The sequence below is a fragment of the Oryza brachyantha genome, chromosome 10, assembly GCF_000231095.2.
Source record: "Oryza brachyantha chromosome 10, ObraRS2, whole genome shotgun sequence".
NCBI lineage: Eukaryota > Viridiplantae > Streptophyta > Magnoliopsida > Poales > Poaceae > Oryza > Oryza brachyantha.
This window is the reverse complement of record NC_023172.2, coordinates 6,482,537-6,554,625: the sequence shown is the minus strand read 5'-3', so window position 1 is coordinate 6,554,625 and position 72,089 is coordinate 6,482,537. Positions and strand designations below refer to the sequence as shown.

Below are 72,089 nucleotides of genomic sequence, written 5' to 3'. Positions count from 1 at the left end.
TTAAATATATGATGTTTATCGAATTGAAATGAACCATATGCGCATAAAAAAAATCGTAAATTAGTAAAATTGTCGGATGAGCTAGCGAAGGCCCTGGAACGAGATCTATTGTGCATCACATGTACTTTCCCAATGCGGTTGGCATCATATATATATATCGCTCGTCAATTCCAAGCTGGCCAACTTGCTGCTGTGTCAGTGTGTGTGTGTGTGGATACTATTTTGGTTAATTTTTCCAGCAGGATCAACTCTGCAAAGCTTGATTAGTTGGCTAAGTACGTGTGTGATTGCCAATTAATTTAACCAGATTCCAAGGTCCAGTGACGTAGTACGTACTGTCCTAAATTACATTGTGATCTCTGATTATTCTTGCTGTTTGGCATGCAATTAAAGGCAGGACGCAGGCATATACATGGATGGGGGATTGGATCGGAGATAACATGACTCTTACTGCAAGTGGTTATTTTGTAATTTTCTACTGGCAAGCGTTTGTTTTCTAAGGTCAACTTGCTGGACGGCAAAAACTATTCCCTTGAGTTTATAGTTCTGGTTGTTTTGGATAGCTTCAGGGTCTTCAATATATGTATTTATTATTATTTATTATTATATATAATAATTTATGTATATTATTATTAGAGTTATTTTTAACACTCAAATGTATATGTTGATGTGGGGTAAATAAACTAAATAAATTTATTGTGGTCAAAGTTTTAAAAGTTTTATCTCAATCAAGTCCGAAATGACAGAACCGTAAAACTAGAGGGACTATGTGGCAATTATTTGGATTTTTTTTAACTATATGGTTGGTTGGATATATATCTTTGTACAGGCGGGACAGATTTAAATTACCGGGGAAAAAATTTAACTCCAGAGTTTTTCAATTTAGAAACATAGTTAAGTTACCCCTACTTTGAAGCTGCAAGGAATTGATATGATTAGAGTGTGTATTTAATTAATATGAATTCATCATCTATGCCCTACCAGCTTCCCACTGTTACAAATTTGGCATATGACATCTCACATCACATACATATTTTTCTTATCACAATATTTGTTGTTATGCGATACATTAATTTACCATATCAAAATTCATTTACCAGATTGCGGAGATGCATTCGTTAGGTAGAGACACTAATAGCTACCGGGCCCAGGGCACTGATTATTAAGACTTGAGGAAACAGATAGCATAATTTATTATATAAATTTTGATACCATGATTATTTGGTACCGCGAGATATCAAAATTTTAAGTATAAATTTGGTCATATATAGATATTTTTTAAGATGGTAAAATTGCTCTATTAATATTACTACATATAAAAACCGAATGTGTATACCCTATAATTAATTAACTGCTCCCCATAATGCGCACTCATTTGAGAAATGAAAGCTAGGTCTGTGCACCATTGTCATACCACCGTACTCTCTGATGCCTTTCCCGTTATGAACTTAGTTTAATTAATTAGCATCACACAGAATTAATTTTCTTGCGCCGCGCTAGATTCAGTACTCCAGGCTACCCAAACTGCAAACATATAGCTGTATTAATAGGGGAACTCATCTATCTATAGTCGATTTTCTTGTCCAATCTACAGCTTCAAAGTGTCTCTTAATTTGGTTGTGTTTGATTTGAGAACGAGGTACGATGGGGTTAGACTCATCCTTGTTTTCCTAATGATATATTCTAGCTGCTTGTTTGGTTTGACGAATTAAAGGAAGGAACGAGCACATTAATTTCTTGTCTGGTGTAAGAGATGGGGATGGATATTCTTTGTATACCATTACATGTCTAAAGGGCATGCAAATGAGATAGTTGGGCCGGCGGTGCAGTGGGAGCATGCATGTGCAGGAGCGAGCTCGATAGTCCTCCTCTCCATCCTCGCAAGCGCGTCCAGAGGACAAAAGGAGGATGGCCGGCAGGCATCGTCGTCCTGCAGATCTAGCTAGCGCTTCGTCTGCATTGTCTGTCCTACGGAGAAGCTCGGCGGCGGTGGGGTGAGTGCAGAGGAGCGTCGCTTGATGACGGCACGCAGATTGCATCACTCGACTTAGGTGGGTTGGCTCGGTTTGACCAACTTTAGCGAAAACGCTCAACATGGATCTCAAAGTAATATTTCTCTTATCGCTCTAGCTCATACTTACTATCTCCAAATCAAACAACTTTAAGAATAGGTTAGCTCTGTACCACCTGACTCAACTATGTAATCTAACACATCCTCAAATGGATACAATGAGAGGGTATGTAGAGATACAATAAAAACAAATAAGAGTAATTGATAATTCAATTAGTATTGTTAATTATACTATACATGATTATATTTTGGTATCAGATTTGAATCACATTAATACTTAGGCCGCGTCCGTCGCTCTGGTTAGTTAACTTATCTTCTCTCGTTTTCCGTGCGCACGTTTCCCGAACTGTTAAACGGTGTATTTTTTGCAAAAACTTTCTATAGGAAAGTTGTTTTAAAAAATCATATTAATCTATTATATATTTTAATAATTAATTAATCATGTACTAATTAATTACTATGTTTTTCCGTGCCAGCGATAAGTTAACTTATCCGCACCCTGTCGAACACGGCCTTATAAAAGTAGTAAATTTTCTCATTCAGTTTCATGTTGTTCCCATCCGGCTTACCCTTGGTGGTGATTATCCCCTGCTGATCTAATTAAGCATCCGTATATTATATTTAGGTATAAAAGCCACTAACCGTATAGGCCCATAGCTTCTTGTGCTGATAAGAAATGGAACTGTGTGGAAGGCCACTGAAAACTCCAACATGGCTCAATCAACGGAATCCTCCCAAAATCCAATACGAGTCGTGTTCAGAAGGAAGAGCCCCCGGTTATCACGTGCCCATGAATTACTGTACAAGCCAGCATCACTTGGAACACTGTGAATGGGAATATATATATTGTACACCTCTCTTGTCAGTGCTATTAGCTGGGAATCAGGTACACGAATAATCAACTTAATTTTCTTATTAGGCCCTGTTTCTTTTGGCATGGAATTATTATAATCCAGATTATTGAGAGAAAGCTGAAAGAAACAGATAACTTACTGAAGTAGCTTATTATAATCTGAAGCCCAGCTTATTATAATCTGATAAGCTTTTTTAGGTGAGTCTTTTCTAGCTTATTGGCTAAAAATTACCCACCATGCCACCCCACTCCCTCTTTAGACTTGCAAACCCAATAATCTATGCTCTAATAATCTAGAAAAGAAACGATTCACAGCTTATTCCACTGCAGATTATAACAATCTAGCTTATAATAATCTGACTCAATAATCTAGATTATAATAATGTTAAGCGGAAAGAAACAAGGCCTAAGGTTTAATTTCCCTCGTTGTAGACATATAGATTTTGTGTATTAGAGGAAAGTAGTAGCTAGATGGGCAAAGTTCATAGTTTTAGACAAATTTTCACCGCAACTCATTTGCCCACACCCACATGTTCATCTTGTTTGGGTTGGGATATATAGGGGCATGGCAGCGATGACTTCACACATTGAGTATCCCCTCTAGAGCCTTTAATCCAATTAATAAATTGGCCAGGAAAATTATTTAATAAACTCTACAGGAAGGTGAGATGATAAAAGTTTTAAATAATAATGCATTATCGTTGAGAATATTATTCTTATGCTTTTCTTTGCTCCAAAAAATTAAGGATTTTTATCAAAATTTTCCGAGCAAGTGAACTAATTTTAACAATTACAAATCAATTATCAATATATAATTAATTTAAAATCTTTCTCTTTTCCCTCCTTTGGCCGTGGGCCACTTTTGCTCCTGTCGCGCACGCGTGACTAGGTCACTTTATCCCTCACTCTCTTCGACTGCCATCAATAGCCTAACTCACCCTTCTCGCGCACACGCCGCCACACCTATCAGCATCATCCAAAACCTTTGCTCTTGCGCCCACAATCCAATGGCGGCTCTTCATATTATTGTTGGTCAAACTCTATAGACCTTGTCTGCATCCCTCATCGCCCGCTCTACTTTCCCCATCTAGTCATATTAGCGCTTCAACCGCTCACACTCCGCCTCATATCCATGTTTGCTCTACAACCACTCACTACAGCCCCTATCTCTCCTATCAAGGCTAAAAAAATCATTCCCATGCTCTCCTACTTTCCCACTTGTCACCCAAGTTCGTCTGAATCATGCTATAGTTAGAGATAAACATTGTGTCGGGGTATGTTGATATCCTCTAAATCCTTTCTCCTTCGCTGGGTTGAGTAGACTCTCAATTAACCATTCACACTGAACTTCCACGGCTAGAACCCACTGTTGCCATCATCCCAGAGCCCACCATTAAGACCTCATATTGTTCTCATCTTGTTGTACTTATCTACTATGAGCCATTGTTGAGGAAAATGATCGACTCTGTGACACCCCAGCCTCCAAATCCGCATGGCCCACTCTACACGGTGAGTGGGCCCACATTCGCACAACACCTCACTTACACTTTCGTCCTTGTTTCATGTACAAGGATTGTTTGATGCTCGAGGTGAACTAGATATATAAGTTGACACAAACATATCTAAACTTTCTACGTGGAACTAATCCCACCTACCAAACTCTTTGGACCACCCTAGACCTCCCCATATGGTATTCATCCACCAAATGCTAGCTTGTGCCAAATCTTATCACTCGGCATTATTGACCATCATTGTAATACAATTGACCATCCTTGTAATACACCAATCCATTTGGTAGTGCTTTAGTTTGTATATGTGTTCTTGTTATAGTCGGACCAAGTGTTAGGGCCGTTGGGCCCAAGCATTCGGTTGGTGAGATTTGTCTTACATGGAAAATTTAGTTAGTTCCAGATTGGCTTATATACCCAGATCATCCCAAGCATAGTATCATTGGGTTAACCGTTTTACATGAAGCGGTGACGAAGTGTAACTGAAGTATTTCATATGCGGATTTGGGAGCTGGGGTGTTATTGACTTGGCTGTTAAGTCGGATGTTTAATCAGTGATAGTAGGAAAAGTGTCACGTACGTATCAGTGATACGATCATCATTTTTGTGTTGACGAACGTCGAATTTTCATATTTAGCAATTAATCATCTCATTTTACATTTAATCGCCCACATAATCTATATAATTAGGAAAGTCCACACCACAATAGCTAGACTCAATACATTTGGTTTCTCTATGTTTTGCATTTATATCATTGGAACTAATTATACTTATATAGTTGTGGCTAAGTTTACTACCATTTTATATTTTATTACAAGTTTCTTATGATTTATAATAAAAATAAATTAAACTTATTACTATTTAGCATGGAATTTTAGCCTTCATGTATCATGATTCTTTTTATGGTTGCTCCAATTAATAATTATGTAAATACATCCATTTTACATAATCTTAGACATTTAAATATCTCCAAAACCAATAGTAACATCAATACATGCATATATTAATATAATTCCGATTAATACATTATGAATAATTGTGTGGCGACACCCTCTGTCCGACACCCACATTCCGTTTTCCACGTCAATGTCGTGAGCTCTTGGTTCAGCCTCTATGCATCCTCCTTAACTTCCATTACCTTCCATGTGCACCGCTGCGGTGGAGGTCGACGCTTCCTTCCCTCTGGGTGTCACCATTCTCCAGCTCCCACCTGTGGCAATCCAATTCCCCCAGCTGCCCCCTAAATCGTTGTCTAATGCACAAGTTAGAAATGATCTAGTGTTTTTCTGGTTATTGTAAAATCACAATGAATTTTCTAAAAATCATAACTAATTAATTTGAACTCCACTTTAATCCATTAGTGGAGCTCTGGCCTCTAGGAGGACATGTGCGGCCAACACAGAGCTCATCACTCATGTCAAGGTTGCATGCAGAAAAAGGCTTAGCAAATGCCAAGGCAAATGCATCTGTGTTGTAAGCAGACTTGCGAGGTGTGGTAGCACGGTGAGCTAACCGGAAGATAGAGTAATGCCAGGGCTGTAAATTGAGCGGACTCGCAAACACAATAGTCTCACTAAACTAGTTAGGGCATGTACAATAGTGAGACAACAACCGTCTATATATGTCCACGTCAAATTAGCAATTCTACGTGGCATCATTAACTCAAGAAAACCCACATTGTCGTCTTTTCGATCGTCTACTGGTTGGACACGTGCTCTCATATTGCATGTAACCATTTTTCTAGATAAATACTTCACGCATTGGTTGCATGCAATAAATATAAACATAAAAAATACAGTATTAAATATGCTAGAGACAACCAAATATTCAACCTATTGTACAAGTTGTTTATTTAGCTGTCTTTATATATTAAATGGACAATAACCGTCTATACTGTTGTACATACCCTAAAGACTCGCTAACAAGCTATATCTTATTCGAATCACCTCTTTCTTGTCCTATGACAATCAGGGACGGAGCTGCTTTACGGGTAGGGAGTGTCCAAGAACCTGGTTTAGAAAATATTTTTAGCTAGAGTTTATCTATTTTCATCCTATATGCATCACCTCAATTTAAATTTAGGCATCCGCAACAGTCTAAAACTAATTTAGATCATTGAAAAGCGAATAGGTGGCACCCCTTATATTTCGTTGTAACTCCGTCCCTGATGGCAATGTATATATACCTGGGGCTTTCTCGGAGAGATATTGATCTCTTAAGTTGCTATCCATCTTCACTTACCGCCACAAATCATCTACTGATGTTTGGGTTTGCAGGAAGGCAGAAATAAAACCAATGGTTCGTGCGATTTGCAACTGCATCATATCCTAATTTCCTTTGAGCGTACTTGAGGAGCCATTTGTGTGAAGCAAGTCACACTGCCCGATGACCCATTTTTGTCGACTGCTGAATAATCGATATGTCCACAAAGCCTTTGCTCTATGTCTCCGTTAACTAGCCTTCTTTAACGATCTGCGGTCAATTTTGACAGCCAATTAATACAGCGCCTTATATCGGGCCTTCCTGATCTACCGACAGCATTTGTCCTGTGATGAATGATCCCAGGATCATTACACACACTTAATTACATTAACTTAAGGGGTCTATAATGTGTCCCTAACCCTAAGTAACACCTTCTCCGTATACTCACTCATCTTGAGCAACCGTAACCCATCTCAAGTAATCACCCAACCAATCACAACCTATCATACATTTAATTCCACCTAATTAATCTCCATAAAAACTCCATAAGTCTGTTTTGGGACATAGTAGGGAATAAAGAGTGAGTTACAACACAGCACATATTCACATTCAATTCTCAAGTGAAAAATGTAAGGAGTGCGCAAGACGGCAATGATTAAGAAAAAAATCACAGTAGCAGCATGTTCATATTGGCAGTGTTTGTTTTGATGAATACAAGGATCTTAATCTGCGAATGCTCGTGCGTGCGATGGACGTGCAAGAGGTTTCCCACAGCACCGTGCACAGCACCGGACGTGTGAGTTAGGGTTTCAGGCTTGGAGGGAGGGGAGAGTTCGGTTTTGTCGTGCATGTGTTGGGGACGGGAAGCGGGGGGCATTTCCGGGCTTAGGGGGACCAGCGAGGTGGAAGACCTGCGGTGGGAGGCGGATATGGGCAGCAGCGTATCCAGCATCTAACTTACATATTTTTTTCGATTGTCACGAATATAACATATAATATATATATATATATTATAAAAAGCGATAACGATTCTGCCAAAAATTTTGGTCCGTCCGTGCTGACGTCACCCGTACGTCATGATGACGTTAGCAGCAGAGTCAGCTTTCTTTTTGTTCTTTTCTTCCTCCCGTGCGACGCTTGGTCTGTTTCGTTTCCATTTTTGGTTTGTCCGCACCTATCCATCATGGGCCTAGCGCAGCGCTCTTCCACCGGCAGAGTCAATGATAGGCCAGGCCCGCACGCAGGCGCATCGAGACCAAGGGCCGGCAGCAGGTCACCTTCACTAGGAGGCGGTCCGGGCTGTTTAAGAGGGCGTCAGAGCTCTCCATCCTCACCGGCGCAAGCCTCGCAGTCGTCGTCCTGTCCGAGGCCCTCAATGCATTCTGCTTCGACGACCCGTCCGTCGACGCTGTACTCCATCGCTACGCGCCGCCCGACGCCGCCGTTGCGACTGTTGCTCCTTCCATGTCTAGGGGGATGCCAGCGACGACGACCACCACCACCACGAGGAGTTGAGAAGGGCGGCGGAGGACACATGGTCGCAGGTCGCCGCGGAGAAGTCACGGTTGCGCGATGTGGCGAAGAAGATCGCGGATGCGAAGACGGACAGGCAGTTCTGATGGGAGGCCGACGTGGAGGCGCTCAGGGAGGCATAGCTGCCGGAGTTCGCCAGGGTGCTCGAGAAGCTCATGGCCAACGTGCGCAGCCACGCCGACACCGGCTGTCCGGCCAGCCACAGCAGTAGCGAGGAAGACGCAATTGATGCACTCTCTTCCTTAAATTAATTACGTACTTAATCGCGTTTAGTGCTTGCTTAATCAATCATGCCACTAGCGCTACTGATTGGTTCTGATTAAGTGGTTCCATTTAGCCGAAGCAATTAGATCATCTGTTTCCATTGATCGCATCTTGGTAAAATTTCAGATATTTTTTTTGATTCGCTTATGATATTTTGGAAGGAAGTAGCGACTAATATCTTGATCAACAAATTTTTGGAAGGCATTTCTGTTGATCTGGATCATGGAAAAATATTTTATTTCAACCAAATTTTCTGCTTACTAATCGATTTGGATTATTCTCATATTATATATATATATATATTAATAGTGATCTGCTAGAGAAATTGTAGGTAGAAATTTGATGTGACGCAGGCGTGGGCCCCAGCTAGGTGGGACACACTTGTCAGGTAGCGTGAGTAGAGATGCAGCTGTGTGAGAAGCGGTTGGATCTTTGCAAAAGCAATCTAAAAATTAGCCACGTCAGCTTATCAGCCTATAACTATAATCAAGTGAAGTTGTTGGTTACATAAAGATACGGTGGAAATGAATGATAAATATTCAGTAGATTAATGATAAATATTCAGTAGATTATGCATACTATGGAACAAGGATTTGGCTGACAGATGTAGCATGCAAAAGACAAAATTCATGCCAATCAATGTTCAAATACTAAGCAAGTACTCTATCTGTTTCATATTATAAAATTTTCATGGTTTGTCGAGATTTATCCATCTAACATATGTGTCTAGATTCATTCACACATATACAAATTTAAGCAATATCAAAAAATCTTATAATTTGGAACGAGGGAATACTAGATTTCCAAAGGTTTTATTCATGTATGTATGTGCACAGAGGATATCTTATCGTAGTGTAACAATTTGCTAATTATTATAACATGTCACACTCGTGAGGATTAAATAAAAATTGTTGCACAATTCAAAACAAATAGGACTACCACATGTCCGTTCAACGGGATAAACAATTCAAGGCATCCTATCCCTCCAGAATGGCGACCGTCTACCCAGTGCCGCTACCCACTTCTAATAAGGCTGACCACACGTGCCTTTTGCGTTACTCCGCCTCGGCGCCTTCTAGATCATGCCCTGGCCATGGGCTACTCCTCATCTTTGCTAGGTTGTCACACCCGGAGTTTTGTCCCAAGCCTAAGTTCGTAAAAAGAAATCCGTAAATAACAATTGGCTTAATTAACTCAGGAAAAATCCCTCTAAAAGAACTTAATTTAATTAAATCGGGGTTCGCAAATCGACTAACTGGATTTAAACTCAAATTAAAGAAGTATAAAATTTGACCAAACAAATTAATTTAAAACTCGGCAAAAGTGGGACTTTCCTTTTTCCCTCCTTTTTCCTTTCCTTTTTTTCCTTCCTCCCAAAATTGGGCCGAAGTCCAATTTGCCTCCCCTTCCTTTTCTTTTTCCTCTCCTCCTTCCCGGGCCGGCCCAGCCGAGCCGGCCCATCTCCCCCTCCAGGCCGGCCCAGCCGAGCCGGCCCCTTCCCGCCGCCTGGCCCGCTTCGTCCTCCCCTCTCCCGCGCACCTCCCTCTCCTCCCCTGGGCCCCGCTCGGCCCAGCCGCACGCGCTCGCGCCCACACCACGCAAGTCTGGCCTCCCTCCCCGCACCGGCCGCGCCGAGTCCTCACCGCGCCCGACTCGGTCTCCACCTGCCGCCCCGCCCTAGCCGGCCTCCCTGCGCTATAAATCCCCAACGCCGCCGTGCCGTTGCCCACTTTTCTCTCTCTGCCCGAAGCTCCCGCCGCCGCTGCGCCACCGCCCACCGCCGATCTCGTCGTCGGCCGTCAGACGTCGCCGCGTATCCGCGTCGCCACCGTCGTCTCGGCCTCGCCGACCTTCCGCCGGCTTCTGTCGCCGCCTGTGGGCACCCGAGCGCCCTCGCGCCTCTCCCTCCTTCCCGTCACCGCGCCCGACCTCCTCACCGCCGCCGTTGATTATCCAACTTTATCCATGCTGGACCAGGGGTAACTTGATTAGAGTTAGTCCTAGGTTAATGCTTAGCCGTGCTTAGAACAAGTAGGTCATGCGAACACATTTAATCATGCTTAGTTCTGAATAGCTGTAATAATGATTCATTACCCGGTTCAGGTTAATGTCAACTAAAATATTGATAACGGTGGGCTGTGGGTGCATGGTTTTGAGAGTCGCACCCATGGCAACTAAGGACCGGTTCACGGAAAACCCTAGAAGTAATTAAGTGCTAACCACATGCCGAAATGGGTAAGGTGGGATTTGAAGCATGACTTCGAACTATTTGACGTACCAAGGCAAGGGTAGGCGTGATGGAGTATGGACGGGCAATCGTGGTGTAACGAAAGCCTCTGCTGCTTCCGGATCTACCAAGGCACAAGAGGGGACTGCCCGACTTGGTGTAAAGGAGGGGTGAAACCTGAAGTGCGGTGCGATTAAATAGGGAGGGTTATGTGATGGGTCCTATCACGGTCTCCTTTCCGGTATACCATGGTGGTATGTCAGCGCACGTTCAAGTGTAGTGGAGTCGTGTCTTGTGGGTACAGTAGTACACCTCTAATCAGAGTATAATCTATTCGAATAGCCGTGCCCACGGTTACGGGCGGACTCCCAGATTCACTGTGATTAGTGAACCTTTAATAACTTGAGTAAACTGGTTGTCACTTGGGAATACTGCAACGTGGTGTAACGTTGAGCAGTGGTTGGGCCTGTTGCAACGTGGTGTAACGTTGGACAGTGTTGTAGTATTTTACAACTGTTATTTACTTATCCTTTAATGTATTCAATCACCTTTATTCACTTTAATCTCTGTTATTTGTTTAACTGCTGCTTTATTGCAACTAACCCTAGCCTGTCCTTGATGTTCCCTATGCATCATTTATTCCCCTCTTTTCCGTGCTACTTGTTGAGTACGGTGGTTTGTACTCAGCCTTGCCCCTTTTTCCCCCTCCAGAGCTAGAAGTTGAGTCCGATGGAGGTGACTCTCAGGAGTGAGCTGGTCTGCCGTCGAAGCTTTGCCCATGGACTGGAGCCGTACCCGCTGGAGCTAGTCTACCTTTCTTTCCGCTGCATTTTCGTTAGAATAAGTGTTATTTTCAGTTGTTTCTAAGAACGATGGTTATGTAATAAACATTGTCTTTTTGTGTACCCTCGCTGGTCCTGGACAGGGATTTTAATACACAATTTGAAATTCGTGTGAGGAATTTCTAGCCGTGACACAGGTCCTCCTCTCCACCTCACCAACAGGCAAAAAGCACTCCCTTTTGTTTTGCTTGCCTTCTTGAAACCTTGGGTCTTGTAACATCCCAGCCCATGGCTTAATAGGATTTGATAGATACTCATACCAATAAGTTGCAACTTTTTTCCGGAAGCTTATCTCGAGAGAACTCCAAGGTTAAGTGTGCTTGACCTGGAGCAATCTTGGGATGGGCAACCGACCGGGAAGTCATTTCTCGGGTGCGCATGAGTGAGGAAAAGACATGTGTGTTGGTTGTGTGAGGGAAGTCTTGATGTCCTAGAGCATAGGCGAATGAGTTAGGAAAAAGTGTGCAGAAAAGACATGTGTGTTGGTTGTGTGAGGGAAGTCTCTATGTCCTAGAGCATAGGCGGATGAGTGAGGAAAAAGTGCGCAGAAAAGACATGTGTGTTGGTTGTGTGAGGGAAGTCTTGATGTCCTAGAGCATAGGCCCGACCTAGGGGGGTTCCTAGGGTTGGGGCGTGACAGAATGGTGTGAGGGAAGTCTTGATGTCCTAGAGCATAGGCCCGACCTAGGGGGTTCCTAGGGTTGGGGCGTGACAAAATGGTATCAGAGCCGACCCTCGCGGTTTCACGGGCGCGTGGGCCCTGCGGGGACACGGCATGGCACATGGGCCGGACCTGGACACAGGGACGTGGCCAAGAGGGGAACGTTCTTGGTTGTTTGCCCAAGTGTGGGTATATAATTTGGGTTTTTAATTAGTAGTTTGTGGGGGATGTGGATCAATGTTGATTCAGTCTGGGGTAAATCTTAGCTGTGGCATTGTAAAGCAACAAAAACTTTTCAATTGATGATTTTTTGATGTAAGTATGGTCCTAGGTTTTTTATCTGAAGTTGTAATTTGTTCCATAGCACTAGAGTGTCTGTGAATTTGTGATCATGAAGGTTGCTGAAGCTTGCAAATGGGGGAAAAGTTTGGTCTTTTTAGATTGGTTGGCTTCTGTGGTTGTATTTTTTATGCCATCCCTGAAAGGAGGTACCCGCGTGCTAGACGGGGAAAATGTGAATATTTGTTCAGTGCAATAAATTAGAATACAATGAAATTTTATATGAAACACTTTTTATTATTTATTAAGTGCAATAAATATATTTAGTAATTCTTTTTATTCCCGTGGCGAAGCACGGGCATTGTGCTAGTATATATATATATAACAAAAATTGAAATTGATCGAGAGTGCATTTTTCATATGTTAATAAATAATATATTTTTATATTTAGGCTCCCTTTGATTTAAAGGAAATTCATACAAATTTTAGAGGATTTCATTCCTATACAAATTTTTCCTAGAAAGCCTTTGAATCAAATGAATGAACCTTATGAAATCCTATGAAATTCATATGTAATGCCTCTTCCCATACAAGTTTTGAAGGATATTTAACAAGAGGTAGAACCTCATGAAAAAAAATCCTTTGAGTCTTTATCTATCCTCAAATTTCTGTGTTTTTCCTATCGTCCCATCAAACGGTAATTCCTACATTTTTTCCATGTTTTGCCATCCTCTTTTCACAAATACATTCCTGTCCGAATTCTATATTTTTTTCTATTACACCGTTTTTTCATTCCTATTATTCAAAAGGGCCATTAACTCACACTAAGTTGGAACATTTTGGGTGGTCCCCGGACCACCCTCTAGGTCCGCCATTGGACATGGGCAAGCAGCGTGTTGCTAGATCTCTGAGGTTAAAGTAGTGGACAGGGTCAACATTATGAGAAAAGTTGGTCAACCAGATTGATGGACCACTCTTGTTACAGATTTTTTTTGCTTCTAGCACATTTATCAGATTTTTTGCTTCTAGCTCATTTAACCTCAATTATCAGTTTCATTGACTTGTCATGCAATTTATTATATCTTGGTCTGCATCGTATTGTGCTTCCTTTGCTTGCAAATTTCACAATTTAAATGCTTCTGTCTGAGCATGCTCAGGTGTTCAGTGTAGCTCCAGAAGCGATTTTGAGGTGCTCAGTATGGTGTTGTCACAAAACAAGTATGAGCATTGCCTGTTTGAAGTAAATGCATAATGTTCCTGATTACTTGTTACTTTTTACCGCTCAGCATATCGGCTATAACATGGTGTTATTTTTTGACAGTTTTGAGGGAAAAAAAAGCCAAACAACATATTTACGGACAAGAAATAATTTTTGAATAAAACTTTTATAATACGTGTTCTGAGCGATCTAAAAGCAAGACTAAAAAATAAGCTACGATTTAAAAATTCAAATTTTAGCTTATAAACATGAGTAAAATCGAAAATATCAAGGCAATGTGTCAAGTCCGTACTATTTCAAAATTTAAGTACAGATGGACATCATTACGCGAATTACGTTTAGTGAAAACAGTTCAGTTCGAGATTGTTAAGTTGCTGTTAGCCGTTACATTGTTCAATAAGGCCAGTCTCAATGCGTGTTTCCTAGAAGTGTTATGTACATTAAATACGGTGTCACATCAACAAAATTGCTGACTTAGCAAGGTCATTAAATGAGAGAGTTTCATCCCCTAAAACTCATATAGTTTGATTAACTAGTTTATAGTCTTAGTAACTATGGCATGAAATTATGCATTGAAACTAGCCTAGAGGCTCTTAACTTACTACCCCTGCCATTGGTACCACTGCTTCTGCGTAGTATTGATATCATAAAGGTGTTTTAAACATGTCATTCTGAAAGCTTCGGATCCACATGACCTTGTGTCCGTTATATTCCTTAGCTGTGAACCAGAACTGCAATATACTTTGCTGGTCTATTTAGTTCCTACATGGGAAATAAAATGAATGTTTATTACAAACGTCAATTCAATGGTGGATATGCATTAATGGGATGAAGGGAGGTTATATCTTCTAACAAAATAAATTAAGGCAGGAAGTTGACCCACATAGTTCTGCTAAATGAATTACAGAAAAGATAAGGAATTTACACAGGCAATGTCGACCAATTCACCTTCACCAAATTGTTCCCTGAAAGATCTTGAACTGTTCGCTTAACCCAGCAGCATAAGAACTGACAGTGAGATCAAAACAACTTTGGACTTCCGATATGGCAACTTCAAATGTGGCGTCCACTGCCACTGGGAATCAAGTCCTACAGCGATGTCAACTGCACCACCAATCCCGTCAATATGACGTGTGAATAGTTTACATGATGGCTTGCTTGGATCATCAAAGATGCCTAATACACTGTCAATTAGCTCTGTGCCAAACATCTCTCGTTCTGGTGACTTGATCCTAATGTCATACTCAATTAGGGCAGAACATAATTTATGCCAATCACTTCAATTAGAGAACCCTGCACAATAAAAATATTTAGTAACTCTTCATTTGGCTAGTTGGTTGTAACTTCTTGCATGTACATCAGTCTATATAATGACTGGAAAACGACAAGAGCAAGGTGGCTGCATCAACCAAAAGCATTTCTAGCTTGTGCCATCTGTTCACTCGTGTTGTGACTCATGTAAAACATACGTGAGTGTTTGTGATAAACACAACAGAAGAGAGGGAGTGATTCCAACAGGTTAGCCTTCGACACCATCTGCAAGATCTCCTTTGGCCGGGACTCGGGCTGCCTCGACTGGGACATGCCCGTGTCGGAGCTAGCTAGCCGACGCGTTCGACACCACCTCGCGGCTCTTCGCCATGCGGGGCGCCGCGGCGTCGCCGTTGCTGTGGAAGATGAAGCGCCTGCTTAACATCGGGTCCGAGAGGGAGATCAAGAAGGCCATCAGGCTCATCAATGGGCTCGCGGCGGCGATGATCCAGGATAGCCAGAAGCTGGGCGTCGGGAACAGCCACGACCTGCTGTCCCGGTTCATGGCGCCGCGGAGGACAAGTTCCTTCGCGACATCGTCGTCAGCTTCCTCCTCGCCGGCCGGGATATCCGCGCTCACGACGCTCTTCGTGCTTCTGTCCAAGCCCCCCGCCCATTCCGCCGGTCACCGACCCCGCTGCTGGAGCCGTCGGCTCCATCGTCGTCTTCGCCTCCGCAGCTGCCGTGCCTTCGCAGCTGCCGTCTTACCGGAGGTGGTGACGAGTCCGATGGAAGAAAACGGAAGGAAGTGTCAGATGGATGGAAGAAAACGGAAGGAAGTGTCCGATGGATCTGATTTCAAAAAATTACGGTGGCACTCACCCGAATACGCGAATTGTAGTGGCATTTTTATAAATAGACAAATTTGCAGTGGCATGGAATCAATTAACCCTTGTCTAAAAGGTGATGTTGTTGGTGGAATCTAAGTGCAATCTTCGCGCTCGGTACTGTCCAACAGAAGTTGTGTTCGAGCACGAAGTGTAAACCAAGTGGATACACAATTTGTGTAGTTATCCTAAAGTTAATAGTCGAATCTTGCTCGACATTGTTTGAATGGTGAAGTTATTGATGGAATAAATGTGCACCGTTCGTGCTCCATGCTTTCGCTACCGAGGTTGTCTTCAAGCACAAAGTGTAAACCAAGTGGATACATAATTTCGTAGTTATCCCGAAGTAAATAGTCGAATCTTGCTCGATATTGTTTGAATGGTGAAGTTGTTGAAGGAATGCATGTGCACCGTTCATGCTCGGTATTATCGTAATAGAAGTTGTGTTTGGGACGAAGTGTAAACCAAGTGGATACATAATTTGTGTTGTTATTCCGAAGTTAATAATCGAATCTTGATCGGCATTGTTTGAAAGGTGATGTTGTTTGTGGAATCCATGTGCAATCTTCGTGCTCGGTTCTATCCAATATAAGTTGTGTTCAGACACGAAGTGTAAACCAAGTGGATACACAATTTGTGTAGTTATCCTGAAGTTAATAGTCAAATCTTGCTCGACATTGTTTGAATTGTGAAGTTGTTGACGGAATCCATGTGCACCGTTCGTGCTCCGAGCTTTCGCTACTGAAGTTGTCTTCAACCACAAAGTGTAAACCAAGTGGATACACAATTTGTGTAGTTATACCGAAGTTGATAGTCGAATCTTGCTCGACATTGTTTGAATGGTGAAGTTGTTGATGGAATGCATGTGCACCGTTCGTGCTCCGTGCTTTCGCTACCGAGGTTGTCTTCAACCACAAAGTGTAAACCAAGTGGACACAATTGGTGTAGTTATCCCGAAGTTGATAGTCGAATCTTGCTCGACATTGTTTGAATGGTGATGTTGTTGGTGGAATCCATTTGCAATCTTCACGCTCAGTACTAACCAATAGAAGTTGTGTTTGGGCACGAAGTGTAAACCAAGTGGACACACAATTTGTGTAGTTATCCCAAAGTTAATAGTCGAGTCTTGATCGACATTGTTTAAAAGGTGATGTTGTTGGTGGAATCCATGTGCAATCTTCGCGCTCGAGACTATCCATGTGCAATCTCCTGATCAGAGGTGTACTACTGTAATCACGAGACACGACTCCACTACACTTGAACGTGCGCCGACATACCACCATGGTATACCGGAAAGGAGACCGTGATAGGACCCGTCACATAACCATCCCTATTTAATCGCACCGCACTTCAGGTTTCACCCCCTCCTTTACACCAAGTCGGGCAGTCCCCTCTTGTGCCTTGGTAGATCCGGAAGCAGCAGACGCTTTCGTTACACCATGATTGCCCGTCTATACTACATCGCGTCTACCCTTGCCTTCGTACGTCAAATAGTTCGAAGCCATGCTTCAGATCCCACCTTACCCATTTCGGCATGTGGTTAGCACTTAATTACTTCCAGGGTTTCCCGTGAACCGATCCTTAATTGCCATGGGTGCGACTCTCAAAACTATGCACCCACAGCCCACCGTTATCAATATTTTAGTTGACATTAACCCAAACCGGGTGATGAATCATCATTACAACTATTCAGGACTAAGCATGATTAAATGTGATCCCATGAGCTACTTGTTCTAAGCACGGCTAAGCATTAACCTAGGCCTAACTCTAATCAAGTTACCCCTGGTCTAGCAATGAATAAAGTTGGATAATCAACGGCGTAATAATAAGGATTACCCGAAGAAAATAAATACAGTAAATACTTTAATTAAAACAATGCATATTTGAATAAACAAAGCAGGGAATTTGCAATAATGGGTTCAATATGATCAAAGATGAGTGCCACTTGCCTTGCTCTGGCCCCTGGGGAACTTCGGCGACGATCTCGAAGTAAACCGGCTCTTCCGTGGGGTCCGAATCTATGCGACAAAGCACAAAAATAAGTAAAACAGGCACAAACTCTACTGAAACAGCAAAAGAAAGTATTTTTAATGGATTCTTGACAATTTTATGTATTTAATGAAATTTGAATGGACCTAAATGGAGACTAGATGAATTACTTATAAATTTTAGAAGTTTTCTGGGTTTTAAGACTAAACAGAATAGTCCTAAATCAATTATTCCGTAATTAATGGGGCTGCTGATGTCAGCGAGGAGAGAGGAGGCGCTGACGGGTGGGGGCCACCTGTTGGTGGGAGAGAGGGGAGAGGAGAGGCTGACAGGTGGGTCGCACGGGAGGAGAGAGGGAGGAGGGGCGCAGTGGCGGGCGACGGGTGGGGCCCGCTCGTCAGTGGCCTAGCACAGAGGAGCGGGAAGGGAGTTCGGCCGAGAGAGAGAGGGGCGGCAGCGCCCGGGCGCGGCGGACGGCGACCGGCGGAGGGCGGCGTCCGGCGACGAGCGGCGCGAACCGGCGGGCGGCAGCGAACGGTGACCACCTGACTGGCGGCGACACGGGGGTCGGCAGCGACGCTAGGAGCGCGACATCGAAGAGGGAGGAAAGCGGCGGCTCGGGCAGGACGACGTCGACGACGCGACAGGAGGGGGGCGGCGCTCCGGCGACGACGGGTTTTCGTCGGTGACAGCGAGGCAGGGGCGACGGCGAGCGGAGGGGTGGTGGCGACGTCCAAGGTGCATAGACGCGCGGCGGCGACGGCGTCCCTGGCGACGGCTCACGGAGAGAAAAGAGAGAGAGAGAGTAGGGGAGAGCTCACCGTCGGCGACGGAAGGCGGCAGCAAGTCGGCGAGGACTCGGGACAGGTGATGACGGCCGGTGGCGCGGTTGATCGGCGGTGGCGACGGAGATCGACTCGTGGCGGTGAGGAGGTCGGGCGCGGCGGCGACCGTGTGGCGAGAGGATGTGCGGCACAGGGGATGCCCGCCGGCGATGACAGGGGCGGCAGCAAGTCGGCGACGGCGAGGCGGAGGTGGTGACGCGGCTGGACGGTGACGAAGGGCGTCTAGCAGCGAGATCGAACGGCGGCGACGACGGGGCAGCGCGGCGGCGGCTCGGGCGGAGAGGAAAAAGGTGAGCGGCGGCGCGAGGCAGTGGGGATTTATAGCGCGGGGAGGCCGGCTAGGGCGGGGCGGTGGTTGGAGACCGAGTTGGCGACGCAGCGGACTAGGCGGCGGCCGTTGCGGCGGCGGAGTTGGAGTTGGCGGCGGCGTGGCGCGGGCTCGGACTCGGCCGACGCGGGCGCGGGCGCGGGCGCGGAGGCGAGCTGGGCGGGCGGCCCAGGCGGAGGGGGGAGGGGGAGGCGCGCGTGGGAGAGGGGCGGCTCGGCTGGGCCGGCCTGGAGGAAGAGGTGGGCCGGCCCGGGAAGGAGGAGAGGAAAAAGAAAAAAGGAAAAAGAAAAGGAAGGGGAGAAAAATTGGACTTCGGCCCAATTTGAGATGGAAGGGAAAAAGAGAGGAAAAAGGAGGGAAAAAGGAAAGCCCCACTTTTGCCGAGTTTTAAATTAATTTGTTTGGCCAAATTTTATACTTCTGCAATTTGAGTTTAAATCCTGTTAACTGATTTGAGAACCTCGATTTAATTAAATTAAGTTCTTTTAGAGGGATTTTTCCTGAGTTAATTAAGCCAATTGTTATTTACGGATTTCTTTTACGATTATCCGCATAACTTTTCTGTCTGGTTTGAGCCGTTTTCAACCTTTTACGGATTATTCTTACTTTTTGTTCCGCCTGACTTAGAACTTCAGTCCCAAAATCTTGACGTTCTCCTGTCTGATCCTAGAAGAGGGGTGTACAACACTTTCGCTCATACAATGCTTCAAAAGGTGCCATCTGCAAACTGGCTTGATAACTGTTGTTATACGAGAACTCTGCATACGGCAAATTTTTATCCCAAGTTCCACCAAAGTCGAGAGCGCAAGCTCTGAGCATGTCTTCAAGAATCTGGTTCACCCTTTCCGTCTGACCATCTGTCTGTGGATGATAAGTTGTACTGAAATTCAATCGGGTTCCCAATTCTTCCTGTAGCTTCTGCCAAAACTTTGAGGTAAACTGTCTTCCTCGGTCAGAAACGATCTTTTTAGGTACTCCATGTAGACACATGATCCTAGCCAAGTAAATCTCAGCTAGTCTTTTCCCTGAGTAGGTAGTGTGAACTGGTATGAAGTGGGCGACCTTCGTCAAACGATCGACGATTACCCAAATCGAGTCATGACCAACAGCAGTCCTACTGGCATTTGGTGTTCTGCTTTGACTCGTTGACAAACATCGCACAAGGCGACATACTCTGCAATTTCCCTCTTCATACTAACACACCAAAACTTTTCTTTGAGGTCTTGATACATCTTGGTACTCCCGGGGTGAATAGAGTACTGGGTTTGATGAGCTTCTTGGAGTATCAACTCCTTTAACTCCCTATTATCTGGTACACACAACTTGTTTCCCATCCAGATTGTTCCATGTTCATCTTCGTCAGCTTATCTCGAGCTTTACCAACTCGCATATTTTTCTTTAGCTCGGCTATCTCCGGATCATTTGCTTGGGATTGACGAACTTGATCCACCAATGTGGGCTGCGCTTCTAGGGCTGCCATAAAACCTTCTTCGACTAAACCCAAATTTAGTCATTCAAACTCCTGCTGTATCTGACCACAAACTTCCATGATACCGCAGCATTGCAGTAGTTCTTCCGGCTCAAAGCATCTGCAACTACATTTGCTTTGCCCGGGTGGTAATGGATACTTAAATCATAATCCTTGATCAATTCCAACCATCTTCGCTGGGGGAGGTTCAAATCCGGTTGTGTAAGGATATACTTTAAACTCTTATGATCCGTATAGACTTCACACTTGTTACCAATTAAGTAGTGTCGCCAGATTTTTAGGGCATGCACTACAGCTGCTAGTTCCAAATCATGGGTCGGGTAGTTACCCTCATGTGGTCTCAACTGACGAGAGGCATAAGCAACCACCTTCCCTTCTTGCATTAGCACACATCCAAGTCTTGATCTGGATGCATCACAGTAAACCTGGAAGTCTTTCGTTTGATCTGGCAAAATAAACACGGGTGCTGACACCAACCTTTGCTTGAGCTCTTCAAAACTCTTATCGCACTCAATTGACCATCTGAACTTCTCTTCCTTTTTCAACAACTTTGTCATTGGCTTGGCTATCTTCGAGAAATTCTCAATGAACCGGCGGTAATAGCCCGCAATTCCTAAGAAACTTCTGACCTGGGAAACCGTCTTAGGCGGGGTCCACTTTGTTATTGACTCCACATTACTGGGGTCCACTGCTACACCTTGTGCATTGATCACATGACCAAGGAACTTCACTTCACGCAGCCAGATATCACACTTGCTGAACTTGACATACAACTAGTATTCTCTTAGCTTCTCTAGCACAATCCGCAAATGTTGCTCATGTTCTTCTTCTGACTTGGAGTAGATAAGAATGTCATCAATGAAGACAACCACAAACTTATCCAGGTATTCCATGAACACTTTATTCATGAGATTCATGAAGAATGCCGGGGCACTAGTAAGTCCAAATGACATTACCGTACATTCATACAAGCCGTAGCGAGTAGTGAATGCCGTCATGGGAATATCTTCTTCCCGAATTCTCAACTGGTGATACCCTAATCTCAAATCGATCTTGGAGAAAACTTTGGCTCCCTTCAACTGATCAAACAGATCGTCAATCCTTGGTAGAGGACACTTATTCTTGATGGTGACATCGTTCAAAGCACGATAGTCCACACACATTCTCTTAGTTTTGTCCTTCTTCTCAACAAAAATAACCGGGGCACCCCAAGGCGAGGTACTCGGTCGGATGTAACCTTTCTGAAGCTGTTCATCCACTTGCTTCTTCACTTCCGCCATCTCATTAGCTGCCATCCTGTAGGGTCTCTTATAGATTGGTGCAGTCCCTGGTACCAAGTCGATACGGAACTCGATCTCTCTTTCTGGTGGCATCGTTGTGAGATCATTTGGAAACACCTCCGGATACTCACAAACCACTGGTATGTCTTCCAACTTCTTCGGATCTTTGACTGTTTCCGAAGGTTGCTCTTCAGCTTCCATCTGATTCAAACAAGTTCTAGCTGCCACTGACTCCGGCGACTGATAAGTCACCACTTCACCACCTTCACTGGTCAAGGTGACTGTACGCTTGGCACAATCAATCACTCCTTGATGCTTGGTAAGCCAGTCCATTCCCAAAATGACATCAAGGTCTTTAGATTTGAGATGGATGAGATTGGCTAGAAAGGATGTCCCTTGGATTTCTATGGGCACATTAGGGCTATAAAGGTCCGAAAACATACTATGCCCTGGAGTACTAACCCGCATCGGGTTTCTTAACTTTTCCCTTCTTAACCCAAGCAATCCCACAAACTTCCTTGAAACAAAAGAGTGTGTAGCACCAGAGTCAACAAGTACTGTAGCAGGTACGGAGTTAACAGGAAACGTACCTAGTATTACTTCTGGCGTTGCCTGTGCTTCTTTTGCGGTGACATGGTTCATGCGAGCTTGCACGAATCTCTGCCCGCTACGCCTCGGCTCCGGGCACTTGTTGGCAAAGTGACCTGGGTCGCCACAGTTGTAGCACACTCTAGGCTTTGCACCTGCATCCTTCCTGGCTGGAGGAGGTTGAGCTGTTGGTGGAGGAGCGTTCTGTTGTCGGGGAGCTAGTGCTGGAAGAGCGCGTTGAGGTGGAGCACGATAGGACGAGCCACCACTGTAGAAGTTGTTGGGGTTGTAGGGACGATGTTGGCGGACAATAAAGGTCGATTGCCCGTGCTGCTGACTCTGTGGGTGCAGGCCGGTATGAAACCGGGGCTTCTGAGGAGGCGGCTGGTTAGACCTGAACTGTGAGGCCTTCCTTTTTTTGTCCATCTGGAGGTGCTGGTCCTCCTGACGGATGGCCTTGTCCACCAGTCTCTCAAAGTCAGCATAGTCGCCCGAAAGCAACTGCTTCTTCAACTCATCATCCAAGCCTCCGAGCAATTTCTCTTGCCTTTCGGCATCAGTGCGAACATCCTCAGGGGCATATCGCGCTAGGCGATTAAACTCATGAAGGTACTCTGTCACTGTCTTGGTACCTTGCTGCAAAGCGCGGAACTCACGCTTCTTCTGTGTGACTATCCCATCAGGGATATGGGCCTTACGGAAGTTAAGGCAGAATTCCGCCCAAGTTATTTCCGTGGTAGCACTACGGGTAACCAGGAAATTATCCCACCAAGCAGAGGCGGGACCCATCAGTTGATGTGTGGCGAAGGAGACTTTCTCTTAGTCAGTGCACTGCAGTAAGTTGAGCTTCTTCTCGATGGCATGGAGCCAATCACTTGCCTCCATGGGGTTTGTGGTGCTTGAGAAGGTCGGGGGACGAACACGGAGAAACTCTGGTAACTTGGACTGCACTGGGGGTGGTCCATGCTGTTGGTTGTTTTGGTTCTGGTTTAAGAGCTGTTGTAGCACTTGCTGATGTTGTTGCTACTGTTGTTGCATTTGCTGCATCATCCAAGAGAGCATTTGGGTCTGGCTAGCAAGAATCTGAGCGAGTGACGGGTTCTCTGGTGGAGGCGGTGGGGCGGTCCTCCGGTGCTGGACTGGTCGGTGTCACGATTGCCGTTGCGAGTGTTCACCATCTGCAGGGGCGGGAGGGAACAGAAAGAGAAAGAAGAAAAAAAAACGGCTAAGCAAATAGGGGCTTTATTTAATTAATGAACTGTAATTGTCTTGCTTAAGAAACACACTTAAAAACCACACAACTCCTGGCGGTACAACCATAACCCCACTACTGCTATGGTTCACCACTAGCCCTAAGCGAAGCAAACCTAACACACCAAAACTAGCACACAACGACTAAGAACGAAGCTAAAGGTGATGTCTAGGGCGCGGAAGGAGAGTGACGATCGACGACAGGGGACGGATCTTCTTCCTCGTCTTCGGAACGGCTCCTAGAGTTGCTGGGGAGACCATCTTCATCTTCACCAGAAGCGGACTCACTGCTGCTAGAGACTGTGACGGTGCCATAGCGGTTTCTTGCAGCGTTGAAAGGGGAGACACCTTCCTCGGGCACTTGGGTCGGAGAGGTTGGTATCATCTGCATCAGTGGTCTTGGTACATCCGGGGCACCGGGGTAAGACTGAACTCTTGGCGGCCCGCGGGTTCGCTTCCTTGCCGTGGTGCGAAGCCTTGCACCACCGGGCTCTGGGAGTCCTTTAAGTCTAGCATTCTCCTTCTTCAAACGGTCGACCTGATCCTGCAGACGGACGATCTGAGTGAGCTTGGCGTCGTTCAAGGCTTTGGACGCTTCATGGAGGTCGTGATGCATCTAGTCGAGGCCCTGCAGCACCGTGCACATCCTACCGAAGGTAGGGTCTTGCTCACTTCGGGCAGACCGAAACCTAATGACCATGGAATTGGGTCCACGACCAGGGTGATACCTGTAAGCCGAATGCTGAAACGTCAGGTCGTGCCTGGCCTTGAGCGTTGTCATCAGACTGTAGGCGGCCTCCTGGCAGGCATGCTCATGCGAGCCTCCGGCTCCTTCTACTTGCATGTTAGGGAGGTAACCGGGGATTCCATGTAGCTCCAATCTGACACGGTGGGGAAACTCGCCTTCGAGAGGATGGATCGTGGTGTATTCCGGTTCATAGGCGTATCGTGCCGTGAAGGACACTCTTGCCAACTCTGCCACAAATCTAGCCTTTCCAAGTCCACGATGAAACAAGTGGTGGTTGGCCATCTAAAGAACACAAGGATTTAGAATCAATGGATGCAATATTTTGTTTCAAGATAAATAAATCATAAAAGAAACAAAGTAAATAAAGTTTTACCCGTAAATCGATTTACTCACGCTTTTCAACCAAAGGGGTTTTGGTCTTTTTAAATGACTCACACTTTTGAAAAGCACTAACCCATTTTCAAAGCACTCTAACTTTCGCAAACGATGCACAAACATGAAAAGTAGAGGGCTCTTAGGGTTTCCATTGGGCTGATCCTAGGGTCAAAGGAGGCTCTGATACCAACTTGTCACGCCCAGAAATTCCTCACACGAATTTCTGAACTTAATTGTATATTAAAATCCCTGTCCAGGACCAGCCAGGGTACACAAAAAGACAATGTTGAGTACAAACCACCGTACTCAACAAGTAATACGGAAAAAAGGGGTAATAAGTGATGCATAGGGATTATCAAGGGCAGGCTAGGGTTAGTTGCAATAAAGCAGCGGTTAAACAAATAACAGAGATTGAAAAGACTAAAGGTAATTGAATACATTAAAGGATAAGTAAATAACGGTTGTAAAATACCACAACACTATCCAACGTTACACCACGTTGCAACAGGCCCAACCACTACTCAACGTTACACCACGTTGCAGTAGTCCCGAGTGAAAACCAGTTTACTCAAGTTATTAAAGGTTCACTAATCACAGTGAAGCTGGGAGTTCGCCCGTAACCGTGGGCACGGCTATTCAAATAGATTATACTCTGATCAGAGGTGTACTACTGTACTCACGAGACACGACTCCACTACACTTGAACATGCGCCGACATACCACTATGGTATACCGGAAAGGAGACCGTGATAGGACCCGTCAGATAACCCTCCCTATTTAATCGCACCGCACTTCAGGTTTCACCCCTCCTTTACACCAAGTCGGGCAGTCCCCTCTTGTGCCTTGGTAGATCCGGAAGCAGCAGAGGCTTTCGTTACACCACGATTGCCCGTCCATACTCCATCGCGCCTACCCTTGCCTTGGTACGTCAAATAGTTCGAAGCCATGCTTCAAATCCCACCTTACCCATTTCGGCATGTGGTTAGCACTTAATTACTTCCAGGATTTCCCGTGAACCGGTCCTTAATTGCCATGGGTGCGACTCTCAAAACTATGCACCCATAGCCCACCATTATCAATATTTTAGTTGACATTAACCCGAACCGGGTGATGAATCATCATTACAACTATTCAGGACTAAGCATGATTAAATGTGATCCCATGAGCTACTTGTTCTAAGCACGGCTAAGCATTAACCTAGGCCTAACTCTAATCAAGTTACCTCTGGTCTAGCAATGAATAAAGTTGGATAATCGACGGCGTAATAATAAGGATTACCCGAAGAAAATAAATACAGTAAATACTTTAATTAAAACAATGCATATTCGAATAAACAAAGCAGGGAATTTGCAATAATGGGTTCAATATGATCAAAGATGAGTGCCACTTGCCTTGCTCTGGCCCCTGGGGAACTTCGGCGACGATCTCGAAGTAAACCGGCTCTTCGGTGGGGTCCGAATCTAAGCGACAAAGCACAAAAATAAATAAAACAGGCACAAACTCTACTGAAACAGCAAAAGAAAGTATTTTCGATGGATTCTTGACAATTTAATGAATTTATTGAAATTTGAATGGACCTAAACGGAGACTAGATCAATTATTGCGCAATTAATGAGGCTGCTGACGTCAGCGAGAAGAGAGGAGGCGCTGACGGGTGGGGGCCGCCTGTCGGTGGGAGAGAGGGGAGAGGAGAGGCTGACGCGTGGGTCCCACAGGAGGAGAGAGGGAGGACGGGCACGGCGGCGGCTGACGGGTGGGGCCCGCTCATCAGCGGCCTAGCACAGAGGAGCGGGGAGGGAGTTCGGCCGGGAGAGAGAGAGGGGCGGCAGCGCCCGGGCGCGGCGGACGCGACAGGCGGAGGGCGGCGTCCGGCGACGAGCGGCATGAACCGGCGGGCGGCGGCGAACGGCGACCACCTGACGGGCGGCGACACGGGGGTCGGCGGCGACGCTAGGAGCGCGACGTTGAAGAGGGAGGAAAGCAGCGGCTCTGGGAGGACGACATTGACGGTGCGATTAGAGGGCGGCGGCGCTCCGGCGACGACGGGTTTGCATTGGTGACAGCGAGGTAGGGGCGACGGCGAGCGGAGGGGTGGCGGCAACATCCAAGGCGCGCAGACGCGCGGCGGCGACGGCGTCCCTGGCGACGGCTTGCGGAGAGGAAAACGAGAGAGAGAGCAGGGGAGAGCTCACTGGCGGCGACGGAAGGCGGCAGCAAGTCGGTGAGGACTCGGGACAGGTGATGACGGCCGGTAGCGCGGTTGATCGGCGGTGGCGGCGGAGATCGATTGGCGGCGGTGAGGAGGTCGGGCGCGGCGGCGACCTGGTGGCGAGAGGATGCGCGGCGCTAGGGATGCCCGCCGGCGACGGCAAGGGCGGCAGCAAGTCGGCGACGGCAAGGCGGAGGTGGTGACGCGGCTGAACGGTGACGAAGGGCGTCCGGCAGCGAGATCGAATGGGGGCGACGATGGGGCTGCGCGGCGGCGGCTCGGGCGGAGAGGAAAAAGGTGAGCGGCGGCGCGAGGCGGCAGGGATTTATAACGCGGGGAGGCTGGCTTGGGCGGGGTGGTGGTTGGAGACCGAGGTGGCGACGCGGCGGACTAGGCGGCGGCCGTTGCGGCGGCGGAGGTGGAGTCGGCGGCGGCGCGGCGCGGGCTCGGACTCGGCCGACGCGGGGGCGGGCGCGGAGGCGAGCTGGGCTGGCGGCCCAGGCGGAGGGGGGACGGGGAGGCGCGCGTGGGAGAGGGGTGGCTCGGCTGGGCCGGCCTAGAGGAAGAGGTGGGCCGGCTCGGCCGGGCCGGCCCGGGAAGGAGGAGAGGAAAAAGAAAAAAGGAAAAAGAAAAGGAAGGGGAGGAAAATTGGACTGCGGCCCAATTTGAGAAGGAAGGGAAAAAGAGAGGAAAAAGGAGGGAAAAAGAAAAACCCCACTTTTGCCGAGTTTTAACTTAATTTGTTTGGCCAAATTTTATACTTCTGCATTTTGAGTTTAAATCCTGTTAATTGATTTACGAACCTCGATTTTATTAAATTAAGTTCTTTTACAGGGATTTTTCCTGAGTTAATTAAGTCAATTTTTATTTACGGACTTCTTTTACGAGTTTAGGCTTAGGACAAAACTCCGGGTGTGACAATGCACAATTTGTGTAGTTATCCTGAAGTTAATAGTCGAATCTTGCTCGACATTGTTTGAATTGTGAAGTTGTTGATGGAATCCATGTGCACCGTTCGTGCTCCGAGCTTTCGCTACCGAAGTTGTCTTCAACCACAAAGTGTAAACCAAGTGGATACACAATTTGTGTAGTTATCCCGAAGTTGATAGTCAAATCTTGCTTGACATTGTTTGAATGGTGATGTTATTGGTGGAATCCATTTGCAATCTTCACGCTCGGTACTAACGAATAGAAGTTGTGTTTGGGCACGAAGTGTAAGCCAAGTGGACACACAATTTGTGCAGTTATCCCAAAGTTAATAGTGGAATCTTGATCGACACTGTTTAAAAGGTGATGTTCTTGGATGAATCCATGTGTAATCTTCGCGCTCGGTACTATCCAACAGAAGTTGTGTTCGAACACGAAGTGTAAACCAAGTGGATACATAATTTTTGTAGTTATCCCGAAGTAAATAGTCGAATCTTGCTCGACATTGTTTGAATGGTGAAGTTGTTGAAGGAATGCATGTGCACCGTTCGCGCTCGGTACTATCGGAACAGAAGTTGTGTTTAAACAAAAAGTGTAAACTAAGTGGATACACAATTTGTGCAGTTATCCCGATGCTGATAGTCGAATCTTGCTCGACATCGTTTGAATGGTGAAATTGTTGACGGAATGCATGTGCACCGTTCATGTTCGGTACTATCGCAATAGAAGATGTGTTCGGGAACGAAGTGTAAACTAAGTGGATAGACAATTTGTGTAGTTATCCCGAAGTTAATAGTCGAATCATGATCGACATGGTTTGAAAGGTGATGTTGTTGGTGGAATCCATTTGCAATCTTCGCGCTTGGTACTAACCAATAGAAGTTGTGTTTGGGCACGAAGTGTAAACCAAGTGGACACACAATTTGTGTAGTTATCCCGAAATTAATAGTTGAATCTTGATTGACATTGTTTAAAAGGTGATGTTGTTGGTGGAATCCATGTGCAATCTTCGCGCTAGGTAATATCCAACAGAAGTTGTGTTCGAGCACGAAGTGTAAACCAAGTGGATACACAATTTGTGTAGTTATCCTGAAGTTTATAATCGAATGTTGCTCGACGTTGTTTGAATGGTGAAGTTGTTGATCGAATCCATGTGCACCGTTCGTGCTCCGTGCTTTCGCTACTGAGGTTGTCTTCAAGCACAAAGTGTAAATCAGGTGGATACACAAATTGTGCAGTTATCCCGAAGTTGATAGTCGAATCTTGCTCGATATTGTTTGAATGGTGAAATTGTTGATGGAATGCATGTGCACCGTTCATGCTCGGTACTATCGCAATAGAAGTTATGTTCGGGAACGAAGTGTAAACCACGTGGATACACAGTTTGTGTCGTTATCCCGAAGTTAATAGTCGAGTCTTGATTGACATTGTTTGAAAGGTGATCTTGTTGGTGGAATCCATTTGCAATCTTCGCGCTCGGTACTGACCAATAGAAGTTGTGTTTGGGCACGAAGTGTAAACCAAGTGGACACACAATTTGTGTAGTTATCCCGAAGTTAATAGTCGAGTCTGGATCCACATTGTTTAAAAGGTGATGTTGTTGGTGGAATCCATGTGCAATCTTTGCGCTCGGTACTATCCAACAGAAGTTGTCTTCGAGCACGAAGTGTAAACCAAGTAGATACACAATTTGTGTAGTTATCCTGAAGTTAATAGTCGAATCTTGCTCGACATTGTTTGAATGGTGAAGTTGTTGATGGAATCCGTGTACACCGTTCGTGCTCCGTGCTTTCGCTACCGAGGTTGTCTTCAAGTACAAAGTGTAAACCAAGTGGATACACCATTTGTGTAGTTATCCCGAAGTTGATAGTCGAATCTTGCTTGACATTGTTTGAATGGTGAAGTTGTTGATGGAATCTATGTGCACCGTTCGGGCTCCGTGCTTTCGCTACCGAGGTTGTCTTCAAGCACAAAGTGTAAACCAAGTGGATACACAATTTGTGTAGCTATCCCGAAGGTGATAGTCAAATCTTCCTCGACATTGTTTGAATGGTGAAGTTGTTGATGGAATGCATGTGCACCGTTCATGCTCAGTACTATCGCAATAGAAGTTGTGTTCGGTAACGAAGTGTGAACCAAGTGGATAAACAATTTGTGTAGTTATCCCGAAGTTAATAGTCGAATCTTGAATGACATTGTTTGAAAGGTGATGTTGTTGGTGGAATCCTTTTGCAATCTTCGCGCTCGGTACTATCCACTAGAAGTTTTGTTTGGGCACGAAGGGTAAACAATGTGGACACATTATTTGTGTAGTTATCCCGAAGTTAATAGTCAAATCTTGGTCGACATTGTTTAAAAGCTGATGTTGTTGGTGGAATCCATGTGCAATCTTCGCGCTCGGTACTCTCCAACAGAAGTTGTGCTCGAGCGCGAAGTGTAAACCAAGTGGATACACAATTTGTGTAGTTATCCTGATGTTAATAGTCGAATCTTGCTCGATATTGTCTGAATGGTGAAGTTGTTAATGGAATCCATGTGCACCGTTCGTGCTTTGTTCTTTCGCTACCGATGTTGTCTTCAAGCATAAAGTGTAAACCTAATGGATACACAATTTGTATAGTTATCCCGAAGTTGATAGTCGAATCTTCCTCGACATTATTTGAATGGTGCAGTTGTTGATGGAATGCATGTGCACCGTTCATTGTCGGTACTATCGCAATAGAAGTTGTGTTCGGGAACGAAGTGTAAACCAAGTGGATACACATTTTGTGTAGTTATCCCGAAGGTAATTGTCGAATCTTGATCGACATTGTTTGAAAGGTGATGTTGTTGGTGGAATCCATTTGCAATCTTCGCGCTCGGTACTATCCAATAGAAGTTGTGTTTGGGCACGAAGTGTAAACCAAGTGGACACACAATTTGTGTAGTTATCCCGAAGTTAATAGTCGAGTCTTGATCGACATTGTTTAAAAGGTGATGTTGTTAGTGGAATCCATGTGCAATCTTCGCGCTCGATACTATCCAACAAAAGTTGTGTTCGAGCACGAAGTGTAAATCAAGTGGATACTCAATTTATGTAGTTATCCTAAAGTTAATAGTCGAATCTTGCTCGACATTGTTTGAATGATGAAGTTGTCGATGGAATCCATGTGCACCGTTCGTGCTCCGTGCTTTCGCTACCGAGGTTGTCCTCAAGTACAAAGTGTAAACCAAGTGGATAAACAATATGTGTAGCTATCTTGAAGTTAATAGTCGAATCTTGCTCGACATTGTTTGCATGGTGAAGTTGTTGATTGAATCCATGTGCAATCTTCACGCTCGGTACAGTCCAATAGAAGTTGTGTTCTGGCACGAAGTGTAAACCAAGTGGATACACAATTTGTGTAGTTATCCTGAAGTTAATAGTTGAATCTTGCTCGACATTGTTTGAATGGTGAAGTTGTTGATTGAATCCATGTGCAATCTTCGTGCTCTGTACAGTCCAACAAAAGTTGTGTTCGAGCACGAAGTGTAAACCAAGTGGATACACAATTTGTGTAGTTATCCTGAAGTTAATAGTCAAATCTTGCTCGACATTGTCTGAATGGTGAAGTTGTTAATGGAATCCATGTGCACTGTTCGTGCTACGTGCTTTCGCTACCGAGGTTGTCTTCAAGTACAAAGTGTAAACCAAGTGGATACACAATTTGCGTAGTTATCTCGAAGTTGATAGTCGAATCTTGCTCGACATTGCTTGAATGGTGAAGTTGCTGATGGAATGCATGTGCACCGTTCATGCTCGGTACTATTGCAATAGAAGTTGTGTTCGGGAACGAAGTGTAAACTAAGTAGATACACATTTTGTGTAGTTACCCCGAAGTTGATAGTCGAATCTTGCTCGATATTATTTGAATGGTGAAGTTGTTGATGGAATGCATGTGCACCATTCAAGCTCGGTACTATCGCAATAGAAGTTGTGTTCGGGAACGAAGTGTAAACCAAGTGGATACACAATTTGTGTAATTATCCCGAAGTTAATTGTCGAATCTTGATCGACATTGTTTGAAAGGTGATGTTGTTGGTGGAATCCATTTGCAATCTTCACGCTCGGTACTATCCAATAGAAGTTGTGTTTGGGCACGGAATTGTAAACAAAGTGGACACACAATTTGTGTAGTTATCCCTAAGTTAATAGTCAAATCTTGATCGACATTGTTTGAAAGGTGATGTTGTTGGTGGAATCCATGTGCAATCTTCGTGCTCGGTACTATCCAATAGAGGTTGTGTTCGGGCACGAAGTGTAAAGCAAGTGGATACACAATTAGTGTAGTTATCCCGAAGATAATAGTCGAATCTTGATCGACATTGTTTGAAAGATGATGTTGTTGGTGCAATCCATGTGGAATGTTCGGGCTCAGTAGTATCCAATAGAAGTTATGTTCGGGCATGAAGTGTAAAGCAAGTGGATACACAATTTGTGTAGTTATCCTGAAGTAAATAGTCGAATCTTGCTCGACATTGTCTGAAAGGTGAAGTTGTTCATGGAATGCATGTGCACTGTTCATGCTCGTTACTATCGCAATAGAAGTTGTGTTCCTGAACGAATTGTAAACCAAGTGGATACTCAATTTGTGTAGTTATTCCAAGGTTAAAAGTCGAATCTTGATCGACATTGTTTGAAAGGTGATGTTGTTGGTGGAGTCCATATCCAATCTTCGCGCTCGGTACTATCCAATAGAAGTTATGTTTGGGCACGAAGTGTAAACCAAGTGGACACACAATTTGTTTAGTTATCCTGAAGTTAATAGTCGAATCTTGATCGACATTGTTCAAAAGGTGATGTTGTTGGTGGAATCCATGTGTAATCTTCGCGCTTGGTACTATCCAACAGAAGTAGTGTTCGAGCACGAAGTGTAAACCAAGTGGATACACAATTTGTGTAGTTATCCCGAAGTTAATAGTCAAATCTTGCTCGACATTGTTTGAATGATGAAGTTGTCGATGGAATCCATGTGCACCGTTCGTGCTCCGTGCTTTCGCTACCGAGGTTGTCTTCAAGTACAAAGTGTAAACCAAGTGGATACACAATTTGTGTTGTTATCCCGAAGTTGATAGTCAAATCTTGCTCGACATTGTTTGAATGGTGAAGTTGCTGATGGAATGCATGTGCACCGTTCATGCTCGGTACTATTGCAATAGAAGTTGTGTTCGGGAACGAAGTGTAAACCATGTAGATACACATTTTGTGTAGTTACGCCGAAGTTGATAGTCGAATCTTGCTCGACATTGTTTGAATGGTGAAGTTGTTGATGGAATGCATGTGCACCATTCATGCTCGGTACTATCGCAATAGAAGTTGTGTTCGGGAACGAAGTGTAAACCAAGTGGATACACAATTTGTGTGGTTATCCCGAAGTTAGTAGTCGAATCTTGATCGACATTGTTTGAAGGTGATGTTGTTGGTGGAATCCATTTGCAATCTTCGCGCTCGAAACTATCCAATAGAAGTTGTGTTTGGGCACGAAGTGTAAACCAAGTGGATACACAATTAGTGTAGTTATCCCGAAGATAATAGTCGAATCTTGATCGACATTGTTTGAAAGGTGATGTTGTTGGTGGAATCCATGTGGAATGTTCGGGCTCAGTAGTATCCAATAGAAGTTGTGTTCGGGCATGAAGTGTAAAGCAAGTGGATACATAATTTGTGTAGTTATCCCGAAGTAAATAGTCGAATCTTGCTCGACATTGTCTGAATGGTGAAGTTGTTCATGGAATGCATGTGCACCGTTCGCGCTCCGTGCTTTCGCTATCGAGGTTGTCTTCAAGCACAAAGTGTAAACCAAGTGGATACACAATTTGTGTAGTTATCGTGAAGTTAATAGTCGAATCTTGATCGATATTGTTTGAAAGGTGATGTTGTTGGTGGAATCCATTTGCAATCTTCGCGCTCGGTACTATCCAACAGAAGTTGTGTTTGGGCACGAAGTGTAAAGCATGTGGACACACAATTTATGTAGTTATCCTGAAGTTAATATTCGAATCTTGATTGAGATTGTTTAAAAGGTGATATTGTTGGTGGAATTCATGTGCAATCTTCGCGCTCGGTACTATCCAACAGAAGTTGTGTTCGAGCACGAAATGTAAACCATGTGGATACACAATTTGCGTAGTTATCCCGAAGTTAATAGTCGAATCTTGATCGACATTGTTTGAAATGTGATGTTGTTGGTGGAATCCATGTGCAATCTTCGCGCTCGGTACTATCCAACAGAAGTTGTGTTCGAGCACGAATTGTAAAGCAAGTGGATACACAATTTGTGTAGTTATCCTGAAGTTAATAATCGAATCTTGCTTGACATTGTTTGAATGGTGAAGTTGTTGATGGAATCCATGTGCACCGTTCGCGCTCCGTGCTTTCGCTACCGAGGTTGTCTTCAAGCACAAAGTGTAAACCAAGTGGATACACAATTTGTGTACTTATCGCGAAGTTAATAGTCGAATCTTGATCGACATTGTTTGAAAGGTGATGTTGTTGGTGGAATCCATTTGCATTCTTCGCGCTCGGTACTATCCAATAGAAGTTGTGTTTGGGCACGAAGTGTAAACCATGTGGACACACAATTTATGTAGTTATCCTGAAGTGAATAGTCGAATCTTGATCGACATTGTTTAAAAGGTGATGTTGTTGGTGGAATCTTCACGCTCGGTACTGTCCAACCGAAGTTGTGTTCGAGCACAAAGTGTCATGCCCAGAAATTCCTCACACGAATTTCTAAACTTAATTATGTATTAAAATTCCTGTCCAGGACCAGCCAGGGTACACAAAAAGACAATGTTGATTACATAACCATTGTTCTTAGAAACAACTGAAAATAACACTTAATCTAACGAAAATGCAGCGGAAAGAAAGGTAGACTAGGTCCAGCGGGTACGGCTGCAGTCCACAGGCAAAGCTTCGACGGTAGACCAGCTCACTCCTGAGAGTCTTCTCCACCAGACTCAACTTCTAACTCTGAAGGGGGAAATTGAGCAAGACTGAGTACAAACCACCGTACTCAACAAGTAACACGGAAAAAAAGGGGTAATAAGTGATGCATAGGGATTATCAAGGGCAGGCTATGGTTAGTTGCAATAAAGCAGCGGTTAAACAAATAACAGAGATTAAAAAGAATAAAGATAATTGAATACATTAAAGGATAAGTAAATAGCAGTTGTAAAATACCACAACACTGTCCAACTTTACACCACGTTGCAACAGGCCCAACCACGTTGTCCAACTTTACATTAAGGGAATTTGCAATAATGGGTTCAATATAATCAAAGATGAGTGCCACTTGCCTTGCTCTGGCCCCTGGGGTACTTCGGCGACGATCTCGAAGTAAACCGGCTCTTCGGCAGGGTCCGAATCTAAGCGACAAAGCACAAAAATAAATAAAACAGGCACAAACTCTACTGAAACAGCAAAAGAAAGTATTTTTAATGGATTCTTGACAATTTTATGAATTTAATGAAATTTGAATGGTCCTAAACGGAGACTAGATGAATTACTTATGAATTTTAGAAGTTTTCTGGGTTTTTTAACTAAAAAGAAAAGTTCTAAATCAATTATTGCGCAACTAATGGGGCTGCTGACGTCAATGAGGAGAGAGGAGGCGCTGACGGGTGGGGGCCACCTATCGGTGGGAGAGGGGAGAGGAGAGGCTGACAGCTGGGCCCCACGGGAGGAGAGAGAGGGAGGAGGGGCGCGGCGGCGGCTGACGGGTGGGACCCGTTGGTCAGAGGGAGAGAGAGCAAGGGAGCGGGAAGAGCAGCTCGGATGACGGCGGCAGCCGGCGGGCGGCAACAGCGGCGGCGCACGGCGACGGTGCGCGGCACGGCGACGACGGCGCGACTGCGACGACCGGCGTCCGGCGATTGCGCGCGGCGCACGACCGAGACGGCGGCGCACGCGGCGCAGCTGGGCAAAGCGGCAGCGACGGACTGGTGCGGCGACGACGACCGGGCGACGAGCGCGGGCGCGTATGGGCACGGGTGGCGGCGGCTTGACGACGGCGTCGCGAAGGCGGCGACGACAGCGACGGGCGGCAACGACGACTAGTACCGCACACGTTAGGCGACGTCGTACGGCTCGGTGGTGGTCGGTCAGGAAGGAAAAGAGAGAGGGGAGGAGGAAGGGGGCGCTCACCGGCGGTGGTGACGGTGCGGGTGAGTCGGCGAGGTCGAGGCGGAGGTGGTGACGCAGGTAGGCGCGGTGGATCGGCGATGGCGGCGGAGATCGATCGGCGGCGGTGAGGAGGTCGGGCGCGACGGCGACCGGGTGGCGAGAGGATGCGCGGCGCTGGGGATGCTCACCGGTGACGACAGGGACGGCAACCAGTCGGCGACGGCGAGGCGGAGGTGGTGACAGCGCTCCGCGGTGACGACCGGCGGCGAGACGCAAGATCGATCGGCGGCGGCGGCTCGGGCGGAGAGGAAAAAGTGGGCGACGGCGCGGCGGCGGTGGGGATTTATAGCACGGGGAGGCCGGCTAGGGCGGGGCGGTGGTTGGAGACCGAGTCGAGCGCGGCGAGGACTCGGCGGCGGCAGTTGCGGCGCGGCGCGGGCTCGGACTCGGCCGACGTAGGCGCAGGCGCGGGCGCGGGCGCGGTCGCTGACAGGTGGGCCCTTCCTGTCAGCGGCGGAAAGGCGGAGGGAGGCGAGGCGGACTTCGCGGGCAAGCGCGGCGCGCGAGCTGGGCCGAGCGGCGGCCCAGGAGAGAGGGAGGAGGCACGCGCAGGAAGAGGCCGGCTCGGCTGGGCCGGCCTGGAGGGAGTGGTGGGCCGGCTCAGCTGGGCCGGGCCGGGAAGGAGGGGAGGAAAAAGAAAAAGGAAAAAGAAAAGGAAAGGGAGGAAAATTGGACTTTGGCCCAATTTGAGAAGGAAGGGAAAAAGAAAGGAAAAAGGAGGGAAAAAGGAAAGCCCCACTTTTGCCGAGTTTTAAATTAATTTGTTTGGCCAAATTTTATACTTCCTCAATTTGATTTTAAATCATGTTAATCAATTTGCGAATCTCGATTTAAATAAATTATGTTCTTTTAGAGGGGTTTTTCCTGAGTTAATTAAGCCAGTTGTTATTTACGGATTTCTTTTTATGATTTTAGCCTTAGGACAAAACTCCGGGTGTGACACGAAGTGTAAACCAACTGGATACACAATTTTTGTAGTTATCCTGAAGTTAATAGTCGAATCTTGCTCGACATTGTTTGAATGGTGAAGTTGTTGATGGAATCCATGTCCACCGTTCGTGCTCTGTGCTTTCGCTACCGAGGTTGTCTTCAAGTACAAAGTGTAAACCAAGTGGATACACAATTTGTGTAGTTATCCTGATGTTGATACTCGAATCTTGCGCGACATTGTTTGAATGGTGAAGTTGTTGAACGAATCCATGTGCACCGTTCGTGCTCGGTACTATCGCTATAGAAGTTGTGTTCGAGCACGAAGTGTAAACCAAGTGGATACATAATTTGTGTAGTTATCCCGAAGTTAATAATAGAGTCTTGATCGACATTGTTTGAAAGGTGATGTTGTTGGTAGAATCCATTTGTAATCTTCGCGCTCGAAACTATCCAATAGAAGTTGTGTTTGGGCACGAAGTGTAAACAAAGTGGACGCACAATTTGTGTAGTTATCCCTAAGTTAATAGTCAAATCTTGATCGACATTGTTTGAAAGGTGATGTTGGTGGAATCCATGTGCAATCTTCGTGCTCGGTACTATCCAATAGAGGTTGTGTTCGGGCACAAAGTGTAAACCAAGTGGATACACAATTAGTGTAGTTATCCCGAAGTTAATAGTCAAATCTTGATCGACATTGTTTGAAAGGTGATGTTGTTGGTGGAATCCATGTGGAATGTTCGCGCTCGGTACTATCCAATTGAAGTTGTGTTCAGGCACGAAGTGTAAACCAAGTGGATACACAATTTGTGTAGTTATTCCGAAGTAAATAGTCGAATCTTGCTCGACATTGTTTGAATGGTGAAGTTGTTCATGGAATGCATGTGCACCGTTCATGCTCGTTACTATCCAATAAAAGTTGTGTTCGGGCACGAAGTGTAAACCAAGTGGATACACAATTTGTGTAGTTATCGCGAAGTTAATAGTCGAATCTTGATCGACATTGTTTAAAAGGTGATATTGGTGGTGGAATTCATGTGCAATCTTTGTGCTCGGTACTATCCAATAGACGTTGTGTTCGGGCACGAGGTGTAAACAAAGTGGATACACAATTTGTGTACTTATTCCAAAGTTAGTAATCGAATCTTGATCGACATTATTTGAAAGGTGATGTTGTTGGTGGAATCCATGTGCAATCTTCGCGCTCGGTACTATCCAATAGAAGATGTGTTCGGGCACGAAGTGTAAACCAAGTGGATACACAATTTGTGTAGTTATCCCGAAGTTAATAGTCGAATCTTGATCGACATTGTTTAAAAGGTGATGTTGTTGGTGGAATCCATGTGCAATCTTCGCGCTCGGAACTATCCAACAGAAGTTGTGTTTGAGCACAAAGTGTAAACCTAGTGGATACACAATTTGTGTAGTTATCCTGAAGTTAATTGTCAAATCTTGCTCGACATTGTTCGAATGGTGAAGTTGTTGATGGAATCCATGTGTACCGTTCGTGCTCCATGCTTTCGCTACCGAGGTTGTCTTCAAGCACAAATTGTAAACCAACTGGATACACAACTTGTGTAGTTATCCCGAAGTTAATAGTCGAATCTGGATCGACATTCTTTAAAAGGTGATGTTGTTGGTGGAATCCATGTGCAATCTTCGCGCTCGGTTCTATCGAACAGAAGTTGTGTTCGAGGACGAAATGTAAACGAAGTGGATACACAATTTATTTTAGTTATCCTGAAGTTAATTGTCGAATCTTGCTCGACATTGTTTGAATTGTGAAGTTGTTGATGGAATACATGTGCACCGTTCATGCTTGGTGCTTTCGCTACCGAGGTTGTCTTCAAGCACAAAGTGTAAACGAAGTGGAGACACAATTTGTGTAGTTATCCCGAAGTTAATAGTGGAATCTTGATCGACATTGTTTAAAAGGTGATATTGTTGGTGAAATTCACGTGCAATCTTCGTGCTCGGTACTATCGCAAAAATAGTTGTGTTCGGGAACAAAGTGTAAACCAAGTGGATACACAATTTGTGTAGTTATCCTGAAGTTAATAGTCGAATCTTGGTCAACATTTGTCACACCCGGAGTTTTGTCCCAAGCCTAAGTTCGTAAAAGAAATCCGTAAATAAAAATTGGCTTAAATTAACTCAGGAAAAATCCCTCTAAAAGAAATTAATTTAATAAAATCGAGGTGCGTAAATCGACTAACTGGATTTAAACTCAAATTAAAGAAGTATAAAATTTGGCCAAACAAATTAATTTAAAACTCGGCAAAAGTGGGGCTTTCCTTTTTCCCTCCTTTTTCCTTTCTTTTTCCCTTCCTTCTCAAATTGGGCCGAAGTCCAATTTTCATCCTCTTTCTTTTTCTTTTTCCTTTTTTTTCTTTTTCCCGTCTTCCTTCCTGGGCCGGTCCAGCCGAGCCGGCCCACCTCTCCCTCCAGGCCGGCCCAGCCGGGCCGCCCTCTCCCGCGCGTGCCTCCTCCCTCCCCCTGGGCCGCCGCTCGGCCCAGCTCACCCGCGCTGCGCCGCCAAAGTCTGCGTCGCCTCCCCGCGCCGGCCGAGTCCGACTCCATCGCGTCGTCGCGCCACAACCGCCGCCGCGTCCTTCACCCGTGACTGAACCGATCTCCTCCAACGGCCGTCCCCACCCTAGCCGGAGCCGTCCCTCTATAAATTCCCCTCTCCCGCACCGCCTCGCCGATTATCACCCGCCACTCAAGCCGCCGCCGATCGATCTCCGCCGCCATCGCCGATCGACCGCGCCCACCCGCGTCACCACCTCCGCCTCGACCTCGCCGACTCACCCGCACCGTCGACGCCTCCGGTGAGCGCCTCCTTCCTCCTCCCCTCTCTCTTTTCCTTCCCGGTCGACCGCCACCGAGCCGCACGCCGTCACCGGACGTGTGCGGCGCTCGTCGTCGTCGCCACCCGTCATCGTCGTCGTCGCCTTCGCGACGCCGTCGTCAAGCCACCGCCACCCGCGCCCGTACGCGCCCGCGCTCATCGCTCGTCGTTGTCGCCGTGCCAATCCGTTGCCACCGCTTTGCCCGGCTGCGCCGCGTGCGCCGGCCGGCGTCTCCGTCGTGCGCCGTGCACCATCGCCGGACGCCGGTCGTCACCGTCGCGCCGTCGCCGCCATGCCGCGCGCCGTTGCCGAGCGTCGCCGCTGTCGCCGCCCGCCGGTTGCCGCCGTCGGCCAAGCACCCCCTCCCCGTGCCTCTGTTCTCTCTCTCTGACCAACGGGCCCCACCCGTCGGCCACCCCTCCTCCTCCTTTCCCCTCTCCCCCTCTCACTGCCGGGCGGGCCCAGGTTGTCAGCCGCCTGCCGGCCCTCCTCCCTCTCTCCTCCCGTGGGGCCCAGCCGTCCGCCTCTCCTCTCCCCTCTGTCCCACCGACAGGTGGCCCCCACCTGTCGGCGCCGCCTCCTCTCTCCTCGCTGACATCAGCAGCCCTATTAATTGCGCAATAATTGATTTAGGACTTTTCTGTTTAGTTAAAAACCCAGAAAACTTCTAAAATTCATAAGTAATTCATCTAGTCTCCGTTTAGGTCCATTCAAATTTCATTAAATTCATAAAAATGTCAAGAATCCATTAAAAATACTTTCTTTTGTTGTTTCAGTAGAGTTTGTGCCTGTTTTATTTATTTTTGTGCTTTGTCGCTTAGATTCGGACCCCGCCGAAGAGCCGGTTTACTTCGAGATCGTCGCCGAAGTACCCCAGGGGCCAGAGCAAGGCAGGTGGCACTCATCTTTGATCATATTGAACCTATTATTGAAAATTCCGCGCTTTATTTATTCAAACATGCATTGTTTTAATTAAAGTATTTACTGTATTTTTTTTTGGGTAAACCTTATTATTATGCCGTTGATTATCCAACTTTATTCTTGCTGGACCAGGGGTAACTTGATTAGAGTTAGGCGTAGGTTAATGCTTAGCCATGCTTAGAACAAGTAGATCATGGGATCACATTTCATCATGCTTAGTTCTGAATAGCTGTAATAATGATTCATTACCCGGTTCGGGTTAATGTCAACTAAAATATTGATAATAGTGGGCTGTGGGTGCATGGCTTTGAGAGTCGTACCCATGGCAATTAAGGACCGGTTCACGGGAAACCCTGGAAGTAATTTAGTGCTAACCACATGCCGAAATGGGTAAGGTGGGATGTGAAGCATGGCTTCGAACTATTTGACGTACCAAGGCGAGGGTAGGCGTGATGGAGTATGGACGGGCAATCGTGGTGTAACGAAAGCCTCTGTTGCTTCCGGATATACCAAGGCACAAGAGGGGACTGCCCGACTTGGTGTAAAGGAGGGGGTGAAACCTAAAGTGCGGTGCGATTAAATAGGGATGGTTATGTGACGGGTCCTATCACGGTCTCCTTTCCGGTATACCATGGTGGTATGTCGGCGCACGTTCAAGTGTAGTGGAGTCGTGTCTTGTGGGTACAGTAGTACACCTCTGATCAGAGTATAACCTATTCGAATAGCCATGCCCACGGTTACGGGTGAACTCCCGGCTTCACTGTCATTAGTGAACCTTTAATAACTTGGGCAAACTGGTTTTCACTCGAGACTACTGCAACGTGGTGTAACGTTGAGTAGGGGTTGGGCCTGTCGCAACGTGGTGTAACGTTGGACAGTGTTGTGCTATTTTAATACTGTTATTTACTTATCCTTTAATGTATTTAATTACATTTATTCGGTTTATTCTCTGTTATTTATTTAAGTGCTGCTTTATTGCAACTAACCCTAAGCCTGTCCTTGATAGTCCTCTGCATCATTTATTACCCTCTTTTTCGTGCTACTTGTTGAGTACGGTGGTTTGTACTCAGCCTTGCTCAATTTTCCCCTCCAGAGCTAGAAGTTGAGTCCGATGGAGGTGACTCTCAGGAGTAACCTGGTCTGCCGTCGATGCTTTGCCTGTGGACTAGAGCCGTACCCGCTGGAGCTAGTCTACTTTTCTTTCCGCTGCATTTTCGTTGTGTTCAGCCATGATGTGTAAACCAAGTGGATACACAATTTGTGTAGCTATCCCGAAGTTAATAGTCGAATCGTGATCGACATTGTTTAAAAGGTGATGTCGTTGTTGGAATCCATGTGCAATCTTCGTGCTCGGTACTATCCAACAAATGATGTGTTCGAGCACGAAGTGTAAACCAAGTGGATACATAATTTGTGTAGTTATCCCGAAGTTAATAGTCGAATCATGATCGACATTGTTTAAAAGGTGATGTTGTTGGTGGAATCCATGTGCAATCTTCGCGCTCGGTACTGTCCAACAAAAGTTGTGTTCCAGCACGATGTGTAAACCAAGTGGATACACAATTTGTGTAGTTATCCTGAAGTTAATAGTTGAATCTTGCTCGACATTGTTCGAATGGGGAAGTTGTTGATGGAATCCATGTGCACTGTTCGTGCTCCGTGCTTTCACTACCGAGGTTGTCATCAAGCACAGAGTGCAAACCAAGTGGATACAGAATTTTTGTAGTTATCCCGAAGCTGATAGTCGAATCTTGCTCGACAGTGTTTAAATGGTGAAGTTGTTGATCGAATCCATGTGCACCATTCATGCTCGGTACAATCGCAACAGACGTCGTCTTTGAGCACGAAGTGTAAACCAAGTAGATTCATAATTTATGTAGTTATCACGAAGTTAATAGTCGAATCTTGATCGACATTGTTTGAAAGGTGATGTTGTTTGTGGAATCCATGTGCAATCTTCTCGCTCGGTACTATCCAATAGAAGTTCTGTTCGGGCACGAAGCATAAACCAAGTGGATGCACAATTTGTGTAGTTATCCGGAAGATAATAGTCGAATCTTGATCGACGTTGTTTAAAAGGTGAAGTTGTTGGTGGAATCCATGTGCAATCTTCGCGCTCAGTACTGTCCAACAGAAGCTGTGTTTGGGAACAGAGTGTAAACCAAGTGGATATGCAAATTGTCTAGTTATTTCGAAGTTAATTGTTGAATCTTGCTCGACCTTGTTTGAATGGTGAAGTTGTTGATGGAATCCTTGTGCACTGTTCGTGCTCGGTGCTTTCGCTACCGAGATTGTCTTCAAGCACAATGTGTAAACCAAGTGGATACACAATTTGTGTTCTTATCCCGAAGTTAATAGTCGAATCTTGCTCGACATTGTTTGAACGGTTAAGTGTTGATGCAATCCGTGTGCACCGTTCGTGCTCGGTGCTTTTGCTACCGAGATTGTCTTCACACAGGTAGTGTAAACCAAGTGGATACACAATTTGTGTAGTTATCCCGAAGTTAATAGTCGAATCTTGCTCGACATTGTTTGAATGGTGAAGTTGTTGATGCAATCCATGTGCAATCTTCGTGCTCGGTACTGTCCAACAGAAGTTGTGTTTGGGCACAAAGTGCAAACCAAGTGGATACACAATTTGTCTAGTTATCTCGCAGTTAATAGTCGAATCTTTATCGACATTGTTTGGATGGTGAAGTTGACTATAGAATCTGTGTGCAATCATCGCGCTCGGTACTATCGCAATAGAAGTTGTGTTCGGCCACAAAGTGTAAACCAAGTGGATACACAATTTGTGTCCTTTTCCGAAAGTTAATTGTCTAATCTTGATCGACATAGTTTGAAAAGTGATGTTGTTGGTGGAATCCATGTGCAATCTTCACGCTCGTTATAATCCACCAGAAGTTGTGTTTGGTCACGAAGTGTAAACCAAGTGGATACACAATTTGTGTAGTTGTCTCGAAGTTAATAGTTGAATCTTGCTCGACATTGTTTGAATGGTAAAGTTGTTGATGAAATCCATGTGCAATCTTCGCGCGTGGTATTGTCCAAAGAAGTTGTGTTTGGGCATGAAGTGTAAGCCAAGTGGATATACAATTTGTGTAGTTATCTCGATGTTAATTGTCGAATTTTCCTCGACATTGTTTGAATGGTGAAGTTGTTGATGGAATCCATGTGCACCGTTCGTGCTCGGTGCTTTCGCTACCCGGGTTGTCTTCAAGCACAAAGTTTAAACAAAGTAGATACACAATTTGTGTAGTTATCCCAAAGTTAATAGTCGAATCTTGCTTGACATTGTTTGAATGGTGAAATTATGATGAAATTCATGTGTACCGTTCATGCTCGGTGCTTTCGCTACCGAGATTGTCTTCACATAGGTAGTGTAAAGCAAGTGGATACACAATTTGTGTAGTTATCCCGAAGTTAAAACTCGAATCTTGCTCGACATTATTTGAATGGAGAAGTTGTTGATGGAATCCATGTGAACCGTTCGTACTCGGTACTATCGCAACAGAAGCTGTGTTCGGGCACGAAGTGTAAACCAAATTGATACACAATTTGTGTAGTTATCCCGAAGTTAATAGTCGAATCTTGATCGACATTATTTGAAAGGTGATGTTGTTGGTGGAATCCATGTGCAATCTTCGCGCTCGGTACTATCCAACAGAAGTTGTGTTCGGGCATGAACCATAAACCAAGTGGATACAAAATTTGTCTAGTTATCCTGAAGTTAATAGTCGAATCTTGCTCGACATTATTTCGAAGGTGAAATTGTTGATGGAATCTATGTGCAATCATCGCGCTCGGTACTATCGCAACAAAAGTTGTGTTAGGGCACGAAGTGTAAACCAAGTGGATACACAATTTGTGTAGTTATCCCGAAGTTAATAGTCGAATCTTGATCGATATTGTTTGAAAGGTGATGTTGTTGGTGTAATCCATGTGCAATCTTCGTGTTCGGTACTATTGTCACGCACTGTGTTTTACCCAAGCCATGAAATAATTAAAATATATATTGAAAATAATTTTTTAATTAAAGTTTAGGAGAAGAGCATTGTAATAAATTAATTTAATTAATTGGAAGCTTTTCGGAATGTTGTAAAATGTCCCAAAGCATTTTAAATGATTAACAGGATTTAAATTTGAATTACAGTCAATAAAATTTGCTCTAATAAACTTAATAAAAATCGGCAAAATTGGAGGCAATTTCATTTTTTTTTCCTTCTTTCCTTTTTCTTTTCTGTTTTCCCTCCTTTCTTTCTTCCTTTTTCCCTTTTCTTTTTCTCTTTTCTTTGTTTTTCCTTCCCAGGCCGAGCTCCCCTCCCCTGCTGGTGCGATCTCCCCCTGGCCTCCTCCTGGTCGCACCGCCCTCCACCTCTCCCCCTATCCCGTGCGCCCTCAACCCCCCCCCCCCCCCCCCCCCCGCACATCCTCCTCCTCCCCCTCAACAGCCATGAGTCAGCCCCCACCACCTCCTCTCTCACGGTAAAATTAATTCCTATCAATTAGAATTCTATTTTTATCCCTTTGAAACCTTATCTATTCCTTTTTAATAGGAGATGGATAACTAGATTTATCTCTAGCTCCCCTATAAATACCAACCTACACCCTTGCCTCTTTTCCCCCGTCTCCCTCTCCTGTGCTCCTCGAGCCACCTCCTGCCGCCCCTGTCCTAGCAGCAAGCCACCGACAGCCCTGTTGTGTCCCTGTTCGCAGCAGCTGTTCGCCGGGTTTTCACCACCTAATCTCAGGTTCGCATCTATTTTATTCTTGCGAATCAATCTAAATTAATCTACCATTTAATTGTTTAGGTTTCCTAGCCGAACAGCGAGGAACAGTAGCAATCCGTCGTTGATCTCTCCACCAAACCTCAGGTTTGCATACGTTTTATTCATGCAAATCAATCTATCGTTAATCTATCATGTAATTGCTTAGGTTTTCCAATCTAATAGCTAGCGTGAGATTAATCTACGGTGCGGAATTCAGTAGATTGATTTTACATTAAAGTCGTTTAGTTTTCAGTTTAGCGAGTTGTTAAATCTCGATTTAACGGGTCATCTAATTCCCATCGTTGTTTCGCTAACAGTGCACGGTTTCGCATTTTGGATCTAATTCGTCGTGCGAATCTATATTTGCGCATGTTTTAGTTCTGTTTTGCGAGTACATGTTCCGTTTGCGATTTCCCGAGCCGTGGCCCAACGCGCGCTCGAAGTCTCCATCACCTCCCTCGGCCCACTCCTCATTTTCCCTCTTCTCTCGGCCCAACAGCGCCGGCCCACTTCTCCCTTTCGGCCTCCTCTCCCTCCTCTCCTCCCTTCCCTCCCGCTGGGCCGGCCCATAGGCCGTAGACCACTAGCGCCCGAAGTCCAGCTCACGGCCCCCTCTCCTGGCCGCCGACAGGTGGGGCCCACCTGTCGGAGGCGTCTCCCTCTTCTGTCCGCCCGCTCGCTCGCGCGACAGCCACGCCGTGCGTCGGCCTCACGCCGCCATAGCCGTGTGAACCTCGGCCGCTGCCCTTCGCATCCTCCCCACCTCCGTCTCACTGTGCCGCCTCGCCGTGGCCGTCGCCACCGCGTCGCGCGCCGCTCGCCACGCCGCGCCACCTCAGCCTCGAGCGCTCGGCCGTGCCGCCAGCCGTGCTCGCGCCGCTCCTCCCTCCTTTTCCCGGCGCCGCTTCGCCGCCGCCGCTTTCCGCGTGCTCGCCAACCACCGCGTCGCAACTGCCGGGCGCTGCCTTCTCCGCATCCGCATGTCGCGCCACGCCGCACGCTGCCACGTCGCTCGCCATTGTGCGCCCGTCCTCCGCCTGCGCTCCACGTCGCACCGTCGGCCCCACCCCTTGCCGCCTAACCTTGCCTCTGCTTGCGCCACTCTCCACCCACGCTCGTGCCGCGACGCCGTGCCTGTGTCGCCGACAAGTCTGTCGGTCGCGCCGTTGTCTCGCCGCCGCTTCGATCGCCCCGCCGCTCGGCCGCCATGCTGCGTCGCCGCTTCGCCAGGCCACTGCCATGTGCACCGCCGCTCTGCACCTGCGCACCTGCCTCGCCGCCGTGCCAGCGTCGATGTGCGCTTGCCGAGCTACCCCACCGCCACTGCCTCATGCCTCTCCGCCACTCTGTCGCGCTCGTCGTATGCCCGCTCTCGCGTCGAGCAGTGCGCTGCTCTCCCGCACCGTGTCGTGCAGCCGCAACCGCGCGCGCACCCTACTCGCGCCGGCGTAACCACCCCATCACATCTCGGCGCAAGGCCCCGCCCCTGTCGACTAACTGCCGCGCGCCGTCCGCCCTGCGCCAACGACCATCCCCGCATCTACCGCTCACGTCGATCACATCTGCAACTGCCGCCCGCAACGGCTGCCTCGCTCACCGCCCGCGCCGGTAGTGCTGCCTCCCCTTTTTATACCCCGCACTACCGCCGCTCGCGTCTCCCGCTATCGAGCGCCGCCGCTTGTTCCTGTCACTGCCCGTGTCGTGTCGTTGTCCCGTCGCATGGTGCCCCGCCGCTGCTCATCGCGTTGCCACCACTCTCGGCCATGTGCCGCACCGTCAAACACCGCCGCCGTGTTGCTCGCGGCAGTGCGTTTCTCGCGCTATGCCGACACCATCGCAGCGCCGCCCTTCTTCGCCTCTCTTGCGCTGACTCCTGTTCGGCTCGCGCTTGCACCGCCGCACTAGCGCCGCCGAGCAATCTCCATCGCCGCCGCCGATCTACCTCGTGCCGGCCGTGACCACCTATCCTTAGCCCTCGCCGACTTGCCGCCGCCGTCCCCATCGCCCGTAAGCCATCGCCATCCTCCTTCTCCCTCTCTTTTCCTCTCCGCCCATGGACGCTGAGTTGGTGCCGCCGCCGTGCCCTCGCGTGCTCCGATCGTCGTCGTCGCCCCTCCACCGACCGTCACCCCCGCCTCGCCGTCGTCGGAGCGCCGCCGTGCTCGTGTGTCACCGCCGTCGTGCTCCCTGAGCCGGCCGCCGCCCTTCCCTTGCGCCGCCATCTCAGCGCCTTCCGCCGGTCGCCGCCATCTGCCGCCTACCCGCCGGTCCGCGCCGCCGTCCGCCAGTCGCTGCCCTTCGCCGCTGATCGCCGCTGCTGATCGCCCCTCGCTCTGTCCCCTCTATCTTGGCCGAGGCCGAGCATGCCGTCTCCCCTCCTCTGCTCCCTCTCTATGACCGGTGGGGCCCACCCACCGGTCACCACCCTCCTTGGGGCAGTGGGCCCCACCTGTCTGTCCCTCTCCCCGACTGGCCTGTGGGCCCCACTCCATCAGCGGCCCCTCTTCTCTCTCTCACTGTGTTGTGGGCCCGCTCTGTCAGCTTTCCCTTTCTCTCTCTCCCCGCGGGCCCCACGTGTCAGTCGCTGTCCCCCCTCTCTCGCGGTTGTGCCACTACTGAGTGGGTCCTGGATGTCAGCCTCCTCTCTCTCTCTCCTCGCTGACGTCAGCTCCTCCAATTAATTGTGCAATAATTCATTAAGGTTTTCTGTTTAGTTTAAAAACACAGTTAATCTTCTAAAATTCATACCTAATTCATCTAGTCTCCGTTTAGGTCCATTCAAGTTTCATTAAATCCAGAAAAATGCCAAGAATCCATTATACCTAATTCTATTTTATCTACTGTTTTGCTAAATTACAGCAGCTTTGTGCAATTTAACCATAGCCTATCCTTGTTATCCTATTGCATTCATTATTCTCCCCTCTTATGGGTGTTACTTATTGAGTACGGTGGTTTGTACTCAGCCTTACTTAATTTTTTCCCCACCAGAGCAAGTGCCAGAGCCTGAGTCAGAAGTCGGAAGAACGTTGTTTCTAAGGTTGAAGTGAGGTTCAGTCCGCCATCGAGAATGCCTGTGGTGTGGAGCTGTCATCGCCAGCTGAAGCTGAAGAATGGATGGTTTAGTTTGTTTTCCTTTTCCGCTGCATTTCGATAGATAATTGTTTTTATTTGTTTTTAAGTCATGGAACTGTGTATTGATTTGTCATAGTGTGTACTCGGGCTGATGCCTGGACCAAGATTTAATACATGCTATTGTTCAGAAATTGGGTGTAAATTTCTGGACGTGACAACTATCCAACAGAAGTTGTGTTCGGGCACAAAGTGTAAATCATGTGGATACACAATTTGTCTAGTTATCCCGAAGTTAATAGTCGAATCTTACTTGACATTGTTTGAAAGGTAAAATTGTTGATCGAATCTATGTGCAATCATCGCGCTCGGTACTATCCAACAGAAGTCGTGTTCGGGCACAAAGTGTAAACCAAGTGGATACACAATTTGTCTAGTTATCCCGAAGTTAATAGTCGAATCTTGATCGACATTGTTTGAAAGGTGATGTTGTTGGTGGAATCCATGTGCAATCTTCACGCTCGGTACTATCCAACAGAAGTTGTGTTCGGGCACGAAGTGTAAACCAAGTGGATACACAATTTGTGTAGTTATCCCGAAGTTAAAAGTCGAATCATGCTCGACATTGTTTGAATGGTGAAGTTGTTGATGGAATCCATGTGCACCCTTTATGCTCAACACTTTCCATACCAAAGTCGTCTTGAAGCACGACGTGTAAACCGAGTGGATAAACAATTTGTGTAGTCATCCCAAAGTTAAGAATCAAATCTTGCTCGACATTGTTTGAATGGTGAAGTTGTTGATGGAATCCATGTGCAATCTTCGCGCTTGGTACTATCCAACAGAAGTTGTGTTCGTCCACGAAGTGTAAACTAAGTGGATACACAATTTGTCTAGTTATCCCGAAGATAATAGTCGAATCTTGCTCGATATTGTTTGAATGGTGAAGTTGTTGATGGAATCCGTGTGCAATCTTTGCGCTCGATACAATCCAACAGAAGTCGTGTTTGGGCACGAAGTGCAAACCAAGTGAATATATCAATATGTCTAGTTATCCCGAAGTTAATAGTCGAATCTTGATCGATATTGTTTGAAAGGAAGTTGGTGGAATCCATGTGCAATCTTCGCGCTCAATACTATCCAACAGAAGTTGTGTTCGGCCACGAAGTGTAAACCAAGTGGATACAGAATTTTTGTAGTTATCCCGAAGTTAATAGTCGAATCTTGCTCGACATTATTTGAATGGTGAAGTTGTTGACAGAATCCATGTGCACCGTTCGTGCTAGGTGCTTTCGCTACCGAGGTTGTCTTCACGCACGTAGTGTTAAGCAAGTGGATACACAATTTGTGTAGTTATCCCAAAGATAAAAGTCGAATCTTGCTCGACATTGTTTGAATGGTGACGTTGTTGATGGAATCCATGTGTACCGTTCGTGCTCAGTACTATCGCAACAGAAGTTGTGTTTGGGCACGAAGTGTAAACCAAGTGGATACATAATTTGTCTAGTTATCCTGAGGTTAATAGTTGAATCTTGATCGACATTGTTTGAAAGGTGATGTTGTTGATGGAATCCATGTGCAATCTTCGCGCTTGGTACTATCCAACAGAAGTTGTGCTTGGGCACAAAGTGTAAACCAAGTGGATACATAATTTGTCTAGTTATCCCAAAGTTAATAGTCGAATCTTGCTCGATATTGTTTGAATGGTGAAGTTGTGGATGGAATCCATGTGCACTCTTTGTGCTCGGTACAATCCAACAGAAGTCGTGTTCGGGCACGAAGTGTAAACAAAGTGGATAAACAATTTGTCTAGTTATCCCGAAGTTAATAGTCGAATCTTGATCGACATTGTTTGAATGGTGAAGTTGTTGATGGAATCCATGTGCACCGTTCGTGCTCGGTTCTATCGCAACAGAAGTAGTGTTTGGGCACGAAGTGGATACACTATTTGGTTAGTTATCTCAAAGTTAATAGCTGAATTTTGCTCAACATTGTTTGAATGGTCAGGTTGGATGGAATCCATGTGCAACTTAATGCTCGGTACTTTGTCTACCAAAGTTGTCTTCATGCATAAAGTGTAAACTAAGCCGATACTTAATTTGTGTAGTTTTCCCGAAGATACTAGTCAAATCTTGATCGACACTGTTTGAAAGGTGATGTTGTTGGTGGAATCCATGTGCTATCTTTGCGCTCGATACTATGCAACAGAAGTTGTGTTTGGGCACAAAGTGTAAACCAAGTGGATACAGAATTTGTCTAGTTATCCCGAAGTTAATAATCGAATCTTGCTCGACATTGTTTGAATGGTGAAGTTGTTCATGGAATGCATGTGCACCGTTCGTGCTCGGTACTATCGCAACAGAAGTTGTGTTCGGGCATGAAGTGTATTCCAAGTTGATACACAATTTATGTTGTTATCCCGATGTTAATAGTCGAATCCTTCTCGATATTGTTTGAATGATGAAATTGTTGATGGAATCCATGTGCATCGTTCGTGCTCGGTACTTTTGCTACTGAAGTTATGTTCGAGCACGAAGTGTATACGAAGTGGATACACCATTTGGGTAGTTATCTGAAAGTTAAATAGCTGAATCTTGCTCAACATTGTTTGAATGGTCAAGTTGGATGGAATCCATGTGCAACTTAATGTTTGGTACTTTCACTACCGAAGTTGTCTTCATGCAAACCAAGCCGATATTCAATTTGTGTAGTTATCCCGAAGTTAATAGTCGAATCTTGGTCGACTTTGTATGAATGCTGAAGTTATTGATGGAATCGAAGTGATATGTGCATGTTCATGTTTATCATAAGGATAAGTGCATGGCAATACCACTTCATACTCATCTGATATCAGTTACTACTATACCAAATATAAAGGACAGGAGAGGAAGGGTTAGTGAGTTAGATGGGTTGATGGGTTGTGCCTATGTGACTTGGGCAGACTGGGGGTGGTTTGTGTAGGGATGGCAATTTGGGTACATGCACCGGGTACCCACTGGGTACCCGACCCGATGAGGACGGGTATGGGTACAATTTTTTACCCACGTGTAGTGCGCGTGCCCGACCCGAATCGACGCGGGTATGGGTACGGGTATTTTCCCACCCACGGGTAGCCCATTGGGTACCCAAACGTAGCCTACATATTGAATTTTGCTTAAAAACTTATTATGTTATTCATGTAATAATATTTGTTATATACTCTCTTTTAGCTAAAACCTTTTATATGACCTATGTATTTGCGCAATATGTTGTATTTGTTGAATTTTTCATGTGTGATGCACTATTATATTATACGTAGTATATTTAGTTTGTTGTATATATTGGAATGGTTATTTTGATGTGCTTTTGACATGTGAAATGGTAGACCCGACAGGTACCCGATACCTGCCCGGTACTTGACGGGTACGGGTACGGGTATCAAATTTTATCCACGGTACGAGAATGGGTAGGAAATTCTACCCGTAGCCTTTAAGTTGGCGGGCGGATAATTGCTCTACCCGCACCAAACCCGACCCGTTGCCATCACTAGGTTTGTGGGCTTTTGGAAATTTCTAGCTTAATACGAAATTCCAACAAAACAGTCCACAAAATGAATTACCGTTTTCGTACAGGTTTACTGTTTCCATTTCTGTTTTCGAGAATTTCCGTTACTCACTATACAGTCGGGATTTTACGTACCATTTTCGACCCTAGATTGCAAGGACACTTGCGAGCAAGTTCAGGCATGTCAGGACGCCCTTAAAATGGTAGGCCAGCGGAGGTCAGGGTGAAAGCTTGGGCTCTATTTTTTCGCTTATGCTTATAAATAAATAATTGAATTTTAGAATTTGCAATTGATTTTAGAGTTTTCATTGTATTTTTAGCCTTTTTTTAGGTTAGCAAGGACATATGTAAACATGTGTTTTATCCGTATATTATTTATTCAGATATAAGCAGTTTTCTTATGCTTATGAGCAGTCAAAAGATAAGGCTGCTAGACAAGGACATGTGCGGGCATGGTTTCACTCCTTGGAGGCAAGCTACTAATTAGCGACAGGGTGGCAGAGAATTGGGGTCTACCTAGCAGATCGTGTATAGCGGACACTGTAGCGGGCACTAAGTTCCAATAACAATATTTAATTATCACATATATTTGATTATGTGTAGATAACTAATGACTTTATAACACATTCATAAAACAACTAACAAACAAATTGATGAAAACTCACAGTACACTTATAATAACTGAAGAACATAAATAGACGTTTATGTGCACTTAAAAGCTAATGTCTTGTTCCACCATGAGCCGCTCGCCGCTTAGTTGCCCGCCGGTGTTGATCCATGGGCAGCCCAGCAGCGCTACACGACGCAAGCGACGTAGTGTTTATGGGTCATGACAACATGATTAAATGAGAGTACGAGAAGACATGAGTGAAGTGATGGGCTGGGATTAACATACATATTTCCCGCTGTGATTGCGGCATGCTAAATCATTCTACGGACGCTATTGCGGTCCGATAACTGCAATTTCGTACGGCCGCTAAGTTCTAGTCCGCTACATCTAGCTTGTTACCTCGTAGCGGTAGTCAAAGTTAGCCTATGCCGCAATTGCGCCACTGTAGCGGCCACTACCACCTTGCATGGAGGTGACGAGGTGTCGTAGTTGACCTCCCCATCTACTTGGATCTTCCGGGTGAAATCTAGCCGTTCCTGAGGCCGACGATGCCAACGTACTTTCGTGTCGAAGGCATCATCATGGAATACACGGCAGTTCCAGATTGATCAGGCCCAGCTATGGTATCCAAATATTGTTCTTGGGTAGTCAGACACTCAGACCTGTTGCATAGAGGCATTCGATGGGCTTGGCAAGGATGACGTGAAGCTATATCTGATTGGTTACAGGTGTTGTCTGGTTTGTTCACTTGAGAAGTCGGAGCTCTTGCACAGTTGCAAGCTTGGCAACAATGATCCGAAATTGGACCTCTGCCTTTCGCGTTTCGCTTCGGTGTGGTTAGCAAGCTTCCTTTGTTTGGCTTTTGGTGAAGTCAGAGTGGCATGATCATGTAGGCGATGATGGGTTAACGAAGACATCCTGTTGCTGCCGGTTCGTGGAGAACCTTGTTCTTTGTTTCAGTTTGCTAGTCTGAGTTGCAGTGTTTTTCTGTTGAGTAGTTTGTAACGGAAAATATTTTGGAACTTAAAATTTTATATATGTCTTTTTAGCGCTCTAAAAGTAAGATCGAAAAATAAACTTTGATGAAAAACCCAATATCAACTCTAAATTTAAACTTACGGGTTTTTTACTATCCTTAAAAAATACCTTGAGTTACCGAAAAGTTTAATGTAAAATTTTGATATCTCCAGGTATTAAATTTTTATAATGAAAAATATGGTACTTTGAGATATTTTTTGAAAGATGTTAAAAAAGCTCTAAAGTTACAGTTTAAATTTTGACTTCTAAGGATAAGAAAAACAAAAAGATTAGCAGGTTCTAAGAGTGCGTTGTTGTTTTCTGGCGGCTTTCCTAACTAAATATGCATTTTAAGGTTTGATCTCAGTTCTCCTGAAAATGATTTTAAAGATTTCTTCTTCTTATAAAATACACGGGCAACGGTTAGCTTGGTTACAAAGAAAAAACAGAAGAGGTGCAGTGTGAAGGAGGTTTTTGAGTTAACACTTCTCCCCTCTTGCTCTCCTCTGATCGATCTACAGGGTGCCTTGAGCTAGAGAGGGGAAAGCGAGCTGGAGGAAGAACAATCTAGTCCAAAATCCTGTAAATATACCCAGTCCAAGAAAAAACAGTTAGTGCTTATTCTTAGTCCAAGTTTCAAGAAATATACCCAGTCCTAGATGCAATTGCAAAATGGTAATATTTCAAATTTTAGTCGGCAGGTGCAGCAGATTGCGTTGAGTTGTGACTGTGACGGACACGCACGATGATATCCCATGAGTCATGATCCCAAAATTTCTTATTTCTATTCAACGCCGAGGCATGCATGGTCAGCATGGATCATGCTGTGATGGCCTCCACGAACATGTCGAAGTTGCCATGGGAACATCCCCCCTCCTGAACGCTCTCATGCGCTGCCGCCATCAACGCCTCCACCCTCTTCCTCATGCCCGCGTCTCCCATCACCTCCTCCACCCTGCCGGCGATGTGCTCCTTGGTGATCACGCCCGACTTGCCGTCCGCGACGGCCTGAACCCCGATCCTCCAGATGTCACAGATGTATGCCCGGTTCACGAACTGGTCGGCGAAGTAGGGCCACGCCACGAGCGGCACGCCGTTGCGGATGCCCTCCATGGTCGAGTTCCACCCGCAGTGCGACACGAAGCACGCCACCGCCGGGTGCGCCAGCACCCGCTGCTGCGGCGCCCACGACACAAGCTTCCCGCGGCCGGAGGCGGTGCGGTCCAGGAAGCCCTCGGGGTACTCGTGCACGTCGCCGTGGACGATGTCCGGGCGCACCACCCACAGGAACGGCCGGCCGGTGAGCTCGAGCCCCAGGGCGAGCTCCTGGAACTGGCGCCGGTCGAACATGGTGAAACTGCCGAAGGCGACGTACACGACGGACCGCGCCGGCTGCGCGTCTAGCCAGTCCATGCACGCGTCCTCCTCGGGGCGCCAGAAGTGGCCGACGGGCTTGCCTGGGCGCTCGCCGGTGAGGAGCGGGCCGACGGGGACAATCTTGGGGAACCGCGCGAACGTCGCCGCCTCCGCTCCGCGGAAGGAGTTGCAGAGGATGTAGTCGCACTCGTCGACCGCGCGGACGCCGGCGAGGAGGTAGCGGAACAGCAGCTCCTGACCTTCGTCGTTGCCGATGCAGTTCCACGCCAGGTGCGCCGGGTTCATCACCGGCATGTCGGGCGACAGCTGGAAGGTCTCTTGCGTCAGCGCTGACCCTGCCAAACACAGCAACTCAAAACTCATGAGAACCAATCATGTCGGAATTTAATTTTTTACTGAGCTCCATAGTGCATACTCTGCATAAACAAGGCTCACGGTCGTTATACGTTATTAATGGTTTTATTTTTAATATATGTTCGTATTCTCTTATTAAATATTTTTTAAATATGTATGATTATAACTTATTCTTAAAATTATTTAGTAATAAATTAAATCATAACAAAATAAATAGCAATTATATATTTTTTAAACAAGACGACTGGTTAACGTATGCACAAAAGTTAATAGTGTTAAATAAGAAAATAAGATTTAATGTTTGAGTTAAGATTTATTGATATGCTTACACACAAAATTTTGTTCTATGGAACGATTTTTTTTTTTGTCGAACCAAAACTGCGAACCTAGTGTATTCATTAGGTGTTAAGTGGTGTCCATGGTATACTAAGCAATTTATTTCCAATATGCGGCATCTCTTCATAAACCCAAATGCAAATAAAAAACATACTCTCTCATCAGCCCATCTCCCCAGAAAAACACACACATGCAAATTTCTGTCCACCAAAAAATCTACACATGCAGCCCACAAGTTGTTTTACTCTCCCTTAGCGCCTGCTACTCCTGCAAGGATACCGAAATTACTTTTGTGCCTACCGTGAGAACTGCTCGGAAACTGTTTTAAAGTCTCGAGGATGTCCACTCATCTATTATATAGTCATTAAAGAGAGCACTTTTCTTATTCTTGAGGAGGTACCATAATTAAAAAAATGTTCCATCAAAAAATATAATGAAACTTATTAAGATAGATTAATATGTGATATATCACTACACAAACATGCAAGTTAAAATATGACTTCTAGAATCTATAACAAAAATAACAAATATATGATTGTGTGTATGTGTATACTATTCACATATTAATTTATTATTTTTGTTATGGATTATAGAAGTCATATTTTAATTTACATGTTTGCGTAGTGATATATTACATATAATCTATCTTCATTTTTTTTCATATTTTTATGACTATTTGGATAATATACAGTAGACGAGAAGCCGACGAGGGAATATCCTCTCGAGAGCTTACAATCCACACTCGAGAACTGTAGTTTATATCATATTTTCCAAAGCTGTTGGTACGACTGCCACAAAAACCACCGCAATGACCATAATTATCATGATGAAAAACTGTCAAAATCCACAATGATTAATGATTATATGATAATCAAGCTCTGCTAGACTGTGGGTACGGATATCTCCACGATAACATAAACCCGGGTTTTCACCTCTCACTTCTCTGGACTGTGGGTAGGGTACGGATATCTCCACAATAACATAAACCCTGGTTTCCGCCTCCCACTTCTCTCTTGTGTTTTCTTGAAATGGACTGAAGGCGCTCCACAGGCTTAGTACGGATGACTGACCACGGTCATAATAATATATTCAAACTTTCTTCAATTACTTGTAATAAAAATCAAACATGAACGGTTATATTTATTGGTTAGCGTACTTTCATAAATTATACATTATAGTTAAAAAAAAACAGATGCCAGAGAAAGTGCTACTAATTGTGTGTATGTGGTGAGTATCATGAAACAACACTGTCATTCTTTGTTACTTATTCCCATCGTTGTTGTCTTTATTTTAGCTGTAAAATATCAAATTTCGATTAAAAGTAACTAGTACAATTACATTTCATTTAGTATGCAAATACTATAAAAAGTTTTGAACTTTAAAGTTGTTTTTGCAGTTTCAACAAGAGAACAACAACAATTTGATAGCTATGAACAATATAATTATGATAAATCAAAGATCATGATTCTTAATACTTTATTTTCAAATTAAAATACAAGATATTCAAATCAGCAAAAGGTAGTAGAATACCATCTTCTGCGTCGATGATCCTGTCCTGAATGAGTTTTGGAATGCTGAGCAGAGACGCCATGACGGCGGCCGACGCCGGCCAGACGGCCGCGGACCGCACGTCGGCGCCCCGCGCGACGTCCAGCGCCCACGTCCCGACATTGTAGTCCGCCACCACGCACGTGATCCTCCCCAAGCCGTCACCGTCCGCCCCCTCCTCCTCGCCGCCGCGGCCGCTCCGCCGGATGAGCTCCTCGACGCGCGGCGCCATGTGCTCCTGCATCAGCATGGTCAGCCTCACCAGGTTATTCCTGTCCTCGTCGGGCCCCATGCCGTCCGGCACAGCCACGAGCCTGATCATCCGCCCGCTGCTGCCGTTCCGCGTGTTGAACTCCGTCTTGCTCGGCACCGGCGAGGACGACATGGCGGCGACGACGCGGGCGTGGTTGAACTCCGTGTTGACGAAGGTGACGGCGACGCCGCGGTCGGCCAGCGCATGGGCGACCTCCATGAGCGGGATGACGTGGCCCTGCGCCGGGAACGGGACGACGAGCGCGTGCGGCCGGGCCCGCGGTACTGGCGCCATTGATGCAACTTGCAACCACGCAATCAAGCACAAGATGATCCCGACTTCGTGACGATATGTCGTACTAGGATATATATATACACAGCTACTGCGAGGCGTCAGGATGTGAAGGCGCGCACTAGACGACACCGGGTAGAGGACGTCCCTCGTTGTTGCAGTTTCGACAGACGAATCATGCTCTCTGATGCATGCGTCCTTGTGATTATCGCGGTATACTTTCGAGAAGCAAACAATGCGTGGAGCGAGAAACATTTGGCAAGATGCATATGCAGCGGTCTCGTCACTTTCTTTCTTCTCTTGCCTTTCTTGTACAAATGGCTTCCAAAGAGACAAAGTTTGTTGTACAAGAAAGAGCCATTTGGCTCTTTCGAAACTTGGGAGTTATACCGTCCCCAGTAGCAATACATATATGATTCAGTATTGGTACGGTTCAAATTTTCCTTAGTGCGTATCACTAGAAGTTCAATCAATTTCAGATATTGCCCGAGAGCTATCTGCAAGCATCAATATATCGTACAACAGATTTTCTCTGGTCCAATAAAAAGTACCAAATCATTTCTAACAGTTAGATTTAACAATATACATAGCTAGATCTAATGATAAGAAACGATTTAGTACCGTACCAATACCTTGAGATATATTTTTGTTGCACTGGAGTCAATCTCATTGTACATATGCATCGATATTGTGTAGTAGAAAATAAGTGGTTCAGGGGGTGTTTGGGACAAAGGGACTAAACTTTATTCCCTTGTCCCATCGAATATTTGAACATTTATTATAAGTAGTAAACATAGACTATTAATAAAACTCATCCATAATCTTAAACTAATTAACGAGACGAATCTATTGAGCCTAATTAATCCATGATTAGCCTATGTGATGCTACAATAAACATGTGCTAATTATAGATTAATTAGGCTTAAAAAATTTGTCGCGCGAATTAGCTCTTATTTCTGTAATTAGTTTTATAATTAGTCTACATTTAATATTTATAATAAGTATTCAAACATCTTATATGATATGGGGCTAAACACCCCCTCAGCATCCGTGCAAACTAGGTTCCAGCAAACAAGGATCAGAATCAAGCTAACTTATATTATTCAGCACCAAGGGGCTACGTATTTCCCCAGCTCCGATCAATCCCAGGTGGGTTTGGGATTTTACCCCTCACCCAATTCCCCACCCTGTGGGATTAATTATTTATCAATTTGGATTATCCAGTATTGGTATGAATGGCTTTCAACTAAAATTCGAAATTTCAATAGAACGCACGTAACTGAACCAAGAAACTGCACTGTCTGAATCTTCTAGAAAAAAAATATAAACAATATGGCAGGAATCAACGTGTGTAAAAAAAAAACAAAGGATGTCAGCAGAAAAAGGATACTCCAAATTTGCACGAAAAAGTGTCCAACATATTCAGAAAAAAACCATCAATCTACATAAGATGCTATGCAAGAACTTGCAGGTAGTGATTAATAGGAAGGTGTCTCGGCGAGGGACTGTATCGGTTATTGGCGGTTGCAATCCGGTAAAATTGGACCAAATTAAAAAAAAGAAAATATTTATGGAAAATCAAAAAAAGTCAAGGGAATAGTATGTATTTGTAAGGTAGTTTGGTGTTAAAATTTTCTGAAAAAAACAATTCTCTGATCAAATTCTAAATCAGAACCTGCTAAATTTGGGGAACTAAATAAAGGTACGAAGCTACTATATCATATTTTTTTCCATAATACTTACTTCCTTTTTTCATACATTTTAAATAATTTAGGAGACCACTGCCATGCACGGCGTGTTCTGACCAATATTTGTGATCCTCCATATATATCTCTATTCATATCATGAATAATATTTTGTTGTATCATTTATGATTGGGCACTATACTAGTTATATAATGGACACTATGAACCTTTTGTAATTGATATCATATTATGGTACATATATGACTTTTAAATTTGAATTGTGTTGTATATTTATTGGTCAATTGAGAATTATTATTTATAATTATTTGAATATGACTTAGCAAAGGTCATGCCCAATACATCATAGCATTTAGTAACGAATGTATCCTACACCAAATATATCATATGTTTAGTTCCTATTTTTTGTATTTTTTTTAAAAAAAATTTATGAATTTCTCACTTTAATTTTCCTCAGACCAAACATGCCACGGTTTTAAGCCCCAACCGCGCGATAATTGTTAAAACCGTATTGTTTTGGCACCTAGAACAACGGATAAGCCGCCGAAACCAGAATTCGATTTTTTTAAGACAGATTTATCATGTTTTTCGTGGTTTCCATGGGGCTGTACTACAGGCGGGCGGTGGTAACGGTTCCACTCACAGTTTCGTAAACCATGGTTTTATATCCTTTTTAACATAAGCTAGACTCAAGACTGGCAATAAATTCTCACAAGGGCAAATGATCGTAACAAATCTCCCACAAATTTTATTCCTCATACATCTCAATAGGCCACACGAGATCTGTCCTACTTCTTGCCGTGGTAATTTACTGATGTCTGGCTCATGTCGCAACGGAAAAATGATTAAATGTGTTCTGATTAGGGGCGGGAATGGATCAAGACTCGTAGGTTCTTTCATAATTCTATTTAATTTTTAAAAAATTTTAGCTCAAAACTCTATACAATTTTATTTTCAACCTATTTTAAACCCGGCTCTTAAAATTTATAGGCAAAATGGTTGAACCTATTCTGATTATCCAAGTGAACAAATAAATTAGTGTCAATCTTTTTTGCACATATACTCTTCATAGAATTCCCCTTGCCCCAGCCCAAGAAAACACCGGTTAGCAACATATGAAAATTCAAAGGTGCATCTAGCATTCTAGGAGCTATAATGTATAAAATGTAGTAGCAAACAAATAGTTTTTTGAACAAATCTATGTTTATTAGAGGACTCTATAAAGTGGTATGATTGTCATGATTATGTGACAATTGGTCTGTAATAAGAGCAAAAAAATACATACAATAAACATCTATTTAGTTTGTACTAATTCCGTTTCACAATATAAAACTTGATAGCATTATCTCGATTCATATTATAATGAATGGTAATGAATATAAACATATTATAAAACGTATACATTGATATATAGATAAATTTAGGCATAACCAAAACGTCTTATAATATAAAACAGAGGGAGTATAACTTAGTCAAATAAGACTAAACAATTAGTGCATGACAGGATGGCATATAATTGTCCCGTGTAGCTCCAATTATCCTATATCCACAAATGCTTATTTTAACTCCAACAACTCTTTAGGGAAAAAACCAATAAACCATAGTCTAAAAAAAAACTGCAGAAAACTCCCAACGTACTGTCTATGAGAGAAATAGTGTACATTCACACCCTCATCTTTTCGCTTTTGCTTATACTTATAAGACAAAATTTGAATTTGTATTCTTAAATTTAGAGTTGATTTTGGGGTTTTTTATCGTAGTTTATTTTTCAGACTAAAAAGTATACGCACTGCAGATTCAGACCATAAAGGTTCTCTTGTTAGTTATATGTTGTAGAACTTTGCACCTTGAATCCTGATAACCTACTATCCAATTCCAAGCTGATGCGGTTGACAAATAAGCAAATTGAAAAGTGGTTGTAAAGCTAACAATCCAGCGTTAAGAACAATCGTAAGGAAGAACTGTCAGATGAACACATACTATTAAGTACCTAGCACAGAACATAAAATGGATACTTAGCGGCCAATTTGCATCATATGGTCTTCATTTCAAACAAATAAAGATCTGCTTCATGTTTTTTATTTGTGTTCAGAATATAAATTGCTCTAGTTTTTAAGCCTAGTTAGAACGTAATACACATACAGTTGTCTGATGGTAACATATGTGTTTTACCATCGAATATCTCAAGGCAAGCCTGATAGTTAGATCGTAATATACATACAGTTCCTAGGAAGGATGACTGAAACAAAATTTCTGCATTATTCTACAATATATATTCATTTTACGAAAGATTGAATCCAATCATAAATTATAATTCTAGCAACTGAGAAGTAACTGAGTAACTGTAGCACCCTGGAAAAATAGTCAGGGTGATGCCAACTAAACTGCTGCTACTATTAACACTGGCCAACTAATCCTAACACTGACGATCAATAGAGTGCACATTTAAGTTGGTATGTGCCAAGAAAATTTGGCAGCGTAATAGCATTTTCTACCCAGTTTATAGAGAAAACATCAAACTATTTAAGCAAGACATCAACAGATAATACACGGCACGCACAGTTGTCAGTAGAGAAGAATGCACAAAATTCAGAGCCCAAGCGGCATTGCCCAAATGGAAAACATTGATCAGATAATTGCAAACTCTAGAAGCCATGTTCCGGAAGCAAGCAATAAAAACTCAGTAGATTTCTTCTTTTTCCTCTCGACCGGATTTGATAAAAATAAAAGGTCAAATCCTAGTAGGGTAGGAGAGGCCGGGGTATAAACTAGGCAAGACACGAGGAAGGGGGCGGCACATTGCCTCTCTCATTGCGAAGCAAGATGAAGGCAACGTCGTCGCCTTTTACACGAAGAGGAGGAAGGCAGCAAGAGGTTGAGTTGCCTGCGACTGCGACTCCATGCGCGCATAGCAGAGGAACTCGCCAGCGCCGATGCCTCTCGCGAGAGTAAAGGGGGGAAAAAAAGGAGGAGGTCATTTTCGGCGGTTCGGAGAAAACTTAAAACTAAACAACATGTTTATAAATAAAAAATAATTCATAAAAGCTTTTTAAAAAGTGCTTGTGTAATAAAAAACAATGGCTAAAAATAAACTATGATTAAAAAACATCAAAATCAAGTTAAAATTTAAGATTAAAATTTAGAGATTTTTCTCTCCTGTGGGTTGGCACGGGTTGGGGTTAGGGGGGAGAATTTTCCGGATCCTGGCCCATCCTGGGCCACCCAAACGTCATGAGCTACGATTGAGGCCCGACCACCTAAACGAGCAAGCTTTCATGTTCACCAATAAGATGACGCAGAAACGAAATCAATCCACACTTTGCTTCTTCGCGCATTCAGATAGGCCACACAAAAACATTCAGCTACAGCACACGATTTCTAGGACGCTGACTGTCGGGAGCTTCCTGCAGACAGACGCGTGGGAGAGCTGCGGCGGTGATCGAGAAGCCATTGTTCGCACCCGGATGTGGAGGGTAGGAAGCGCAGCATCTGGGGTTGCATACTTCCATTACTAAGAAAACTAGCAACGATAAAATCCGGAGAGCAATTTGGACAGAAATTGAAAACAAAAAACGTGAGACCGAATAACTTTCGTCCACAATAGAGGCATCCAAATTGTACCAACTAAATTATTACTTATGTAAGCCGGCTGGTCGGTCCATATATCCATATATATATACATCACATATTCGTCAGCATTTGAAACCCATCTGAACTGTTGCAATTTTAAAAATTAATACTAGAGTTGATATTTAGTCCACTAATGATTTAACATAAAACAAGTGTAGCTTTTGTACCGTTATCACCTCTGGTCTGCTGCTTATGATTTAACCCTTTCACTCTAGAATCACGTTCAGGTCAGCAAAATTCCCAGCCATCGTCGTTGGTTTCCGTCGGTTTCCTGTTGTCTTTGCCAGTTATGCCACTGCCATCTAACACTTCCACGATTCTCTCATTGCCATTGGGGTCACCAACAACTGGACTAGCACCTTCAGCCACTGTATGTTTATCTGTAGTCTCAGCTGTTTCAATAGCTCTATTTGAAAAACTTCCACTCTTGTGAAGTGAAGATTGCAGTGAAGAGAGGCTTGACATTTTTGACCGCTGTAACTTGCAGAATGATACGCGCTCATCCACTATTTGCTTGAGTTGGGACAAATCCTCGCAGATCACAGCCATCTCACCTCTGCATATGGGTAAGGATTGAATCACAATATTTATCATGTACTTATAAAACATCAATCATACATTACGGTTTGCTTAATGACACACTGTTACAGATAAAATGCATATGGCAATTATCAAAAGTAGTACCACATAAGAATTCCAATTCACGTTTGGCAGAGAAAGGAGCTACTCTTTCTTTTTTTTAAAAAAAAGTTTTAGAAATGTTTAGAGACTTAATAAATGCATATAATGGCAAGAGCACCAAGGCATTAGGCAAGATGCTGTTTAACAAAACAGGGAAGACATCATTTGAAAGTGTAAGAGCAAATATGTCTGTTCGTTAGAATCATCCAAAGAAAAAAATAATAGCAGCTAGTTCTACATCCCTAACAATAAACGGTATGAAATAGGTTGTAACGTTTATGAGATGAGAAGTTAAGAACTTACTGCAATGTATCAACTATCTGACCACGCTCAACCAAGAAAGCCTTCAGCTGCCCATCAAATACAGTACATTTAACATTAGAAATTGGAAATAACATCAGTTTAGTTCACATGTTTTTTGGTTAACTGTAAGTTACTTTGCACTACTATCAGTACTAAAAAGCAAGCAATCCTTATAATAATTATGTTATATTGGAGTTAGTACATAAAGGAGAAAAGGGAAAATAGCATAGACAAGGCTATTACTCCAAGTTCTCTGGTGTTTAAAGGCTGAAGATCGATACCTTTAAATTCTCCTCCGTTTCTTTCTGCAGTTTGCTTGATTCTTCGACAATAGATTTCATCTCCTTTTCTTGCTCATCAAGAAGTGCCTGAGCAGAAGCTTCCTTTTGAATCTTCTCCTTCTCCGCTACATTAATTTCTTGCTGTGCAGCAACCAATCTGTCCTCGAGACTTTGATGTATCTATAGATTAAAATTAAAGATTACATTTATCTATAATTTAGCATAATGAGGTGAACAAAGTTTGCAATTACACACCGCCAAAAAGAGCAAATTTTTAACAATTGTATGACTTTCACTAATCTTAATTAGCACCAGATTAAAAAAACTGAAGAGTAGTAATTGTAATCATCCATTCCATGTTTAAATTAGTGCCACATGAGGGAACATTCCAGTTTGATCTATCACACACAATCTTTTTCGTCTTTTAAATTTCTGTACATTTCACTAATCAATAGATTGAGTGCCACATGTCACAGAACACCAGGTTTTATTTTTGTTTCACTTAACACCATGGATAATGCTATATATAACACAAAGCATCAGTTTTTGCAATCAAGACGACACGTGGCCACATTAGTTGGAAAGGAGTGGCCACATCATCTGGCACCTTTGCCAGGTCAAGGACACATCACAGACTAAAGAAAAAAATACACCACCAAATTCATCATTCTCCTCGATCACTGTCCTCTCTCATCTCTCTTCCGTTCTCCCTAATCCCTATCATCTCTCCACTTTTTATCTCTTCCTGAGTTCCACTCAATGACAGCACTGCAAATTGGACGATCTGACTGCCTCCCTCACCAGACTGCTGACTTGACCTGCACCACCAACACCAGCTGGTAAATAAGCAGGCAACACGGAGATTGCCGCTTGGTAGAGTCTCATGGAGGCTCCAAGTAGGGCAGAGCACACTGATCCTTGTTGCAATCGGTGAAGGCATCATCGATACAGCATCATCACAGTTGCTGTCCTGTCCAAAGAGTACCATGGCACAATCAGCCATGAACAGACTGCATGTGGTGAAGTTGCACTACACAGAGGTAGCATAGTGGTCTGTCTGAACTTGCCCCGCATGTAGCAATATGAGATATGCACTTCAAAACAATGCTAAGGTGTGCACAGGGATCCTCCACTGTCATACAGCTTTGGCAAAATCTCAGACATCTCCTTGGTAATTGGCAGAGTTCCCCATTTGCGAATCAACATTGAGCATGATTGTATCATGTCATATGCAAAGTAGGCTAGAGGCCAATTGCTGCAGCCGGCTAGCCAAAGAGAATGTGCCATAACAATTGCTTTTGCACTCAACTTGACTAGCAGGCTCAGCAAACATGCAACGCCGCACACCGACGTGTCACTGTAATTTCTAAAACCTGTGGTCTGTGTAGACATGGCTTTAAACCATATATTATGTGAAAGAAAAAAAACTAAGACATGATGTTTTGTGTTACATTTACATATGATTAGAAACATAGTATTCTGCAATATTTGCGCATTAAATCTTGCATACTTTGCCTTTGGCGGATTTCATGCAGGATAAGCGATGTCAACAAAATTCAGCGCACAAGAAACATAAGAAATACCTCATCAATTACCACTAGATAGTTACTCCTCTCATCTGACAGCCTCCGAAGTCGAGATTGCAGCTCCCGTGCCTCTGTGGTTAAAATAGATTTCTCACCAAAAACCTCAGAAGCATGCTGCACATAAAATTCATTATAAAGATTGCTTTAGGTAACAATTCAGGAGTTTGCTTATGATGTCACGGAAGCACAAACCATGTCATTTGCTTCCTTTGCATGATTTAACATTTCCTTCAGCTCCTCCACTTTGGTGAGGATGCTTGTCCCAGCAATAGATGATTCATGTTTGGCTAGCTTAGCCTTTTCTTCAAGAATTTCTACATCCTGTATCATCTTAGAGACCAACTCTAGAGAAGGTAAAAGATCATTCTGCACAGTACCAAAGCACTTCAATAAAAATCTAAACCAACCATTTTAGATTATAAAATGTATAGGTAAGTAACTACATTAGTATTGTGATTGAATAGATATATTCTACAATATGCCATCGACAAGAAAAACGATTCTATGATATTCCATCAACAAATACTAGTTCTACGATATGTCATCACACAAGCAATTTTCCTGTCCTTTTTGCCATTGTCATTGCCATTACCTAGCAGTCACATACCCTCTGGTAGCCCCTGTGAAGTACTGCTATGTCAATTTTACTCCTAGACTGTAACATGCATTCATCAAGTTGAAGCCTTCTTAATTGACTTTGCTGTTATTGTTTAGCCAGCCTTCTCAAACAAAACAAGGGGAAGATTAAATTTATAACTGCTGTGGTCTTAAGATATGCAAAGATCCCATGCATGCTATCTCCAACATGGCAATATCCACTGATGCTTCAACTTCACAGCCTTCTAAGCCATCGAGGTGGATCCAGCAAGAGATCAGAATCCCTTGAGGGCCCCTAAGCAACAAGAAACCTAGCTTCTGCATCCAGTCACTAGGATGTACAATCTCAAACCAAATTTGACCAAGCAAGCACCCATGCCTTGTTGATTTGTCAAGGAAGCATGGACCTTAGCTTCATGGTTATGACGAAGGCCTAGGACTACCACTTGACCCAAGAGTGCACAAGGGGATGCAGGCCACTAAACCTCAAGCACAAGATGATGGCCCATGTGGAATACTGTCTCGTCGAGTGCCAGGAGCCATTGCACCTCAACCCTGCATGATGTCTGGGTCTGTCGAAGGGGGCACATCACCTCTTAACTTAACCAAGCACTGTCTATGAGGATTAGTATTGCTGTATTATAGAGGTGGGAAGTTCGTTTTGGGCACTATGCTAAAATTATGAACGGACTATGAAGGGCATGTAATTGCAGCATAACAGCAGTGGCAAACAAGGAACCATCGTATAACTATTGTTTGTAGATGACATACCTTAGAACAAGTTGCCTGTTTATGGCATATTGTAAAATTTCTAAATGGATTGACAAAGTGTCTACAAAGAAAAAAAATGGAATAGGTAGCTGATGGCTGATAATGAAATTGTTTGTTTTGCACAGAAATATTCAGGTATTTCATTAGCAGTTTTTGTTTTTTAGAAACTAGAAAGTAATCCTAAAATACATAGTAACTTTAGTGATAGTTGAAGATGATGTTCGACACGAGTGGAGATGCCGACATCAGGAAACTAGGGGAGCCTAAGACATCCTCAACAAGTAAATAGTGAACTCCAAGCAATTAGCAAGCACTGTAAAAGTTCGATGATAAAACCGAAAAGTAGGACCACAAGAGCTCCCAAGGCAGGTTAGCTGCCTAATAAACCATGTAATGCCTAATCACCATGCTAGACGTCACCATCAACACCAGAACAATCACCCAAACAAGTTATTTTTCACCTACTCAGTAAACGTGAAGTGAGATCAACATAAAAGCAAAAATAAAACCCAAAACGTGAAATTTCAGAAGGCAAAATGAAATAGCGCATACCAACAGGAGCATGTACATAGTGTAAAAGCACAACAAAGAGCATATGCAGTGTTATAGAAAATAAATGTTTTCAAAAGGCTAGGGATGGCAAATTGAAAAATGCCATACCTTACTTCTTTTGACATCAGCAATGGAATCCTCAAGAGATTCAATACCAACAGAATGAGTTGAAGAAATGGATGCAAGGTGATTTAAATTAACATCAGCTTTGCCAGTGCTGTTGGTGTCCTCCTCTCCACCCAGCCCCTCAGAGGATTTTCTAGTGTCTGGAATTAGAATGTCCAGCATAGGTGCAAAACCATGTGTTCCAGGGATACCAAATGGAACTTCTTTGTTGGAAACACCAGCAAAAGACTCCAAGAAGGCATAATTTGCACCATCTATGTCCACGTAATCATGAGGTGAAGAAAATGAATTATCCTTTATAGTGGAACCATCAGCTGGGCTTGTGTTGTCAGAATCTTGCTCTTGGACATGTGCAACATCAGGTTCTGTGGTAGCATTTGCATTTTCACTTTCTCCAGCATGTATTGCATCTAGATATTCCCTTAACAAGTATGCGCCATGTTCAACATGAGGATTATCAAGAAGTTCTGGAACAGTAAGGATAGGCAAGTGATGTTGTTCATTCATCCATGTGTTTGAAGAATGTGTTTCTGCGTCCGCCTCATCCACCACATTCTTTTGCCTGTCAGCTATGATCCCCGTAGAAGATTGTGTAGAATGGGCATTTTCATCAACTTCAACCTGCATACCATGACCTGAAGTGAAAGCCCACTCATTAGGGTAACTCCTCAGGGGAACTATAAGTGACGGTATAAAAGAAGTATTGCTTGTCCAAACTTGCTCTAAATTAAAATCAAGTTGAGCTCCTTAGATGAGTTACTCAGAAAAGTAAACAGAACAAAATGGTTACCCTGCCTTACACTGTTTGGTTAATTGATACTACTAGCAACTAAGCTCAGCAGTTTAAAACTTCACATTTTAAAAAAGCAAAATAAATGTCAGTGGCAGAAATGCATTAATTTGTTTGAGTTTTCAGCCCTGACCTAGACTCATAAGGTCTCAAATGTACCTATATAGAACTATCAAATGCTTGCTAGCATCTTCAACTGGATCTAATTTACAGTAAGGATGTAAGATATGTCAACAACCCAACCCAACTGTAAACCATTCACATTAAATAAAGCATGATCCATAATTCTTATTTTTTGTACTTACAAATAGAGGATGAATCCCCTGTGCCATACATATCATGAAAAGAGGACGAAGTTCCAATAGAACATGGTGCAATTGATTGACGAGCAGACAAAGCTGCAGGTGGACCTGTAGATGTAACAGATGGCATAACTTCATCAAGGACTGCCACTACTGCAGAATCAACATCATTGTCATGCTCAATGGCAACAGCCTTCAGTATACGAGGATCAACCTGCAGATAAGAGAAATAAAAATAAATAAATAAACTAATGCTCCTACTATGACCAAAAATAACATATACCCTGGTCCTGCGGAAGTGCGGATTACACATGCCCATGCACAAAAACCCTCCACGAGAGGGGAAAAAAAACAATACTACAAGAAATTGTCCTTATGGCACTAAAATCTCACATCGCCTCACCACAATATAGACATCTTAGCCCGGTCAGAAATTACCACATCCATCTATAATCAGTTCCTCAGATTATACACCACAGATTAGAATCGCTCTTTACCTAGCCAATAATAAACATCGGACCTCCATGAGAGATGGGAAAGAGACCCGACCGTACCTGAGGGAATAGCTCCTGAAGGGACCGGAATACGGCCTTGCGATCGCTCATCTCCGAACCCTAGGTGACGAGGCCCGGGAGCAGAAGCAGAACCGCACGAACCCGAGTCCCCCCACACGCACAGCACTGATTGCGCGGAGGGGACAGGAGGGCGGCGGGGACGTCACGCGGACTATCCGAGGTCGAGGAGGGAGGCGGCGGCGGCGGCGCAGGCGATCCGAGGGGAGGGGTGGGGTGGGGGGTGGAGCGGCAAGAACGAGACTGGGCGAGGTCGCTTGTGTTGCGCCGACTAGCGAGCGAGACGAGACGACCCCAACAGGGGGAGAGAAGCGGAGGCGACACGACAGGCGGTCGCTACATCTCCGCATTCTCGTGTTCTTTCGTTCACATTGGTCGGAGCTATTGTGGGCTGCGTGGCCTGCTAATTTTGTTTTGGGAGATAAGAGTCCATTTCACGTCCTTACTTCGCAAAGGCGCATAGCACAACCGCGCACAGATAAAGCCCACTTGTGACCCACGAAAACATCGGTCGGACTTAGACCAGAGCCCACCGTGTGCCGTCAGTGTCTCTCCTTCAAAAAAATTTTGAATTTTTGAATTTTATTTATAAATAATTTACAAATTTAATTTTATATTTCAAAAAATACCAAAACTAACCTTTTCACCCTCCTGGAGGACGGCAGTAGTTAGTTTTATGATTTTTTTGAAATACAAGATTAAATTTGTAAATTATTTAACAAATAAAATTCAAAATTCAAAAACTTCTCTCCTTCATTCCTTTGTACCTAGGGTTGAAATGGGACGGGAAAATCCCATCCCGATCAGTACCGTATATTGATTTTTCCGTCCGAATATCGTTTTGACGGGAAAAATAGAAAAATGCAGGAAAAACCGGCAAAAACCGGCAAAAACGGTTTAGGTGTTTTGCCGACCGTTTTCACGGTTCCCGTATTTTTCCGAGATAATTCCCGTGGTTATTCCCGTACATGGGCTGCAAAATGGCCCAAATCTCCCAGCCCACCTCGTACCTCTCTGTTGCTTAGTAGTTAGCCCAGCCTAAATCCCGCACAGACAGCTCGCCTAGCGTAGGCATATGTGCAGTCGGCATCGCCTCCATTCCTCCTCTCCGCGCGGCGTAACGATATCTGTGCGACGCACGACCTTTACTGTTATTCCCGTTTTAAAATATCGATTCTCGATCGTTATCAGAACATTCCCGATCGAAATTAATCGTTTTCGATATACCGTGTAACCGATTTTGTTTTCCCGACCGACATTTGCTTCCGTTTCCGAGACAAAAATACATAAATAAATGTGGTTAGATAGTTCTTCCCGACCGTTTTCTACCCTATTTGTACCGCATCTCTTCGTCTCCAGCGTCTCCCTAGTCCAACTCCCAAGATCGAGCAAACGTGGCAGATGGCAGGCCGCACAAACGTCGGGCGTGAGCTCGCCGCGTGCGATCGCGTCCAGGCTGACCTACATGTGCGTGTTTTTCTATTCAGGAACAAACGGGCGTGCCGTGCTTTTTTTTTTCCACGTGTGCTAGAATAAATTTCTAAACCCAACTTTTGTACTAGGCTATTGTTTTAGACCATGTGCTAGATTCATTTTTTTCTTCTGGCCTACACAAGTGTATGTTTGGCCAATAATTTTTTTCTAATATATACTTTTTACATATAAACCACATACCATAAAAATTATATAAATAAAGTATAGAAATTTTATGCATATAAACATACGGGTGCGTTTATTTTCATATAGGTACGATTTTCAAACTGTTACAGAGTGCATTTGATATAAAAAGTTTAAAGTTGATCATCTTATATTTTTAAAATAAATTTTGAATTTTGTATTAGTTAATTTTATTGTTTATAATATAAAATAGCCATCACAAAAATCATATAATCTTCCATCTTTATCTAATAAAAAAATGCAACCAATGTATATGAATTTAATTTATACATAGAATAAGAACTTTATACATATAAACATTCTCTATAATAACTTTATACATAGAAATATTTGGAGTAGAAATATGAACTTTCCACTTATAAACTTTATAATTATTACCATCAAATAATAAACAAACGGAAGTTGGACTTAGACAATTAAAAACATAATCACTATTCAGCCCATTTGGGCCATTAACTTGCCTTTCTCCACATAAATGACATTTGGCTGCGTAGCAGCAGCACATCCGTACGCATTTGCTGATTAGCCTTCCCACACAACATCCTCCCCTTGACGATCTCGACGGTGACGCATCCCTCCGACGATCTCCCTTCACTTTGGTCTAATTAACTCCCTCATTTCT

At 44.6% G+C, this 72,089-nt stretch overlaps 2 protein-coding genes across 2 annotated transcripts; both read right to left on the bottom strand.

The window, feature by feature from the left end:
* Positions 1–54,146: 54,146 nt before the first annotated feature.
* LOC102717280 (UDP-glycosyltransferase 83A1-like) lies at positions 54,147–57,927 on the bottom strand. The gene is made up of 2 exons (XM_015841732.1): positions 57,335–57,927; positions 54,147–55,449 (listed from the first exon to the last, which is right to left on the bottom strand). Exons 1-2 carry the CDS (start codon positions 57,897–57,899, stop codon positions 54,557–54,559), a joined length of 1,458 nt encoding a protein of 485 aa, XP_015697218.1. The 5' UTR covers positions 57,900–57,927; the 3' UTR covers positions 54,147–54,556.
* A 5,261-nt stretch (positions 57,928–63,188) lies between these two features.
* Positions 63,189–70,070, bottom strand: LOC102717002. The gene is made up of 8 exons (XM_006661634.3): positions 69,773–70,070; positions 69,222–69,432; positions 68,109–68,761; positions 66,273–66,446; positions 66,078–66,194; positions 64,495–64,674; positions 64,214–64,260; positions 63,189–63,785 (listed from the first exon to the last, which is right to left on the bottom strand). Exons 1-8 carry the CDS (start codon positions 69,821–69,823, stop codon positions 63,458–63,460), a joined length of 1,761 nt encoding a protein of 586 aa, XP_006661697.1. The 5' UTR covers positions 69,824–70,070; the 3' UTR covers positions 63,189–63,457.
* Between the last annotated feature and the right edge of the window lie 2,019 nt (positions 70,071–72,089).

Excerpts from the sequence above, each read along its gene's own strand:
- LOC102717002 (XM_006661634.3), bottom strand. The coding sequence starts at position 69,823 with ATGAGCGATCGCAAGGCCGTATTCCGGTCCCTTCAGGAGCTATTCCCT. Across the intron at positions 69,433-69,772 it reads TTCAGGAGCTATTCCCTCAG|GTTGATCCTCGTATACTGAA; the intron begins GTACGGTCGGGT and ends TCTTATCTGCAG. Across the intron at positions 66,195-66,272 it reads CAAAGGAAGCAAATGACATG|CATGCTTCTGAGGTTTTTGG; the intron begins GTTTGTGCTTCC and ends TTTTATGTGCAG.
- LOC102717280 (XM_015841732.1), bottom strand. The coding sequence starts at position 57,899 with ATGGCGCCAGTACCGCGGGCCCGGCCGCACGCGCTCGTCGTCCCGTTC. Across the intron at positions 55,450-57,334 it reads GATCATCGACGCAGAAGATG|GGTCAGCGCTGACGCAAGAG; the intron begins GTATTCTACTAC and ends TGTGTTTGGCAG.